Source organism: Pelophylax lessonae (genome assembly GCF_965119305.1).
Source record: "Pelophylax lessonae genome assembly, chromosome: 5".
Taxonomy (NCBI): Eukaryota; Metazoa; Chordata; class Amphibia; order Anura; family Ranidae; genus Pelophylax; species Pelophylax lessonae.
The window spans coordinates 524238001-524310089 of NC_138772.1; positions in this window are offsets into that span (position 1 = coordinate 524238001).

Below are 72089 nucleotides of genomic sequence, written 5' to 3' on the forward strand. Positions count from 1 at the left end.
ACACGTTTAAGCCTTTGATCGCCCCTGGTGTTAACCCCTTCCCTGCCAGTGTCATTATTACAGTAACAGTGCATATTTTTAGCACTGATTACGGTAGTAATGTCACTGGTCCCCCCAAAAGTGTCAAAAATGTCAGTTAGGGGTCCGATCTGTCCGACGCAATGTCGCAGTCCCGCAAAAAATCGCTGATCGCCGCCATTACTAGTAAAAATAAATAAATATAAATAACAATGACATAAATCGTTCCCCTAGTTTGTAGACACGATAACTTTTGCACAAACCAATCAACATACACTTACAGGGATTTGGATTTTTTTTTTTTTATTGGGAATGTTTTATTGGAGAAAGTAAAAAATATTGTTTTTTTTTTCAGAACTGTCGCTCTTTTTTGTTTATAGCGCAAAAAATAAAAATTGCACAGATGATCAAATACCACAAAAAGAAAGCTCTATTTGTGGGAAAAAAAAGACATCAATTATATTTAGGTACAGCATCTCAAGACCGCGCAATTGTCAGTTAAAGTAACGCAGTGCTGTATCGCAAAAAAATGGCCTGGTTATTAACCACTTAAGCCCCGGAAGATTTTACCCCCTTCCTGACCAGGGCCTATTTTGCGATTCAGCACTGCGTGACTTTAACGGACAATTGCGCGGCCGTGCGGCGCTGTACCCAAATGAAATTAATGTCCATTTTTTCCCACAAACAGAGATTTCTTTTGGTGGTATTTGATCACCTGTGCAATTTTTTGATCATGCGCTATAAACAAAAAAAGAGCGACAATTTTGCAAAAATAACAATATTTTTCACATTTTTTTATATGAAATTCCCCCAAAAAAATGTAAAAATCAAAATTTTTTAACATTTTAGGCCAATTTGTTTTATGCTACATATGTTTGGTAAAAAAAAAATAGCAAAAAGCGTATTTTCAATGGTTTGCGCAAAAGTTATTGCGTTTACTAACTAAGGGAAAGATTTTTGTTATATATATTGTTTTTTTTTTAACGAGTAATGGCGGCGATCTGCGATTTTTTTTGCGGGACTGCGACATTGTGGCGGACAGATCGGACCCTTGACTGACATTTTTGACACTTTTGGGGTTAACAGTGACATTACTACAGTAATCAGTGCTATACATATGCACTGTTACTGTAAAAATGACACTGGCAGGGAAGGGGTTAACTTTATTTGAGAGGGAGGGGTTAAGTGTGTCCCTAGGGGCGTGTTTCTTACTGTGATTGGATGTGGCTTGTGATGTAACAGCACAGATCTACGGTCCTACATAGCAGGACGGTATGATCTGTGCTGTTACACAGGGGAGAATGACAGGCGGCTTTGTTTACATTAGCCGCCTGCCTTTCTCCCTCTGTAACCGACTATCGCGAATGACCGGCGGACATCGGTTCCACTGGTCACTCGAGCGGGAGGGGGAGGGTCTGTGAGCGAGCGGGAGCAGGAGCGCGCCTCCAGCGGCGCGCGCTCACTCCCTAGACCCTCACAGGCTAGCGACGTAGATCTACGTCGCTTTGCCTGTGAGGGGCTGACTGCTGACGTAAATCGTCGTTAGGCAGTCGGCAAGTGGTTAAGGGGGTAAAACCTTCCGGTCCAGACTTTAATGAATTTTAGTACACACAAACACAATATAATATCCAATTTGTTTAGTAAAATATAAAAGCTGATGTTACGCTGAGTAAATAGATAGCTAACATGTCACACTTTAAAACTGCATACGCCCATGGAATCGTCTGGTGCTAGAATTATTCCTCTCGCTCTAACGTTCAAAACGAGGCTTCACACGTGTGGTGCAATCACCATTTACATGCACATGGGAAACTTACGCATGCAATCGCATTTGCGTGTTAGCACAGGGGCACTTTAAATTTTTCATTATTATTATTTATTTTATTTAAAACCTTTTTTTTTTTCTTTTTTTTACACATTCCCTTTAATTTTTAGGAATTTTATTGCTATCACCAGGTGTTGAACAACATCCCTTGTGATAGCATGGGCTTTGAGAGTTCCTTTTTATAGCGAGATCTGGGATCTAATAGACTCTTCTGCCATCCAATGCAGCCAATCAGACACAGATAGGTCTGATTGGTTGCTTTACTGGCCAATAACGGCCAGGTAAGCAAAGAACCGGACCTGAAAGTGATGAAATCCTCATTATTTCTGGGGTCACAGAGAGGGAGGAACAATGGCAGTATATCTCTCTCTCTGTAATATAGCCAATGCCCCTGGTCAGAGTTGTCCCGGGTTCCTCGATTGGATGGGAGAGCCCAAGAAAGGAGTTGGGTTGGACCCCCTTCTGCCACCTGTAGAAGTGATCGAGTGGCTGTACATCCACTTGAATCACTTCTAGTTTACAGGTAATCAGCTGCAGTATATTTTGATACCTGGAGGATGCCTGCAGGTGCAGGCATCATCCCTATATAACCACTAAAAGTCCAGAATTTCATGACTCCACCCAAGTGAAGTGGTTAAAAAAGTATTCACAGCCTAAGTAGAAAAGCCTGTCACCTGTCAGCATGTAATGGAAAAGGACCATTGCTTTTTATGTGAAAGCAGCAGTCTCTCTGCAAAGGTCAAACACGCCCCTGACGATGTCAATACGTGTGACGAAACGCATTGGGTGGACCCTCATTGGTGGATGTCCGGACTAATGTGCAGTTGAGGAAGACGGCGGCCATTTCCTTGGTTTGAAACGAAACCACGCTAATGAATTGACCACACACGCTGCTTCCACTCTGCTTAAATGTGAGTTTCTCTCTATTATTTTAATAAACATAAGCTTGATATACTACACCTTGAGAGGCAATTTTTGCTTTCTTCTGAGAGATTACTAAAGTGGTCCAGTGGCTTGGGATGGAACACATGATGTGGAAACATTTGGTGTTTTAGATCGATGCTTCACAGATTTGTATCATCTGCTGTATATGGCCTCTCTGATCTGTTGATCTAGTATTCTAGATCTAGTTGATCTAGTTGATCTAGAATATAAGAATATAAGATCTAGTTGATCTAGAATATAAGAATATAAGATCTAGTTGATCTAGAATATTCTAGATCTAGTAGATCTAGTTGATCTAGTATTTTGATACCTCTGTTGGAGGCGGTTCTATTACACCTCTAACACTCCCAGGATTGTCGGTGTGGCTTCACATTGTCGCGTGGATAATAATTTTTATATGGACTTTTTATATGGACTTTATTTGTTTATATTTATGATTAGCGCTACATCCTTCCAATTTAAAGGTCAACACGCCCCCACTGATTTAGAGCAAGAGCCCTCCATTCAGCAGGAAATATGAGTTCTCTAGCAGGGAGTATGTTGAACCTCTGCAGAAAGCCCACTGCTTTTGCACAGAAAACAAGGGTCCTTCTGTCCAGCATGCTGGCAAGGGAAAGGTTTTTCTATTCAGGCTGTGGCTGTTTAAATATTTAAAAAAACAGACTTTGCATACCCTTTGTTTTTAATGCCCCTGGAAAGGATTTAACTAATGTAAACTAGATCATTTAAACCGAATGTACGGTTGTGCTTTAACCATTTGACTGCCACCAACATATGGCAGAAGTCGGCAACAATAGGGGATTTTTCACACACTCCCAACTGCTGGAGTGTGTGTAAATCTGACAAGTTGTCTGTGCATTCACACCGCCATGTTTTCTGGGCTCCGCTCTCCCCAGGGAGACCAGTGAATGTCTGTTTGCTGATCTTCCCTACCTATAAAGAATATGGAAATACAGCATTACATCACTTCCAGCTGGGTTTGGTGGTCACTTTCAGCACTGTGGTCGGGAAAGAAGCTATTGGAGCTCAATTTCCACTAGCTTCAATGGAAAGCAGGTAAGACATCAGGGGTGGATAAAAAAAGTCTGTTTTCTCATTAATGAGAACCTGTCAGAATCAAGGAGTATCACACAGGGGACCTTTGGTCCCCTATGTGATAAAAATGAAGTTTAGTGGAAAAAAAGGTTTAGAAACATAAAAATACTCCAGAGCATTTAATCCCCCCTCTCAAAAATATTTTTACACCCTAACCCCCATACACACACCTACAAACCTATAAACAAATGCATCGGGGGAACCTACATTTGAAAACATTTATGGCGCTATACATGTTACGTATCACTGAGCATTCCAGAGTGGGATTAATAATTCTAGGCCCATTATTCATAGTCAAACATGCTGTGGTATATTATTATAGTATATTAATTTCCACGTTGTATTTCAATTGTTTCTTACCTACTCCTATTATTCTGAAACAGTCCAGTACTTTGTTTTTGAATTTTGTGAGGATATAAAACTTAGATGGGAAGTAGGGGTATGATGGGATGCACACTAGGGATGATCGAACTTTTGAAAAGTTCGGTTCGACCAGAACACCCGAACTTCCCAAACGTTTGGGTCCAGATTCCAGAACCCCATTGAAATCAATGGGACCCGAACTTCAGTAATCAAAAAACACAATTTTTAAGCCCTAAAACCCAATAAATGCATGAAAGTAGCGGAACCCTATGCCTGCGCTAATGAAATTATTTGCAGGGATGTGGCTCTGCTCCTATCACACCTATATGTGTGTGTATATATACCCCTACACAGAAGTTCAGATGTCATGCCTGCCTCCAAAGACGTCCACAAAAAAGCCCAATAAACGCCTGCAACAAAAACGGCCAGGTGTGAAAGTAGCGGAGCCCTATCCCTGCTCTACTGCAATTCTAAAACAAACAATCTTTTTTCTATGGCGGTCACCCTGACATGGAAGGGTTTGGTCACCCTGCCATAGCAGTCAGAGTCAGTTCATCCTACACTACACTACGGTCACCCTGACACATAACACTTTCCCTACAGAAACTAGATTATTAAATCTAACTATAGTGGAAAATAGTACCCTAACTACACTAGATATCCCTTTCCTCACACTAATAATTGCTAAATGACACTTTTGAAGCAGGAGTAACAAAACTGCTTCCACTCTCTTCCATAGCCCCTGTATTACAGTGCTAGAGATTTGGCGGGGCTATGTTATATACTGGGGGGCGTATTCACTACTGATTGGCCTCTGGACCCCCTAGCCACTCCAATCACATTCCTAGCATCCTCCTGCCCCCTCAATTGGCTTTTACTAATGTTTCTGGTCCAATCACGGACTTTTAAAGCCCAGTTTCTGTCCAATTGCATTTTGGTCAGTTCTGGTTGCCGAATTCCGAACTTTTTCCACAAAAAGTTCGGAATTCGGCCGAATTTCGAACAGTCAATGTTCGGGTCGAACCGATGGTCGACCCGAACCGTTCGATCATCCTTAATGCACACTTGACTTCGCACCACTCTTCAGGGACAACTTTCCTATATACAGTCTTTATACACTCGTCTGCTTCCTCCAGCACTTCACTTGCTTGCAAAAAAAACAGACTCAGCGGGGACACTTTAATTATTCTGTCAAAGCACTCAGCCAGATTAGACTAAGAGTCCTTTACAGGCAGGGACCCTGGGCCCCTTTGCTTGTGTAGCAAAGTCTAGTGTCCACCTTACATCCCTGTGGCTACTGACCACCTCTTCAGCAATTGCCAGCCTGTCTGGCTGCAGCTGCCGCTTTCACTAGCCCTCCCGGCTTCTTTCCACAGTACTTCCAGACTGTACACTCACCAGCTCACCCGGCTGACTCTCCTGAGATCTCCTGGACATGCTGACTCTCTCCTGTTGTCCTCACACTTGCTCCTGTGCCTCCTAGAAGGATTGCCCTGTGTATTGTAGAGAGTCCGTCCAGCACTTGAGCCCCTGGCACGAGATCGTCCCCCCCCAGACTAGAGGGCACCCGACAGCCTCCTCAGCACTCCATCTCCATCTTCCACTTGACTGCCCCTGCTGGCATGACCCCAGAGTAGTTGGGAGGTGCCCACCCCCTGCCAGCCCACCTACTGGGGATTGGCTGGGGCCCTTATCAATACTCCAAGCAGCCCTTCCCAGACTCAACACCCCTACTTCTGGAAGCTTCTCCAAGGTTCCAGAGAGCAGGGGAAGTTACCAGAGGTGCTGCTTGATGAGTCATCCAGCCTCCCTGAGTCACTCAGCCCTGACCAAGATTCAGCCCAGGCCTGGCTCTCAGCCAAGCCAATCAGCCTACACTAAAGTGGGGGGTGTCATGGCGCTCTTCTAATATCCCAAGGTGGTACAAGGAATGTGGGTGGATGGGAGGGGGGGGTACCTCTGGAACCTCACCACCTTCTCCTATGACCACTATCCTGGAAGAGGAAGATGGATGACCCTAACAGTCTTTGTGTACCGGTCTTCTCACCCAACCTCGGACAGTGAGTCACCAATTTTAACAGTGTTAAATAAACTTGTACTATACTAAGCTGGCGCCGCTCTCTCCTTTCTTGAATCGGCCTACACTGACAACTATGTACATCTAACACACTAGAGGGTGCTACATAAAGTTACTTTGTGAAGATCCCCACATATGCTTCCTTAAATTCTGTTACATGTATTCACTATGCAGGGCAGGGTGCTGCAGCCAGGTTCAGTATGATAGTTCCTCAATAAGACACAATGGGGACAATCTAATGCACTCCATATTTAGAATAATTTGTTGACCTCAAAGGATGATGCCTGACATAGACGTGTGTAAACAGCGCTTTCCATTCAACACATAAACCATTCACCCGCCTGCCTGGCGCCTCTATCATGGCACTCCATCCTTCTAGCAGCTGTTTAGAAACTCCCCCCCAATGGCATGATGACGTTACAGAACAACCCTGCTTGATATTTTTTTTTCCTTGACTCTTGGTGTGCTTTGAATATTTCTTCTAGGATCTGTATATGTGTAGCTGTTCCCCTTTTTTGTTTGTTAATAATTGTATTTTCTTCTCCCTTTCAGAAAATGTTTGGATATATTAATGTTAGTACATTACCGAAATGTAGAAATGTATGATATACAGTATGTTTTTGCACAGAAATATTCCTTTCCATGGAAACGAAATTCTCCCAGGACCTTATATTAAAATGACTTCATACTTATTTCATTTTAATTCCCTATACAATGCCGTAACTATAATTTTCTCTGATTCTGATGTTTAGCGTGCCAGTACTTAAAAAAACTATTCAGAATACCTGGCCCGCTTCTCTGCTGAGCCTGTTGTGTGATATAGTGACTAATGCCAGGGTCTTACCTGCTGCTTGTTTTTTTAGCCAGGCAGCCGGTGGTCATCGATTGCACAGTTGCCGGATGCCCATCTAAGGTGCAATCAGCTCCAAGTCAGTTCCTGCTTTGCTCCTTGATGCTGATTCCCTTGGGTGTGATTCCCGCTGCTATCCTTGTTGATGATCTGATTTAGGGTTGAACCAATACCAGTATCGGTATCGATGCTGATACTAAGCATTTGCACAAGTATCAGTACTCGTGCAAATGCTCTGATACCTGAAAGTGATTCTTTCAGCCGTCAGCGGGATTCCTCCACTGACAGCTGAAATGTAAAAAAAAAAGCCAGCAATTAGCAGTTGTTAAGGAGCAGGGCTGTCGCGTCCTTGACAACGGATGACTCATTCAGCTGTCAGTGTGGTTCCCCTGCTGACAGCTGAAGTGTAATTGGAGATGTCAAAAAAAACAAAACAAAGCAGCTGGACAACAACAAGGACATTGCTCAGCTGCTGAAACAGAAAGATACATTGTTTCTTTTTGTACCTTTCTGTTTATTCATCTACAGATCAAAGGGATGAACTTCGATCTGCAGATGAAATCAGTTTAACCACTTAAATACCGGGCACTTTCACCCCCCCCCCTCTCCTAGGCCAATTTTCAGCTTACATCGCTGTCACACTTTGAATGACAATTGCACGGTCATGCAATGCTGTACCCAAATCAAATTTTTTTCATGTTTTTTTCACACAAATAAAGCTTTCTTTTGGTGGTATTTAATCACTGCTGGGTTTTTTATTTTTTTTTTTAAAAAAAAGAAAAAGGACAGAAAATTTTGAAGAAAAGTTTTTCTTTGTTTCTGTCAGTAAATTTTATAAAAACTTAATTTTTCTCCTTCACTGATGTGCGCTGATGAGGCAGCACTGATGGCCACTGATAGGCTGCACTGATGGGCACTGATGAGGTGGCACTTAAGAGCACTGATGAGGTGGACTGAAGGGCACTGATTAGGTGGCCCTAATGGGGAGGCACTAATATGCCACACTGATGGGCACTAATATGCGGCATTGATGAGCACTGATAGGCTGCACTGATGGCCACTGATAGGTTGCACTGATGGGCACTGATAGGCGGTACTGATGGGCACTGATAGACGGTGATGGCTGGGGGCACTGATGGGCATCACTGATGGGCACTGAACGGCAGCACTGATTGGCACTAATGGGCAGCACTTATGGGCAGCACAGATGAGCAGACATTGGCGGGCACTGACTGGCATCACTAATGGGCACTGATTGGGGTCACTGATGGGCACTCATTGGCATCACTGATGGGCACTAATTGGCATCACTGATGGGCAGTGATTTGTGTCACTGATGGGCATTGATTGGTGTCACTGATGTGCACTGTTTGGTGTCACTGATGGGCACTGCTGTTGCTTTACTGTAATCAGGACCCTGAGTACTTGTCCTGGACTCCTCTTTGAGGAGGAGCCGCTGATTGGCTCTCCTTGCCACACACACTGACAGTGTGAGGCGAGGAGCGCCGATAAACGGCACTTCCGGGTAAAGAGCCAAGATCTTTTGAAAGCGGCCGTCTGGGGCACCGTCATATGATGTCATCCCAGAAGGAGAGCCGCACCGCTCCGCCGTGATTTGCTGGGGGGCGGGGGGCAAGTAAGCCTTAATTAAAGTAAACTTTTTTTTTCTATTAAAATAACAAACATGTTATTATTACCTCGTTTGTTTTGCACAGGGCAACCTAGATCCCCCTCTTCTCAGGTCCCTGGCTGGAGCTCCTGGCCCCTCCCTCCTGTTGAGTGCCCCCACAGCAAGCTATGGGGGCACCTGAGTCGAGCTGCAGCTCCGTATATCAATTCAGACACAGAGCTGCCGTTCAGCCCCGCCCCTCTATCTCCTGATTGGCTAACTGAGTTTGATTGACAGAAGCAGAAGCCAATGGCACCCAATGTCTCAGCCACTCAGAACAGGCTGAGGCACTCGTGGATGTCACTGGATAAAGAGGGGGCTCAGGTAAGTATTAGGGGGGCTGAGGGGGGGCTGCTGCACTTCACTATATCTAGTCTGCCACAGTACACAGAGCATGGAAATGCAATAATTTTAGTAAATATAAACTGCTAAATACCTTTTCTCATCAGCAGTATATAGCAGTCTTGTGACTTCTGTCAGTGCCTTGTTAAAGGTTGTAGTAGGAGTTTTCATACTGCACTGGATATCCTATTAGGATGCAGGACCCCTAAGCCCCTGTCTGGATAGTGCTGATTGGCCTTTTGCTGATCACATGCACTCTCCCAAGAAAAAAAAAGAAAAAACTCTCTAGCAATACACACCAAACTGAGCATGTGCAGAGTGACTCCAGTTATTCTGTCTTATCCAGACATATTATGGGGACAATGCAAGAAGAGAAGGATCTGTGCATTCAGGATCAAACAGCCTTTTTACACAATGCAGAGGAGTATAACAAGCATGCTTTACTACAAATAATGTACAGACTGATTTTACTGTTGTGGGTTTAGTAACACTTTAAGCCAGCCAAACCTTCAGTTTAATGATTGTGATAGAATGTGATAGCTTGTGTAATACCTGATCAAGCTCCCTGCCAGCCTGCCCTTCTCTGTTAGATTGGATTTCGCTGTGATTGACCTCGGATTGGATAACAACTATTCTCTGAACTCTGCCTGTCTTTTACCTGCACTCTCATTGAACCACTCTGCCTGTCTTTTACCTGCACTCTCATTGAACCACCCTGCCTGTCCGCCAACCACAAGTGCTTGTTTGCTTTGCTCAGTTTGTGCCTGCCCTGGCATGGTGGGCAGACACTATTGCATTGTGTATAAGTCCTGGAGGCAACTGAGTACCGACATGCCTGCTTGCCTTATGGAAAAGGGGGCTGCTATACATGAAGAACACAGTAGCAGCTATAGTGTCTTACCACCTTTGTTTGGAGTAAGTGTGACAACACCACTACTCCAGTGACCTCCACCAACTTCCGGGTCCCGTGCCTTACAGTCGCCCTGCTGCATTGTGAATACAGGTCACTCACTTGGCACAAGTGCCATTCAGGAAACACTTTGCATTAACTCAATAAATTCAAAGAGTTCTCTGATTGGACAAGGTGCAGTGGCAGGGCAATGATATCATAATCTCCACCTCGTCCAATCAGGGAACGATTTGCATTTATTACGAAAATTCTGAATGGCGCCTGTGCTGAGGGAGCAGCCTCCTGTGTTCAGTAAGCAGCAGGGCAGCACAGGTCCCCAAAGTTAGCAGCAATCACTATTGTAGCGGTGCCCAGAGGCGTAACTAGAATCTTCAGAGCCCCGGTGCAAGAAACCATGAAGGATCCCCTGACTAGGGCTCTTCCCTTCAAGCCTAGGGCTCTTCCCACTGATCCTGCCACCTTGGGGCCTCCCCCACGGTGGTGGAATGCCAGGGCCCAATCGCAAGTGTTACCTTTGCCATCCTGGAAGTTCACCCACTGGTGTCAGTAGTTTTTATTTTTTGGTATTTTAATTGTATTATTTTTTATCATTTTATGTTATTTTTTTACAATGTCACTGACTATGACTCTGTCCATTTAGAAAAGGAAGGAGCTGGTAAATTACATATTTACCAACCCCTTCCTGGTTCTCTATTGTGACACATCCTCTGCAGCAGCCGGCAGGAGAGGGAAGGGAGCACAGTGGGGGGGGGGGGGGGGGCACAGTGGGGGGGGGGAGCACAGTGGAGGGGGGGCAGTACAGCAGGGGAGCACACAGGGGCCCAGAGACAGCAGAACACAACCAAAATGTATAGGAGGAATGGAGGGGGCAGCAGCTACAGGAGGAAAAAGGAGGACAGTGATTCCGATACATGCTGCCTCCACCCCCGTCCTCTCTTCCTATCCAGGGGTACAGGGGAGCCGCACAGGCCCCCTGGAGCATGGGGCTCGGTTGCAGTTGCAACCCCTGCAACCCCTGTAGTTACGCCCCTGGTGGTGCCTATTGCACTGATTTCCAGTTTCTACGGGGACCCCACAGGTATGGCACATACATACTTACATTGGTCCAAGCTGGAGCAATGTAACTATGTAAAAATGGCCACAGCTAAACTTCAGCTTTACCTTTTTAATTGCCACCTTTTGCATTGCTGTCCCAGTGCAGCTCAGTACATTGAATACTGGGCAGGGAAATCAGGACACAGAATATGTCCTGACATTCATTATGTTGACTCTCACCGGGAAAGATCAACAAAAAAATTCTCTTTGGAGGTGTATGTGATCATATGGTGAAACATCCATCAATCTGGGCTGGTGTTTATGATTACAACAGTCACTAAGAAGTGGGAACATTAAACATGCTGCTTATAATTGCTTGCTTTGATCATAAATGCAACACCTTTCAATGTAGCAAAGGGTTATCTGTGCCATTCTTCTCCTTATCTCAACCAACTGCAGCCAACTGCTGGAATCTGTCAACAGGCGAGGAAAATATTTTAATATGTGGAAGCCAATTTGTAATGGAATGTTATGATTTAAAGGGTCAGTCCACCCAAAAGAGATGTTTCTGTCATTCACATGTGATACTGAATCACCCATTAGCTTCTTGTATATCTGTGGGACTGCAGCAGGGAGATCTTCAAGAGTAAGCACCCATTGATGAAACATGACTTAGATAAGAGGCATGGAGGAGCTCAGCTATGAGGAAAGGTTAGAGGAACTGAATTTATTCTCTCTCAAAAAAAGATTAAGGGGGGTATATGTTCACAAAATATAAATACATACAGTGATCCTTATAGTGAACTTGGTGTTGAGTTATTCACTTTAAAGTGTTTGTTAACCTAAAAAAAAAAAAAAAATGGATCCTGCTCCTTTAAAGCATGTTATATAGCACAGTGCTTGTGCTGCGTAATTTGGCCCCTTCTATCACCTGAAATACCTGGTTGATCCTGCCTGGCTATACCCTCCCCCTGTAAACTAACCACGGTGTATCATGGCTGCTGAGCCCTGACACCGTGGTCCGGTTACGTGCCTCTGTCATCTGCAGCTGCTCTGATCTCTGTCTCCTGTGTCCTCCTCCCCCTCACTTCCCTGCCTGTCAGCTCCTACCAATCCGGACCCCCCTCTCCCCCCATCCTGCTGCTGAAATACCATTATAAACCACACACAAGCCCCTCTGTTATAAAGCCTCCTATTCTGCATGTTCTTTGTAAAAAAGATGCTTATTTCTACCTGAATTTACAGCGCCAATTGGCGGTCACTTGACTCCTCGAGGCTCCCCTCACCCCCAGCTGACGTCTTGGCTCTCTCCTCCCGACTAATGTCAGCGGTGGAATCTCAGCCCCTACCCCTCTAGCTGTCAGAGGGAGAGGAAGCAGGAGTCATGTGACTGTCAATCGGCGCTGTAAATTCAGGTAGAAATTGGCATCTTTTTTACAAATAACATACACTGCAGCATAGGAGGCTTTATAACACAGTGGTCACCAACCACTCCCGCACTGTCCACACCGTGAGTCGCGAATCCCACCCAACTCCTATTTCCTATGCCCCACTGGTCGGTTTTAAATTTGCGGATGAGCAAAGAAACCCTGTCTCCCTGTTAAACAACATCAGTGAACTCCAACCCCCACCACCACCTTTGGATTGGCAAACCAATTCTCTTCATCTCATCAAGCCAAAGAAAGCCAAAATCAATGCCGTCTTAAAGAGCACTGCTTCATAAGAAGAAGAACAAACATAAGATAGCCCCCAGCATCACAAAGGAGACCTGGCGGCTTGTGCCTGGGGTGCCCTTGCCCCGTCTGTAGCCCCGTAGAGCCCTATGCACAAGAAAATCCTTAGTATCTCTTAGCCCAGATAATTGAAACAAAAAAGGCCAAGCTAGCCATTTTCCGATTCAACTTTGAGATAGAGACCCCCTCCTCCACGTTCCTCCCGATAAAGTACAGCAACGATCCTCATCGTTAAGCAACCTCCCACGTCACTTACCAGCACATGCCATTCACACCAAACCTTCTCATACGCAGTCCATGGGGACAAACACACAGAATTCCGCACAAGACCAGTTATCGCTCAAAGGCGATGTCCCACAAGTGGTCCGGGCAGGGCATTCTGTGCTGCGCCGCTTCCGGTGCCAACAAAAAAAAATGTTTCCCACTGTAAGCGAGACAACGCATCAGCCACATTGTTGTTCACCCTGGGCACATGCACAGCACAGATGTAACAGTTCAAACAAAGACACTGCAGAACGAAAGGTCTATGGAAACGAACCACCAGTGGAGAGGAAGCGGACATGTTATTAATGGCTTGTACCACCCCCAGGTTGTCACAATGAAAGCGGACCTGTTTGTTCCTAAACTCAATGTGCCATCCACTCCAACGACCCCAAAAAAATGCAGCGTACCCACCGGACCCAGCCACATCCGTGTACAACTCCAGGTAGCAATCTGACACTGTCACTTTCATCCATAAGGACCGCCCATTATAATTATTGAGAAATAATTGCCACTTTCTCAAATCGACCCGATATTCCTTGGATAACCTAATATAATGGTGCAGTGCCATAATCCCAGATGTCGCAGACGCCAACCTCCTGCCAAAAAACCCTGCCCATTGGCATGATGCGGCAAGCAAAATTCAGCTTGCCCAGGAGCGACTGAAATTATTGCAATTGAATCTTTTTGCTGCCGAGAGCAACTGAGACAGTCTCCCACAGATCCTGCAGATTATCCTGCGGCAGATATCATTCCATTGCCACTGTGTCGAGGACAATGTCCAGAAATTTTAATTCGGAGATGGGCCTTTTCGGTTTTGTTCTCTGCAAGAGGTACACCAAATACCCCAAAAACATGGCCAATAATGTATGGCATACTTTTGAATCAGTAGGGCTCATCACCAAAAAATCGTCTAGGTAATGAATGATGGAATGCAAGTCCTTCACCACCCATTCCAAGAATGAGCTAAATGCCTCAAAGAACAAGAAAATAGAACAACCCATGGGCAAGCAAAAATCTACAAAATATTGATCCTCCTAAACACATCTCTACAATGGGAAACTGTGCGGATGGACAGGCAGCAGTCTGAAGGCTGACTCAATGTCAGTTTTGACCAAGAGGGCACCTGAACCAAACTTGCAAACCCACTCCACCGCTCTACCAAAGGATACGTAGGAAACAGCACACAGCTCCCGGTCAATAGCATCATTGACCGAATCGCCCTTGGGAAACGAGAGATAGCGTATCAGACTAAATTTATTCGGTTCCTTCTTTGGAAACTCCTCCAGTGGAGAAAAGATAAGATTTTTATTTTATATCACACCTTCATGTTATATAAGCACTTATAATTACTGATTTTCAATATTATTAATTGTATAATTTTCATACCTTTATTCACATTGCCTTTCACCAATTACCACATATTAATTTTATAATAATTTTTATAAATCACTATCATGCTTTATAATTATTTTAACTATTTAAATTATATTATATACACACTTTTAGTATATACATCATATAGTTAACACCATTTATATGTCCGTCCACCAGATGGCGCATTATATATGATCACATTCCTTGTCTTCTCTATATACTTTCTTCCACCAGACGGCATACTATATAAGATTCTATATTTTACACTCATCCTCTGTTTTTATAATATTTGTTAATAAATAAAATGTTTAGTATTTTTTTATTATTATATATATATATGTTGTATACCTCCCTGTATGTATATATGGTGGTTCAACCGAGCGGGCGTGGGTTATTGGATTTATCATAGGATATTGATTGAAATATACACATACTTGGTTTGCAATTGCCAAGAAGAAAGCCATGGTCGTATTTTCTTATTAGTTGCACCACACGTTTTCGCAATTGACCTACGGCATCAGTCTATATTGAACACCTGTTACTTCTCGTTGTATTTCATAAACGAGCCCCGTCGCTTAGCAACCACCATATACAAAAGGGCTTACGCTGGAAGTGACTGGACGCTGCAGAAGACGTCACATGACGAAACGCGTACAGCGCCGTCACGTCACTTCCGGTTCCGGTCTCCAGTTGGAACGCATTGCGTTCCGGGACGCCACTACCTCGCTGTTTACTGATTTTATCTATGTGAGTACCCATTTTTATGTTACTGCTGGAAGGAATAAACTTTAAAAACGGTATTACACTATCGAGTTCTTTTCCATTTATATGATCCCTCCATCCACATACCTTTGAGTGGCCATATCAGTTCACCCCACGGATCGTTGGATATCCTACTATTGGATAGGATCTCACTTTAGGATATCCCTGCGGACCCTATACTACATCTCCCCCAGGAAGGGAACCACTACCCAGAGCCAGGACCAACAGGATATTTCTACAGTACCTGCCCTATACCCCTGTGTGGGGTGGGTACATCTGGTGAGTAGGTTTTTCTACTAGAGGTTTCCCCGCCACTCGCCAGTCACCCACCTTGGGGGTCACCGCTGGATACTTATCCATTCACCACTCCTCGGGGCACAACCATCTATATATGGACCTATCTTAACAGCCGATCTGATCTAATACCATTTCTTATTTCTACCTTGGAGTTCATATTTCCTTGCACATAGAGCTTGCCCATAATATTGTTTGCACCTTTATTATTATACGGACTATTTATCACATGAATTTAGATCACATCACTTCTTGCTGCACTTTGTAAAAATAGTTTCCCGCACTTTATTCATTTTTTCAGGAAAAGTTTCCCGCACACCCAATTTAATTGTTGCACTTTTTGCACACTTTTTTATATTATACCATTGCCTATGTATTATTATTTCAAGTTATTTTCTTACCATTTTATTGTAACATGCTGATATTATTATTTTAGGTATATACTAAGAGATATACATATTGTAGTACTTTGCACTTTATACTACGCACTCTGGTGGTTATATATTTTACTTCATTTTATTATTATATTTTTTATATTTTTTATATTTTTTCATATATTCCATATTAACTCATTCCCAATACCATTTTATGTTGGATTTTCACTATATTGTGGTATTATTTACATATCCACCATTTATATTTATATTTTTATTCCTCAATCACATCTGTGTTTCTACATTTTATTTTCTTCATTTTATATATTTATACATACCTATTTGCACTTTATAAGCAGCGCCACCACTTCATATTTACATACATATTTATATAGCTTTTTTTGGCTATATTTTAAGTGAGGCTGCAGCTTACTTGTGCACGCATTTAATTTATCCTCTGACATCCTTAGCGCGGATTTATTTATATTCTATACTTTTGAATCAGTAGGGCTCATCACCAAAAAATCGTCTAGGTAATGAATGATGGAATGCAAGTCCTTCACCACCCATTCCAAGAATGAGCTAAATGCCTCAAAGAACAAGAAAATAGAACAACCCATGGGCAAGCAAAAATCTACAAAATATTGATCCTCCTAAACACATCTCTACAATGGGAAACTGTGCGGATGGACAGGCAGCAGTCTGAAGGCTGACTCAATGTCAGTTTTGACCAAGAGGGCACCTGAACCAAACTTGCAAACCCACTCCACCGCTCTACCAAAGGATACGTAGGAAACAGCACACAGCTCCCGGTCAATAGCATCATTGACCGAATCGCCCTTGGGAAACGAGAGATAGCGTATCAGACTAAATTTATTCGGTTCCTTCTTTGGAAACTCCTCCAGTGGAGAAAAAATAAGATTGCCCACTGGCGGGGAAGAGAAAGGAGCAGCCATCCTCCCCAATTAAACCTCTTTCGCCAAATTCTCTGAAACCACTTTAGGGTGAAGTTTTGCAGACCTTAAGGTGTTTGGTATCGGAGAAACGCTGGACAATGTACTAGGAATCAAGAACCCTCAGAAAACATTAAAACAAAAAAACGCGCTTCTTCGCGGTCGGGACACCTACTTAGATACGGAGCCGACTATTCCACCTTTGCTGGGGTCCTCCCGTCTCCCCTCAAAATGACTTGCCTTCTCCTTGCTTGAAGCCCTTCGCAACGGGATGCGAACCTCCGCATCCTGGGCATTCCGGCAGGATCACCCGAATCTGCTTAGCCAGCGGTTTATGCAGGTCTTTTCTGTCCACTTGTAGCAACCTTGTGTGCTTAAGCCAGTTTGAGTGCCAGGACCTACTGTAAACTTGCAACAAAGAATGTTGGTAATCTCTTCCATTGCTCTGGCTCACTCTTCTTGGCCTATGTGCCTGTCAGGAAACTTACACTTAACATGGCTTCAATCCCTTAGTCCCAGGCCAGGTCTGCCCAGGGTCACACCGCACACTTTGCCCAAAAAACAAGGAGGTTAAGTTCTATCCCTTCTCCTCTTTGCCACAACCAGTTTCCTAACCAAGCCAGTCACGTCACTGTACTGTAGCCAGACTCTAACAGGAAGTTGAATCACAGTAGCAAAAAATGCAGAATTTGGAGATTTGGAGGAGGCTGAAAGCAATGCAATGGGGTTCATTTACTAAAATTAGAGAGTGAAAAATCTGAAACAGCTCTGCAAAGAAACCAATCAGTTTCCATTTTTTTTGTCAAAGATTAATTGAACAAGCTGAAGTTAGAAGCTGATTGGCTACCATGCACAGCTGCACCAGATATTGCACTCTCCAGTTTTGGTAAATCAACCCCAATGTCTTTTTTTAAGTTAGGAATACATACATGAATAGAATTATTTTTAAACCAGATTTAGTGTCACTTTTTTACTGGACTTCAGCTTGAAATAGGTCTAAGTCAATTTATTAATAGCACGTCCACCTAGACCATATTTTTTATTTCTTTTTTTGCAGAATTGTCTGATCTTGTCCAAGTCTCCAAACACAAAACTCTCCCAGTCAACCATGGAAACTTGACCGTTGCCCGGAATATGATATCAGTGTAACCTCTTTGCAGGTTGAGTAGTTGTGGAATGTGGATCTTGGGACAGTTTAATTTACTGAATGACTTTCCTTCTTGTGATCTGCTTAAACAACTTTCAGAGTTTACATTTCTGAATAGCTGTTCCTTTTTTATCTTTTCCTAATTTGTCTGCAGTTGTTCCCCCCCCCCTCCAGTGGTGTGATCTCAGGTTCCAGGGCACAATGCGCCTACTTCTGTAAGCTGAGAAGAGCAAGGGAATCCCGAAGAGATAAAACAGCTGGACTTTGTATGGAACGTTTCAGGAGTCAGATGACACCAGCAACTCCACTATTAGGCTTCCAGATACTTGAATGTGTGCATAAATGATGGCTTGCCGTTCTTCCTTTTCATTACACAGTGGACCAGTGCTAATTCTTTTTTGGAATACGTACATAGGGAACAAGGAGTTAGGAGTGAAATATACAAATGACTGTAAATCTGGTGTGATTGTGGAGGGAAGACTACGTCCTATATCTCCAAACCTTTAGGGACAGAAAAAAGAATGCTGAATAGTGCAAATTTTTTTAAAGTGGAATGCCAAGAACTAATACCACCTTCTCTGGTCCAATTAGAAAACTCTGTGGCATCATTGAAAAAAATACAAGGTGTTCTCTGAACGGTGGGGGTTTAACCACTTTACCACCGGAGGATTTTGCTGTCTTACGTCCAGGCCACTTTTAGCAAATTCGGAGCTGTGCGAATTTAACTGGCAATTGCGCAGTCGTGCGACGCTGTACCCAAACAAAATTTACGTCCTTTTTTTCCCACAAACAGAGCTTTCTTTTGGTGGTATTTGATCACCTGTGCGATTCTTACTTTTTGCGCTATAAACAAAAAAAAGAGCGTTTGTTTTGAAAAAATAACAATATTTTTAACATTTTTTTATATGAAATTCCCCCAAAAAAATGTAAAAATCCAATTTTTTTTTAATTTTTGGCCAATTTGTTTTCTGCTACCTATGTTTGGTAAAAAAAATAACAATAAGCATATTTTGATTGGTTTGCGCAAAAGTTTTTGCGTTTACTAACTAAGGGAAAGATTTCTGTTATTTTTGGTGTTTTTTTTAAAACGCGTAATGGCGGCGACCTGTGATTTTTTTTTGCGGGACTGCGACATTGCGGCGGACAGATCGGACCCTTGACTGACATTTTTGACACTTTTGGGGGTACCAGTGACATTTCTACAGTAATCAGTGCTATACATATGCACTGTTACTGTAAAAATGACACTGGTAGGGAAGGGGTTAACTTTATTTTAAAGTTAGTTTACATAAGCGGGCGGATCTCCAAACTCGATTTCCCGACGATCGGGGAAGAGCAGCGGCAATCGCCGCCGCTCCTCCCCTGGCCCGACTCCCGCTGTGACTTAAAACAGCAGGAGCACGCCTCCGCGAGCGCCGCCTACAGGGGGAGGAGTCCAGCGACGTAGGTCTACGTCGCTGGATGGAATCGAGCCACTTTGCCGCAGTACAGTCAACGTGACTGGTCGGCAAGTGGTTAAAGCAATGGACTCCCTGTGTTCAGCATGCAGAGGGGAAGCCAAAGCCGATGAGGGAGCATAATTTCTTCCACTGATGCATTGATGGGGTACAATTCCTTCTATTGACAGCAACAATAGGACACTATTCATCCCACTGACACCAATGATTAGACACTGTTTCTGCCACACCAACGATGGAGAATAATTGCTCCCACCTGTCCCATTAATTGGACACAATTCCTCCCACTGGCACCAGTGGGATAGGGCACTAATTTGCCTACTGTCACAAATTATGTGGCTCTATTCCTATCACTTACACAAACAATAGAGCAATATTCCTTCCACTGACACCAAGAACAGGGCACTATTCCTCTGACTAGGACCATTGATGTGGCACAATTTCTTTTCTGACAACAACATTAGGACACTGCTCCTCCTGTTGACAACAATGACAAGGAACTAGACCTTCCATTGACACTGACAATAAGACACTGTTCCCCCACTGACACCAGTGATGGGGCGTACTTCCTCCTACTGATACCAACAATGAAGCATGATTATTCCATCTGGCACCATTGATAGAGCACAGTTACCCCAACTCACACAAATGGTTAGGCTCCATTCCTATCATTGAAACAAGCAATGGGGCATTATTTCTCCCATTGATATTTTTTATTTTTCAGAAAGATTTGTATTAGTTTTAATTAGATCATACAAAGTATTTCAGCAAATTGTGAAACAACAAAGAAATCTATTTTCTTCAAGCCTGAAACAAACAACCTTCCGTAACCCAGTTATCTCCACCCATCCCCCCAATGACCCAGCCCCCAGCCCCCCTCCCTGCTAATTCCAAACACCCCCATTTGAGACAACGAGTCTAACTTTCCCGTAATCCTGTGTAATTCCCAGTTTCCTTAAAGTGGAGTTCCGGTCTCAAATACCTTTTTTAATTAAAAATACCCTATAATACTAATCCATCGCCCTTTACAGAACCGCTATTCTCATACTTACAAGGTGTACAGTATTGGATTTTAGTCAAAATATTACTTTTAAAAACGCTGTCTGGGCGTGGCCATCTTGGATGTGGGCATCTGAAGCCGCAGTGTAATCTGCTGTGTCCTTCTTCCTGATTCCAGGGAGTGTTCTGGGAGTTCTTCCTGATTCCAGCCTCCTGGGAGTGATGACAAACAGCTCCCAGGATGCAATGGCAAGGCAGAAGTGGTGTCGGTGGCCGTGACCACAGAGGGGGGAGAAGGAGGAAGTACAATCAAAAATGCCCTGTAAATAAGGTAAGGGACCCCCGAAAAAAATTTAAAATGCCCAATTGTTGATCAGCATAGCGAGCACTCCAGGAATCACTAAAGTTGCAAAATAGGCCGGAACTCCACTTTAAATTCTTTCCATCCCTTCCATTTTGCTGTAAAGGCCTCTATCCTATTTTCATCTCTACTACACAGGCTTTCCATGTTATAAATAAATTCTACTCTATTACACCACTCCTCCATTGTAGGGGGTTTCTAAATCCAACCATGGTAGCCCCAGAAGAAGGCGGAAGTGAGGAAACGTCGGGGCGTGGCTACACGGCATAACCGGATTGTTTGGCGAAGGTGTGGAGGACTGTTTCAGAGGTCCGGTAACCAGCGTGGAGGTGGTAAGGACCCCGGGAACGCTCCAAATACATTCTGTAATTACACCAATATGCTTTTTTAAAGTTAACCATGTAAGTGCAATAGGAGAAGGTTCACCATGTAGAACAAAGCACATAGTTTTAAACGTTATCACACAAGTGGAGATTTTCTCTTTTTTATATATGATCACTGAGGATTTGTGTGCAAGAGGAGACTCTGCAATTGTTTACCATCCATCTTGCCTCGTGGTCTGTGACATTGCGATTATCTTAAAGTGCATAAGTCCACACCATGAGAATGCGGGGCCATGATCTCTGGTAAGAGTTTAACCATTGGGAGTGGTTTGTGGCATATTGGTGGAGGAATCTTTAACCACTTAAGCCCCGGAAAAATCTACCCCCTTCCTGACCAGGGCCTATTTTGCGATTTGGCACTGCGTGACTTTAACAGACAATTGCACGGTCGTGCGACACTGTATCTAAACGAATTTGGCATCCTTTTTTTCCCACAAACAGAGCTTTCTTTTGGTGGTATTTGATCACCTGTGCAATTTTTTGATCTTGCGCTATAAACAAAAAAAGAGCGTCAATTTTGCAAAAATAACAATATTTTTCAGATTTTTTTTATATGAAATTCCCTCCCCCCCCCCCAAAAAAAAAAATGTAAAAATTAAAAATTTTTAACATTTTAGGCCAGTTTTTTTTTTTACCATATGTTTGGTAAAAAAAATCGCAAAAAGCGTATTTTGATTAGTTTGCGCGAAAGTTATTGCGTTTACTAACAAAGGGAAAGATTTTTGTCATTTTTGTTGTTTTTAATTTTTAACGCGTAATGGCGGTGATCTGCGTTTTTTTTTGCGGGACTGCGACATTGTGGCAGACGGATCGGACCCTTGACTGACATTTTTGACACTTTTGGGGGTACCAGTGACATTACTACAGTAATCAGTGCTATACTTATGCACTGTTACTGTAAAAATGACACTGGCAGTGAAGGGGTTAACTTTTTTTTTGAGAGGGAGGGCTTAAGTGTGTCCCTAGGGGCGTGTTTCTAACTGTGATTGGCTGTGGCTTGATGTGTAAGAACAGAGATCAACGGTCCTACATAGTAGAACCGTTTGATCACCATTCTTACACAGGGGAGAATGACAGGCGGCTTTGTTTACATTAGCCGCCTGCCTTTCTCCCGCTGTCACGGACGATCGCGAGTGTCCGGCGGACATCGGGTCCGCCGGGCACACACGCGGGGGGATCCTTGACCGAGCGGGAGAGCACATCCGGTGGCGCTCGCTCCCAAAACCCTTACAGGCTAGTGACGTAGCCCTACGTCGCTTTGCCTGTGACGGGCTGACTGCCGACTGTAAATAGTCGTGCGGCAGTCGGCAAGTGGTTAAGGTGCTTGAATTTTACTCACAAGAGCCACAGCTGGATAGTGCACATGGGACTCTGATTACTAAGAGGATCATATCCACGAATTCTTCACAGTTGGCACGAGTTTTTTCAGCACATTGAGGGACTTTATATTTCATTTCTATTTTGCATATTTTCTTCACAGAATTTATGATATAATGTTTATGGAAATGTAAACAAGTACATATTCATTTATTTAATTTATTTGTATACTTTATGTGCAACTTGGTGTAGGATTTTTGTTTGTATGTACACTAATTTAGCATTCAATTTTATATAAGTTGCAGCACTTCAAGACCAATTGACACAGGATTGGCACAATATTTATTTATTTATTCATATATTTTAGTGCGAGGGATTAGCACTATTTCAATTTTTTCTGACACTTGTTGAGTACGAGTTAAAATCAGTATTTTTTGCTAGAAAATTACTTAGAACTCCCAAACATTGTATATATACACTACCTGGCCAAAAAAAATGTTGCCACCAAAAAAAAAAGGTCACACACGTTGGTCCGCCTTTAGCTTTGATTACGGCATGCATTTGCTATGGCATTGTTTTGATAAGCTTCTGCAATGTCACAAGATTTATTTCTGTCCAGTGTTGCATTCATTTTTCACCAAGATCCTGTATTGATGATGGGAAAGTCGGACCACTGCACAAAGCCTTCTCTAGCACATCCCAAAGATTCTCAATGAGGTTAAGTTCTGGACTCTGTGATGGCCAATCCATGTGTGATAATGATGTCTCATGCTCCCTGAACCACTCTTTCACAATTTGAGCCCGATGAATCCTGGCATTGTCATCTTCTTGGAATATGCCCATGCCATCAGGGAAGAAAAAAATCCATTGATGGAATAACCTGGTCATTCAGTATATTCAGGTAGTCTGCTGACCTCATTCTTTAGGCTCATGCAGTAACTACCCAATAGGATAGTTACTTCATGCTTAGTTTAGTTAGTTGCTTAGTTAATTCCAGGTGGCGACTTTTTTTTCAGGACAGGCAGTGTTATTTTTTAGCAGAGACCCTAGAGAATAAAATGGCGGTCGTTGCAATATTTTATGTCACACTGTATTTGCGCAGCGGTCTTTCAAACACAATTTTTGGAAAAAAAATACACTTTAATGAATTAAAAAAAAAACTAAACAGTAAAGTTAGCCCAATTTTCTTGTATAATGTGAAAGATGATGCTACGCCGAGAATCTTGAGAGAATCCTGATCATTATTCTAAACAAAATTGTGATTCTCATTTTATCCAAAATCCTGCAGCTTTACCCAGGGTGCATGAGGACTTACAGACTGGTGTCATTCTCCTGGCTATCCTGTCTGGCAGAAATGTTTGAATCACAAAAGTGGCCAGGAAAAAAAGGAGTCCTTTAGCAGATAAGAATAATAAGTGTTTTATCTGTGCATGGAATTCGGCTGTGTAGGATCTGAGGGCTTTGTATTGTTTTTATGGTTATGATTTAAATAGAAGACATACAAAAGGAAAATGAATTAGAAATTGGATCTGTAGGGACTTTCTCTTCTTTGTATGTGATCTAAATATACAGTATATGATTGTTTGCAAATTATTGCAACAATTTAGCAAATTTTGTACTTTGCTTAGCATGCACTTCAAGAAGCGCGTTCTGCTTATTTTTGCAGAAATTCTTCCATTATCTGGTTTGTTACATTTGCTTGTATATATGGGGACTACTAAATAATACATTTTGTGGCGATAAAACGCACTTATTATTTGAAAAAATCTGCATAATTAAAAACACTACTTCATGTTAAGGAGTTTGATTTTGACGATATAATGCTACAATGTACAAAAGCAAAATTTGTGTATCGTCCTAAACTTAACTGCCAAACCTAAACTTTGATTTTAATACACATACATGCATACATAGATTGCATGCACATGGTATTCAATTTTCTGACTTTGTACTAAAGGTTGCAAATCACTTCCTTGCAAATGAGAGTACGTTTATAATCAAGGGACATAGACTACTATATGGAACTGCAATATGTGTAATAGTTAGCTGGTGTCTTGAAACCACAGGACTTGGCCTTTGTCATTAAACCAAATCGTATAGAATGTAATTTTTTGGAAAAAGGTAAATTTAAAAAAAAAAAAAAAAAAACAGGATATGTGTCAATAGTTGTTTTTTTTTTTTTCATTTAATTTTGTTTTAATCAGTTATACCACATTAAAGTACAGAATAGCAAGGTATATTATATGATATAAACCATGAACATAGACAAATGTAGATCCATGTAGAGGTAACATTCACATATCGAGGGGCGTGGCCGGGATGTAGACGGCGCCGGACGTGTGTTAGCAGAGCTCTCCACCATCCTGACCTTATCCGGCTCCCTCCACGGCCCCTGTGCCTCGGAGCGCGGCGGTTTTGCCCTGCTCCGCATCGGGCACAGGTGGGGCACGGATGCCGGGGAGAAAATCCCGGGTTTCAGCACCGACCCCGCGGCCTAAACGAGCGGTCCCGCCGCGAGGCGCAAAAGCGGCCGCCGCCATCTTGCAGGTCCAGGCCTCATCTTCTTCCTCTGCAGCCACAGGCGCCCAGGCCTTCTTGAAGTCGGGAAAGATGTCTGCGGGGGCCGGGAACCCTCCTCTGGCACAGCCTATGGACTCAGGTACCGAGGGGTCTCTGCCGGGGACCGCTGGTCAGACTGGGGGGTCGCATGGAGGGGGGGATATTACTGCTCCCATACTGGCTGCTATAGACGCCTCAAAAACTGCCCTGATGCTCCGGATTGACCACCTGGCCTCTGAATGTACCCTAATCCGCCATGATCTGGATAAAATCAGGGGGCGCCTGACTCAGACTGAGGGCCGGGTGTCTGAGGTGGAGGATGTTACCGCTTCCCATTCGGCACAAATCATTGCCATGCAGGCCCAGGTGAATGCTTTGGCGGACAAGATGGAGGATGCTGAGAACCGACAGCGTCGCAACAATATCAGGGTGGTCGGCTTGCCAGAGAAGGCTGAGGGATCTAATTCTACATTGTTTGCTGAGAAGTTCTTTTGTGATCTACTCAAATTGCCTCCCCCTACCCGACATATGTGGTGGAAAGGGCCCATAGGGTTCCCACGGGACCTCGGCCACCCGGGGCCCCCCCGCGCCCGTTTCTGGTCCGCTTTTTGAACTTCCGTGACAGGGATCGCATCCTCTCTGAGGCCAGGAAGCAGGAGGAATTGCAGTTTGAGAACAGCAAGATAATGTTATTTCCTGACTTCTCTGTGGAAACGCAGAAAAAACGCAGATCCTTTACTGAAGTGCGCAAACTCCTGAGAACCAAGGGCCTGAAATATGGCATGATGTACCCGAGCCGCTTGCGTGTGGATTACAAGGGATCTGTCCTTTTCTTCAATTCGGCGGGGGAGGCTGCTGACTGGTTGGAATCCATTTAATTTCCTCTGATGCACCTACTCTCTTGGATGATATGGGCTCTTGGGGCCCTGCTGCACTGTACTCCCTATTTGCAGCTCCTGTCTACGCACGGTCTGCCTCCTCAATTGCTGATGGGGGGGACATCTATGGTTCCTGTATTGCTGATCCTGCCCTGAAGTTTCCTGGGTTGCCCTGGGCTGGATCCATGCTTCTATTCCTGGGGCTGTGGAATGGTCTACAGGTCATTGGAGCTCTGTGTGCTACACGTTGTTGAACTAACAATTTTTTCTTTTTTGTCTTGACTCTATTTTTCCTCCCTTTAGGTTTTTTTCCTTTTTTTGAGGAATGACTATCTAACGGCCCCCCCTTTTTTGGGGCTGCCTTTGGTGGACACGAGTAACGCCGGCTGCGGTTTTTATGTTGCAGCCATGCCTTTAAAATTTTTGCTGGGTTTTGGGATTAGGCTGGGTACCCTGTTGCACTTTTTTTTGTTCCAGGTTTGGGTATCACAGCAGGGATGTTTTTTTGTTTTTGGCTCCAGGCTCCATCCGGTGGTCACTGTTCTTTTTTACTTATGTGTCTGTATTGCTGAATGTCTGGATGGAGTTGGGGGATCAGGTTGGTCCTCGGGCTGTGCTTGGTCCTCCGGCTCCCTCCTGCTATGTGTCCCTCTGCTGTTCTATGGCTGAGCTACTTAAAATCATGTCATGGAATGTGCGGGGTCTCAATGACAAGGTGAAACGCACAGCCATTTTTAGGTATATTAAATCTGTTCAACCGCATGTTATCCTCCTCCAGGAGACGCATTTGGATGGGAGCAGGGTGCTTGCCTTGAAGAGGCCTTGGATTCAGAGGATCTTCAATGCCACTTACTCCACGTATGCCCGTGGGGTGTCTATTTTGCTGGGTAGAAATGCATCCTGCTCGATTCAAAAGGTAATTACGGATCCTGGCGGACGGTATGTTATTGTTCTCCTGGAGATTTTTCACCGGCAGGTGGTACTGGTGAGTGTCTACTTACCTCCCCCGTTCCACTCTCAGATTCTGGTGGATCTCCTGGTGACCTTGGCCCCTTATATGCACCTTCCTCTAATTATGGCGGGGGATTTCAATGCTGTTCTGGACGGCGGGCTGGACTCCTCTAACCCGGGTAGACTGTCGTCTCCTGAACTGGTGTCCTGGTCTTCCGCGGCTCAGCTTACGGAGCTGTGGCGCTGGAAAAACCCTGGGGTACGTGGCTACTCCTGTTGGTCTGGGGTGCACAGAACGGCGTCCAGGATAGATCTGGCTTTTGCTAATGGGCCTTGTCTTGCTTTGGTCCAGGATGCTACATATTTGGCGGGTGGCCTCTCTGATCACAACCCACTGCTGCTGACTCTGCGGGTGGGAGCGGGTGGAACTAGGGGTGCATGGCGCCTTTCGCCGGGTTGGCTGCAAACTGACAAGGTGATGCAGCAGGTAGAGCCCCAGATGCCTACATATTGGGAAGATAATGCCTCGTCCACGGCAGGGGTAGTCCTGTGGGATGCTTTCAAAGCGGTTATGCGGGGTCATTACACCTCTGCGATTAAGGCATCTCGTAGGGAGGCTAATGCTGACAGAGAAGCTGTTCTGCTGGAGGTCCGTAGGTTGGAAGATGAATACTCGGCCACTCCGGGACCGGCGGCCTATGCGGCCCTGGAGGAGGCCAGGAGGCGTTTGGCTTTGTTGGATACTGATTTTGCACATGCCAACCTTAAACATAGAGCGAAGTCACTTTTTGAGAAGGGAGACAAGAATGGTAAGCTTTTGGCCTTTTTGGTGGCAGATCAGAGGGCTTCGGTAAGTGTTCCGTGCATCAAGTCTAGTTCAGGGCAACTGGTTAGGGACCCGGGGGAGATCTCCCGGGTCTTTATGGATTACTACTCTGACACCTATTCCCCCCTGCCTGCATATGACCTGGAGGAGTTGGAGCGCCTTTTATCTGGCTTGCCGGTTCCGGTCTTGGAGGGTGAGGACAGTGCGTGGCTGGACAATGACATCACGTTGAAGGAAATAGAGAGAGCCATCTCATCCTTTCCCTCCAATAAATCGCCGGGCCCTGATGGGTTCCCGGTGGAATGGTATCGGCAGTACTCAGACTCCCTGGCTCCCAGGCTCCAGGCATTGTATGCTGCGTGTTTCGATCAGGGGGCCCTGCCGGGTTCCATGCTCGAGGCGTATGTTGTTCTCCTGCCCAAGCCGGGGAAGGATCACACCCTGTGTTCCTCCTACCGCCCCATTGCCTTACTCAATGTGGATCTCAAGATACTCACGAAGGTCTTGGCTACTAGGCTGGCAGTGGTCTTGCCTTCCCTGGTGGACATTGATCAGACCGGGTTTATGCCGGGCAAGTCCACGGACACCAACCTTCGACGTCTGTTTACTCATTTGCAGGTGTCCCATGCCTCGGTTGGCACTAGGGTGGTGGTGTCCTTGGACATTGCCAAGGCCTTCGACACGGTGGATTGGGGGTACATGGGGGTGGTGCTGAGGCGCATGGGGTTTGGTCCTAAATTTTGCAAGTGGATTTCCCTCTTGTACTCCTCCCCGCGTATGGCGTTGAAGATTGGATCCTCCCTGTCTCCCTTTTTTGCAGTGGGTAGGGGGACTAGGCAGGGCTGCCCTCTTTCACCCTTTTTGTTCTCTCTGATGATTGAACCCTTGGCTATTGCATTGCGTGCATCTCCGGAGGTGGGGGCTCTGGAAGTGGGCTCCATTAAGGAGTGCCTGGCACTTTATGCGGATGATATGCTTTTATTTTTTAAGGATCCCAATGCTTCCCTGCTGGCGGTATTCAATATCCTGGACACTTTTGCAAAGTTTTCCGGCCTAAGGGTAAATTGGGATAAATCCACTATGCTCCCTATTGATCCTGGTGCCATTGCTGCAGCTGATGGGGCGCTACCATTGAAATGGGTGACGGAGTTCACCTACCTGGGAGTCAGGGTGTCGGCGAGGGTGGCGGATTATCTTACTCTGAATCTTAACCCACTGCTGGAGGTCTTTAAACGCAGGGCGGAGGTGTGGCGCGACTTACCTTTGTCGGTTCTGGGGCGCATTAACTTGGTGAAAATGAAACTTCTCCCTGTCTTTCTGTATTTCCTTAGAAATTCCCCGGTGTGGGTCCCGCATTCTTTCTTCCGCCGCGTTCATGGCCTGATAGGTTCCTTTATTTGGGGTACCTCTCCTCCTAGAATTGGTCTGCAGGTGTTGCAGGAGCCCTGGGGTCAGGGGGGATTGGCTTTACCTGATCTTTATAAATATTTCCTGGCTGGGCAGGGGGTGGTGGCGCGACGCTGGCTTGCAGGGGACAATGGGGACTCCGCCACGGTGCTGGAGGCGGCTGTTTTGGGCTCCTACGAGAGTCTTCGCCTTTTACTGCATCGAGGGTCCAGGGCTACATTTAAGCTGACAGGAACGATGCGTTCTACCATCAAAGCCTGGGAACAGATGCAGGTGCTGGTGGAGCCAGGAGCCACTGGTGTTTCCCCGGCCTCCCCATTGTGGTGGAACCCCAAGTTTCCTCATTTTGCCTCGATCCCTGATCCTACCATCTGGGCCGTTAAGGGGGTGAAGTTGCTGGGGGATATTGTCTCTGGTGGGGAGCTGTGCACCTTTGATGCCCTGAAGGCGCGTTATGATCTTCCAAATGGGTATTTTTTTCGCTATCTTCAACTTCGCCATGCGTTTGTGGCACAATTCGGTTCCTCTCGGGTTGTGATTAAAGCTTCAGCTCTTGAAACGGCGATACAAGCGGCGGATATGCGGAAGCCTCTCTCAGAATTGTACAGGGAATTGTTCGCTATCACTCCACCTGCTGTACGTAGGTGTCGGGAACGCTGGGTGGAGGAGGTGCCTGACCTGGATGGTGATGACTGGGATGATATGTGGAGTTCACCCTTCGCCTACCTGGTCTCTGCGAGGGACCGTCTGATTCACTTTAAATTTCTGCATCGGATTTATTACACGCCGGCGAGGCTGGCACGTATTTATCAGACGGCCTCGGCGGAGTGCTGGCGTTGTTCCCATTCACCGGCGGACTTCAGTCACATCTTCTGGGGGTGCCCGGTGGTCAAGGACTATTGGGCATCCGTCTTAGCTTGTATTGTGGAGGCGAAGATTCCGGTCCCCAGCTCCGTGGAGGTTTGCCTCTTGGGGTTGGTGGATGGCTTGGCCCCTGCGAGGGCCGTTAGTACTTTGGTCAGCTTACTGCTTTTCTATGCTCGCAAGGCTCTGCTCTTACACTGGAAGAGTCCCTTGGCTCCCACGATCCTTTTCTGGAAAGGCTAGGTTAATAAAGTGACTCCGCTCTATAAGGCCACGTATCTCAGTAGGGGATGCCCCCGCAAGTTTGATAAAGTATGGAAAACATGGATAGACTCTCCGGCCTCGACCTCCGTTGATCAGCTTTAGTGTTCTGTGTGCTACTGTTTCGGGATTGTCTGGGGGGGGGAGGGGGATGGACATGCCGGTCGGTGATATTTTCCTGTTTATTGTGTTCTTACTGCATGTATAGAAGTCTCTCTATTTTTTGACTAAGCCATGGGGTTGCTGCTAGTGGGCTCTGTGCTGGACTAAACTATTTGTTCTATGACCTTACTACTGGATAATTGGAGCAGTCTTGAGGGGTATCTTTATTACTGATGGATGCTTTGTTTTTCCACTGGACGTGCTGGATGGAGCCTGGAGTGGGGGGGGGGGGGTGGGTGGGGGGTGGTATGGGAGGGGTTTGACCTGTTGTCACTGTTTATGCTTGTTGCCCTGCGTGGCATTGTCTTGTCTGTTTTTTTGTGCAAAAATTCAATAAAAACAAATTTTCAAAAAAAACATTCACATATCGAAACATGTAGATAATGCCTATCTAGGCAAATTACATTATTAACGTTGTAGTTATGTCATATGAGTTGAGCAGATGTGTAGAAACCTGGTGGGTAATAATAGAATTCCCATATACACTGCTCAAAAAAATTAAAGGAACACTTTTTAACCACTTCCCGACCACCCGCCGCAGTTACACTGCGGCTGGGCGGCCCTATTGCGCGAACCGATGTAGGTATACGTCAGTCGCGCGCCTACAGCTAGGGAGCAAGTGTGCGCCGGCGGCGGCGCACTCCCGCCCCCACTCGGCAGCGGGGATGCCGATGCACGGGGAAGGCGGCTGTGATTGCTGCCTGACACCCGCGATCGCTCCCCGCTGAGAGAGAAGGACGGTCGGCTGTTGTAAACACAGCTGACCGTTCTTCTCCCTGGAATGATCACAGAGCCCCTGTGATCCTTCTATATAGGAACGCATGTCTCTGTGATTCTTTCACAAGCCACGCCCCCCCCACAGTTAGAAACACGCCCCTAGGTACACATTTAACCCCTTGATCACTTATTGTGTCAACCCCTTCCCTGCCAGTGTCATTATTACAGTAACAGTGCATATTTTTAGCACTGATTACTGTAGCAATGTCACTGGTCCCCCCAAATGTGTCAAAAATGTCAGTCAGGGGTCCAATCTCTCTGCCTCAATGTCGCAGTCCTGCAAAAAATCGGAGATCGCCGCCATTACTAGTAAAATAAAAAAACAATAAAAATTACATAAATCTTTCCCGTAGTTAGTAGACGCGATAACTTTTGCGCAAACCAATTAAATTACGCTTATTGCAATTTTTTTTTTACCAAAAATATGTAGCAGAAAACAAATTGGCCTAAAATGTTAAAAAAATGTGATTTTTTAATTTTTTTTTGGAATGTTAAATAGCAGAATGTGAAAAATATTGTTTTTTTTTTCAGAATTGTTGCATTTTTTTTTGGTTTATAGCGCAAAAAATTAAAATCGCAGAGGTGATCAAATACCACCAAAAGAAAGCTCTATTTGTGGGGGAAAAAAAGACATTAATTGTATTTGAGTACAGCATCATACGACCACGCAATTGTCCGTTAAAATAACACAGTGCCGAATCGCAAAACATGGCCTGGACATTAAGGGGGAAAATCTTCCGGTACAGAAGTGGTTAATCAGAGTATAGCATCAAATCAAACAAACTCCTGGGATATTGATCTGGATAGTTAAAGAGGAAGTAAACACTCCTCTGCAACTTGTACCTATAGGTAAGCCTATATTAAGGCTTACCTATAGGTACAGTAAATATCTCCTAAACATGCACCGTTTAGGAGATATTTACCTTACATGCAGCCAGTGACGTCACTGGCGCATGCGCTCTGGAGGAACGGCCGCTGGTGCCATTCCTTCAGAGCCCCGTGCCGTAACCGTCGGCTCCCGCGCGTGTTCGCGGGAGTGACGTCACCACGGCTCCGGCCAATCAGATGGCCGGATGCCGCGATCCCGGAAGACGGGCGACTGGACATGTTGCCCGTCATACAGGTAAGCGGGCGGCACGGCGGGGCTCGTTCTAAGGTAAGTATTTCATAATGAGCTAGTAAACGATGCATACTAGCTCATTATGTGTTTCTCTTTCAGGTTGCAAAAAAAAAGTTTCATGGTTTTACAACCTCTTTAAGTAGTAGAGGGGGTTGTTAATCAGTTTCTGCTGTTTTGGTGTTAATTAAATGAATAACAGTTGCACTAGATGGGCAAGAATGAGACAACCTCCAAAACAGGAATGCCATTAACATTTCTTTCCCTACTTATGTTTTCTGATTGTTTTTCACTAATTTTGCATTTGTCTAGGGTCAGTGTCACCACTGGTAGCATTAGGCGATACCTGGACCCTATAAAGGTTGCACAGGCAGTCCAACTCCTGCAGGATGGCACATCAATACATGTCATTGCCAGAAGGTTTACATTGACTCCCAGCACAGTCTCAAGAGCATGGAGAAGATTCCAGGAGACAGGCAGTTACTTTAAGAGAGCTGGACAGGGACGTAAAGGTCCTTAACCCATCAGCAGGACCGGTATCTGCTTCTTTGTGCAAGGAGGAACAGGATGACTAAAGCCAGAGCCCTACAAAATGACCTCCAGCAGGCCAATGACGTGAATATATCTGACCAAACAATCAGAAACAGACATGATGAGGGTGGCCTGACGTTCTCTAGTGAGCCCCGTTCTCACTGTTTGGCACCATAGAGCTTGATTGGCTTTTGCCATTGAACACCAGAATTGGCAAGTCTGCCACTGGCGTCTGTGCTTTTCACAGATGAGAGCAGGTTCACCCTGAGCACATGTGACAGACATGAAAGGGTCTGGAGAATGTTATGCTGCCTGTAACATCGTTCAGCATGACTGGTCTGGTGGTGGGTCAGTGATGGTCTGGGGAGGCATATCCATGGAGGGACACACAGAACTCTACAGACTAGACAATGGCACCCTGACTGCCATTAGGTATCGGGATGAAATCCTTGGACCCATTATCAGACCCTACACTGGTGCAGCAGTTCCTGGGTTCCTCCTGGTGCACTACAATGCCTGGCCTCATGTGTCGAGAGTATGCAGCCAGCTCCTGGAGGATGAAGGAATTGATACCATTGAATGGCCCCCATGCTTGCCTGACCTAAATCCAATAGAACACCTCTGGGACATTATGTTTTGGTCCATCCAACGCCGCCAGGGTGCATCTAAGTCTGTTCAATAGCTTAGTAATGCTCTGGTCCAGATCTGGGAGGAAATACCCCAGGACACCACCTGTCATCTCATTAGGAGCATGCCCCAATGTTGTCATGCATGCATACAAGCACGTGGGGGCCATACAAACTACTGAGTACCATTTTGAGTTGCTGCAATGAAATTTCAGAAAAATGGACTAGCCTGCTGCATCATTTTTTCACTTTGATTTTTGGGGTGTCTTTAAATTCAGCCCTCTGTAGGTTGATAATTTTCATTTGCATCAAACGATGTTGCATCCTTTCATTCCTAACACATTACCCAGTCCATATCAGTATATATATCCAGCATGAGACTTTTCCCCATTGAGATCTGATGTGTTTTCAAAGTGTTCCTTTAATTGTTTTGAGCAGTGTATATCTGATAAGAAGCCAAATGCTCAAATGCTCCCATGAGCATTGTGGATGGGACATTCTCCATGCAGTAGCCTCTAATAATACAGCTCAGACAAAAAAAACACTAAAAAAGGGGGGGGGGGGTAAAAAGTGTGTAACTGGGGAGGCTCATGACCAGATCCCGAAGGTATTATCCCTCTTAAACCTAAGCGGAGATAAACAGGGCAAAATCTAAATACTATTAGAAGTGATTCTGGACTGTCCTAGTAAGGCTACGAGGTTCAGCTTTATGTTGCTCAGTAGTTAGCATATTTTCCATATCTATTTATTATTATTCAGTTCACAGGCCCAAGCTGAAAGTGAAGGGGGTTTCGGCTGATGCCAGCTTCTGGCAATAACTTCCCGAGCCATCCTCAAAAGTGTCTGATTAAACTTTTCTTAATTTTTTTGTAGGAGCCTGGCAACATGGAGAGTACAATAATTTGGTGTTGATTGGGGCATTTGTCCCCCACCAGAGTATCATATAATTGCAGTATTTTGTCCCAGAATGGCACGTCAGTAGTTTTTGATCAGTAAATTGTGTGTTTTGCCTGGATTTCTGGCATGATTTACATATAGTTACATAGTTAATCATGTTGAAAAAAGACTCAAGTCCATCCAGTTCACCCAACAAAGTGATTACTGGACAATCTTTTCTCCAGCAGACAAACATACGCATAGACACTTTGCTATGTACATGTCTGTATTTCCAATATGCTAAAAGCCCCCATTAATGTTACAAAAAACATTAATTCCCCCCAATTGTTTGATTCTTTTTCTAGAGAGAAAAAAAACCTGACCCATGACCTTTAAGGTTTTTTTTTTTTTAACGCTTACAATGGTTTTTTTTTTTCGTTAGGTCAAAAAAGTAAGGTTAGAAAACTTTAAAACCAGCTATTCTCAGCCAGGGTTTCGTGGCACTCTAGGGTTCCTCCAGAGGTTGCTAGGGGTTCATTGAGCTTTGGCTAATAGACCTCCCATTTAATTTCAGCCATCTATAAGTAGGGCATTGTGACCACTACTGTAAGGGGACATTTTTCTCACTGACCCCAATGAATTGGTTTTAGCAGGGGTTCCCCAACATCTGAAAATGATTTCAAGGGTTCGACTGGAGAAAAAAGGTTGAGAAAAGCTGCTCTAAAATGTGAGAATTTTAAAACTCAGCTCAAGGTTGGGCCCAATACTAACCCTATCTTAACAAGTCCCACTCCATTTTTTTTTTTTTTTAATGAAGTGGAGTGCAGTATACTCTTTCTCTTCTTTGTCCCTCCACTGGTGAGTGGCCCTAACTCCTGTACATAATTGTGGTCACACCTTTGACCTGTGAGTTCCATTCTGTGCAGCAGTACATTCGACCAGTGCTGGGACAAGGTCATCTAGTGCCCTGGGCGAACATGCCAAACTGCGACCCCTCCCAAAAACCTTGGGAAAGAATACTATGCAATAGATTTTTTTTTTTAAAGTGTTGTTGGGCTTTAAAGTGTGGGATGTATTTATTTATTTATTTATTTATTTATTTATTTATTTATTTTTTATATGATCAAACAGCATAAAAGTGAACCCGTGCTTTGCTCTGATCAAAGCCGGAACATGGAGCAGCTTGTGCCAATTTTTCCACCATTCCCCATTGCTCATTTTGCTATGGGGAGTAAAGAGTAATCCCTGGCACTTCCAAACATAAGGGAACATGGGGCTCACTGCCCTTTCTCCAATGTGACCAAGGGGCAGTGAGAGAGCCCTCAGCCCAGTGTAAGCTCTGAAAACTATGGACTAACTTAAACAGGGTTTTTTCTCTTTACTCCTGATGGTGAGCTGTTCAGGTCAAAGATTAGGAAATTTAATTTTTATTTACCTGATCCTCTGCTCCCCTGGCAGCAGTGTTAATTTTGTCGACTAAAACCGACTAAAACGTTTTTGTCGACTAACACAATTCAGATGACTAAAATACGACTAAAACTAAAATGGCATTTTAGTCTCAAGACTAAAATACGACTAAAACTAAAATGGCATTTTAGTCAAAAGACTATAACTAAAACTAAATCGAAATTTGCTGCCAAAAATTAACACTGGTGCATGCTCAAAGCATAAATAATAACATATTAGATTTTTCACTCCCGGACCAGCAGTAGTATATAATGAGTTCGGAAATTGTAGAGAAATGCTTAAATAATGCATTACAAATTACAATTGAACTACACCCATTTGATTATAGATGACTAAAATGAGTTTTAGTCGACTAAAATGTAGGGCGTTTTAGTCGACTAAAATATACTGGAGTTTTAGTTGACTAAATACGACTAAAACTAAAACACTTGCAGAAGACAAAAATAGGACTAAAACTAAAATGCCATTTTAGTCCTAAGACTAAGACTAAAACTAAATTGAAATTTGCTGCCAAAATTAACACTGCCTGGCAGTCAGCATCCTCTGTTCTTATGTGGTGGACAGTCCCTTGATGTCCTCATGTCCACTACAGGCCTACAGACCCTGCATCAGTCTTGATAATGTCAATGGACCTCAGAACGCTAGAGCATAGGGGGATGGGGGGGGGGGAGGAGGCGATGCTGTGTGGACCGGTCTAGCGGGGCAGAGTAGTCTGCAGAAGGTGACTTATGTGCTTCCAGTGATTCTTCAAGTGTGGCAGGTGTGATGGGTCAGTTGTGCTCCCCTCACTCCCAGGACCGCACTTACCAGAAGGGGGAACCCCTACAGGGGTAATGGGCCTGTATTCTGGGTTGGACGTTGTTCCTATGTCACTCAATGGTCCTCCCTGGGTTCCTCTGGATATATAATCAGTAGGGATCTTATCACAATGGATGACTGGGAACTGCCAGTGGGGGTCTTATATCCAGATGTACTCCGGGTACACATATGAGGAAAGAAGGCTTGTATAGTTTAGTACCGTTTTAAAAGTGTATAATTTATTGAAGAAAAGTATTCACATTTAAAAGAAGCAAATCAGGCATAAATACAAGCATAGACCAACTGCTATGCAGCGGTGGGGCTCTTCCGGAATGTGATGCGTTCCACACGACCGAAAGTGCGTTCCAAACAGAGGCGGAAGTAACACAGTGACGCTCTACGCGTTTCGTCTGTCCGACGTCATCAGGAGTGACATTTGTTACAGTTCAATATCTAATCCAACCATTCCCCTTTAGTTTGCACAGATAGTGGATAAATAATTTATATTTATACTCCATTTTACAATATTACATGCTTAGTTTGGTGTGTATTGCTAGAGAACTATTTTTTTTTTTTTTTTGGGAGAGTGCATGTGATTGGCACAGGGCCAATCCGCACTGTCCAGCCAGAGGGTCAGGGGTCCTGCAGCCTCGTAGGACAGTCAAAGCAGAATGAAAACGCCTCCTACAAGCTTTAAGCAGACACTCATAGAAGTCACAAGACTGCTATATATTGCTCATTTTAAAGTGTATTTAGTAGTTTATATTTATTAAAATGTAGCAATATTTCCAGGCCTTAGGCCTGTGGTGGGTCTGCCATCAGTACCGGTAACACTCCCAACACATTTAAGTTGTGAACCCAGGTGTGAGAACTGAGACAATGACCACTCCGGCATCTTTGGTTTGTTTGGTTTATTGTATATTGGGAATGGGAGAAGGCAATTAGTGGAATACTCCTCTGGCTCTTCTAGGCTTAACTAGGACTTTGTACAAAAATGCTCACTATTGCTGTCTTGGCGCCAGCTGAATGCCGGCCAGCGGTTCCTCATGCTTTCAAATACTGCTTGGCTGAATTAGTGCTGAAACCTCGACTTTAACTTGTTTGTTAGCTCAGAAGTTCCGGGACTTTAGAACTCTTGACTCCTGATACTCGATTTAGCTCAAAAGTCACTGAACAACTCCCTCCAACCCTTCACTGGCTAAGGTAGCTCCTTGTCACTACTTGTGCTGCTGCAACTCTTAACTCTGTACACTGACTCTTAAGGTCCCAACCACGGGTACCCCCTTTACACTTCAGGGTCCTCTGACTAAGCACCCCCTTTACACTAGCTGACTCCAGGATCCCTAGAACCTTCCCCCGGAATGGTCCCCTCTGACACTAGGCAGACCCCCAGGGGCAGTTCACAGTACTCACAACCTTTGTAGGCTTTCCTGGAACTGGACCCCTCTCTCTCTCTCTCTGCTGGTTCTCGGCACACTGGATCCCCTCTGCAGCTCAGCTCTGCACTCTTTGGGTTCCCAGGCCGCCACCCGAGACACCCGCTTCCTCTGACATGAGGAGAGACAGCCGTACTCTCCCTCCTGGGACTCTGCTTCCCGCCATGCATCCCCTCAGAACTTATACCCACTCCCAGAATCCTCTGCGGCAGAATCTGCCTTCTGGGGTAGATACAGGCCTGAGTGTGTCTCTGATTGGGTTTCCTCCACTGCCCAATGGGAACCCTCCCATGGAGTCAGTGGTGAGACTCCCTTCTTAATAGACACACCTGGGAGACATGACAGCCAGCTGAAATCATGGCAGCCAAGGCCCACTATACTTTTTTTTTTTTTCAAATATGATTTTATTGTAAAGGTTGAACCAGATAAACAGTACAATACAGTGTAATGTAACCAAAAACATGCAGATCACCGAGGTAAATAACAAGTAAGTAGGAAGAAAGCACGCATATACATGCTGTTAGTGCAAAGGTCAGGACAAATACTGAAGCATCAACAGAGGAAAACAAGTGCATCATGTAAGCATCTACAAATACAAATAACCAAGTTTCCGGGGCACTAGGCCCATGTGGAGGTACTCAAGGTTGTTGTGCGCCAGCACCAAATAAGTGCTAGTGACCAATGCAGACTCATCGTCTGCGCAGCATAGTTCCAGTTCTAGGTTCAGAAAGTAAGGCTAAGACAGCAATAGAGAGATAAGGGGAGAACAGGAAAGAGAAAGAGGAGGACAGGCAGAGAGGGGAACAAACACACATCAACAGGGAGGGCAAGGGGATAGGGAGGGAGGGGGGGAGGAAGGGGAAAAGAGGGGGAGGTGGGGGGGGAGGGGGGACCGCTCCGCACTGATCCCGGGGAGCACTCCCTCCGCGGATGACTTTCTCGTCCGGATTCAGGAGCCCAACAGAGATGTTCCCCGTTCTGACAGGACGAAGACCTTCCAGTATCCCCATACCTTCTCATACTTCTCATGCTGGTGGAGCGCTGTGAGGGTCAAATCTTCCAGTCTATTCACCTCGACCAGCCTCCGCATGCAGTCCCTGATGGTGGGCGATCGGGAGGTCTTCCAGTACTGCGGGATGCAGGATTTAGCCGCACAGAGGACATGGGGCACAATAGAAAGTTTATATTTCCTCAGAGGGATGCTGGAGCGTTGTAGGAGAAAAAATTCCGGCGTGTCTGGGATAGTATGTTCGGTCAGATCTCGTAGTAGGGAGCCCACCGCGGTCCAAAAGTCTCGCAGTTTCGGGCAGGACCAGAATACATGAAGCAGGGTACCCCTGCCTTCCTGACAGCGCCAACAGGTATCGGAGGTCCCCGGGAAAATTTTGCTCAGACGGGAAGGGACCCTGTACCACCTGGTGAGCAACTTATAGTTGGACTCCTGCAGTCTGGTACAGGTCGGCGTCTTTAAAGCTATGGTGCAGATGTTGAGCTTCTGCGTCGGTGAGAGAGAAATCTGGAGATCTTGCTCCCGTTTGGAAAGGAAAGGAGGGGTGAAATCCTCCGGCGGGGAGACCAGAAGGTGATAAGCCTGAGACAGCGTGTGTGGGAGCATTCCCTCACCCTCACAAAGTACCTCAAAAGGGGTCAATTCCCTGTTGAAAAGGTCAGGTTCCGGCAGGGAGAGGAGAAAGTGGTGTAATTGCACAGCCGGCCAAAAGGTGAGGGCAAAGCGCCCCGTCGGGTCCGATAGCTCCGCTATGGAGGGCCAGCCACCTGGGCACGTAAAGCGAGACGCCACTCTCTTATCACGGTCTACCAGCGGTTGGAATGTTCGATCCATCAGGCCCGGGGAGAACGCCGGATTCCCCAAAATCGGAAACAGCTGAGAAGTTGCAGAAGAAATAGCAGGGTTAAGGAGTACCGGGGCCAACACAGAGAGGGTAACCCCAATCGTAGGGTGGGATACCAGAGCGGGTGGCCAGTGCCCCTTACACCAGGGGGCGCCCCCTAGGGGTATCGTAGATTGCGCCAATTCCAGGCCAACCCACAACTTGTATGAGGAGTGCCTGCGCCAGTCAAGAAGGCGACCGAGGTGTGTCGCCAAGTAATATTTGTGCACATCCGGCAGGGCCAGGCCGCCACAGTGCTTGGGTAACGTCAAAAGTGCCCAGGACAAGCGTGGGGCGCCCGTGGCCCAGATGAACCACACAAAGAGAAAGTGCAGCTGTTTAAAAAAGGCAGACGGAAGTTTAATTGGGAGAGCCTGGAGCAGGTACAAAACCTTAGGGAGGACCGTCATCTTCAGCAGAATGCACCTCCCGAACCAGGAATGGAGGCCGGTTGACCAGGCCTCGAGGAGGCGGCGGACCGTGACGAGCAATGGGGCGAAGTTGAGCTCGTAAAGCTTCGAGATATTCGGTGCCATGTGGGTGCCCAAGTACGTGAGCGCCCCCTTGGTCCAGCGGAAAGGCAGTGAGGAAGAGATGGCGGCCATTAGGGTCGGGGGAATAGCGACCCCCATCGCCTCCGATTTACCGAAGTTGATTTTCAGGTTAGCATGTGTACCGTATAGCGTCAACTCCCTGAGAAGGTTAGGGGCAGAGACGACAGGGTTGGTCAAAGAAATCATCATGTCATCTGCGTACGCAGAGACCTTACATTCAAAGTCCCCAACGGTAAGTCCGGTGATGTCTGAATTCGCTCTCACCCTACACAGAAAAGGCTCCAGGGAGAGGACGAAGAGAAGGGGGGAGAGAGGGCAGCCCTGGCGAGTGCCATTGGAGATCGAGAAGGAGTCCGAAAGGACTCCATTGCACTTCACCTGCGCAGTCGGGCTCGAGTAGAGATGCCCAATCCAGGACAGCATGGTGGCACCGAGGCCTACAGTACGCGAGGTGGACGTCATAAACCTCCAGCTGACCCGGTCGAAGGCCTTTTCGGCATCTGTGTTCAGAAAAACGCAAGGGGTATTAGTGGACCGGGCAACATGAATGAGGTTGAGGACCTTGGTCGTGTTATCACGAGCCTCCCTGGATGGTATAAAGCCGACCTGGTCTAAATGGACCAAACGAGACATATAAGGTCCAAGTCGATTCGCCAAGATTTTTGCGAACACTTTCAGGTCCACATTTAATAATAAAATCGGGCGATAACTGGCGCAGGCTGAGGGGTCCTTTCCCTCCTTCGGGATGAGGGAGATGTGCGGCCGAAGGTGATGGATCCTATCGAGGTGGACCGTACCGCGTGGAGTTGGCGGTGTGGTACCAAGAAATAATCGATACGGGAATATGTCTGATGGGGTGGGGAATAGAACGAGTAGTCCCGCTCCCCCCCATGCTGGAGTCTCCAGACATCCACCAGCTGTGCACCATGGAGGGCTTGCAAGAACCTCTTCCGGTGCCCGTGGGGGATCAAGGACGTCCCCGAGGAGGTATCCACATCGGGCACTAGTGGCAGGTTGAGGTCTCCCCCTAGAATGAGTTGCCCCTCCTGAAACGCGTTCAATTTCTCCAAAACGCCCACCATGAAGGAGGCCTGCCCCTCGTTAGGAGCGTACACGCACGCGAAGGTGAGGCGAGCCGGGCCCAGAGTCCCTTTCAAAAACAGATAACGGCCCGCAGGGTCCACCAACGTTCCCTCACAATGCCAGGGGGCTTTAGCAGAGAGGAGGATCGAGACTCCCTTAGATTTCGCCACGGTGTTAGTGGCATGGTATGCAAAGGGGTAGAAGCGGTTCTTAAGGAGTGGAAGGCGATCGTCCCGAAAGTGGGTTTCCTGAATGAAAGCTACATCCGCCCTGCTGTGGCGAAGGTCATTGAGGAGGACTTTCCGCTTCTCGGGGACGTTGAGCCCCTTGGCGTTCAAAGAAACAATGTGAATGGTGTCCATGAGCCCGTACGGAGCGGGAGGTATACACAAACAAGAGGGGGGGGAGGGGGGGGAAAAGGGGCAAAAGTTAGGAGCAGGCAAGAACGGGAGTAGGAGGGGAGAGAGGTTGAGGACCTTGGTCGTGTTATCACGAGCCTCCCTGGATGGTATAAAGCCGACCTGGTCTAAATGGACCAAACAGGACATATAAGGTCCAAGTCGATTCGCCAAGATTTTTGCGAACACTTTCAGGTCCACATTTAATAATAAAATCGGGCGATAACTGGCGCAGGCTGAGGGGTCCTTTCCCTCCTTCGGGATGAGGGAGATGTGCGCCCGCAGGGAGTCCCTCGGGAAGGCAGATTCCCCAGATCCTAGAAGATTGAGCCATTTCACCCAGTGGGGGCCGAGGGTGGGTAGAAAAGTGGTGAAGTAGGGGAGTGTAAAGCCGTCAGGCCCAGGGGCCTTACCCGCCTTACGGGAGCCTAGAGCGCCCTGTAACTCTAGCAGCGTGATCGGGGATTCCAGCGACTCACAGTCTTCCGCCGCGAGGGAAGGCAAGTGCGCTGAGGCGATATATTCCTCTAGATGAGACGCGGGGGACACTGAGGGAGGGAGGTTGTATAAGGTGGAAAAAAAGTCGCGAAAGGTCGCAGCAATCTGCCTCGGGAGGGCAACCCGCTGCCCAGTCGGGGACTGAACGTGTGGGACGTAATTAGCCAACCTCTGCGCCCGAATGGAGGACGCCAGCAGCCGGCCACATTTGTCGCCAGAAAGATAGAACTTCTGACGAGCCCTCTGCAAGTCAGCCTTAGCCTTCATAAAGAGAATGTCCTGAACCTTTTGGCGGAGTGCAATCAGTTCCAATTCCAATTCTCTCGAAAAGGATCGCTTATGTCTAGTTTCCAGGGCATGGATCTCACCCAACAGCTGCTCCAGCAGCTGCTGGCGCTGTTTCTTGAGACGGGAGCCGTGCTTAATAAAAAGTCCCCGCACCACTGTCTTGTGAGCCTCCCATATCATGCCTGCGTCACAGTCATCCGGGTCATTTACCCGAAAGAACTCAGAAAGCTCACGTTGAATCTCCGCTTGTACCTCGGTGTTCTGGAGGAGCGAGTCGCTCAAACGCCACACCCTGGACCCCATCTCCGATCCCTCAGTCAGGGAGTAGGTCAGGGAGATGGGCGCATGATCCGAAAAGGTGATGGATCCTATCGAGGTGGACCGTACCGCGTGGAGTTGGTGGTGTGGTACCAAGAAATAATCGATACGGGAATATGTCTGATGGGGTGGGGAATAGAACGAGTAGTCCCGCTCCCCCCCATGCTGGAGTCTCCAGACATCCACCAGCTGTGCACCATGGAGGGCTTGCAAGAACCTCTTCCGGTGCCCGTGGGGGATCAAGGACGTCCCCGAGGAGGTATCCACATCGGGCACTAGTGGCAGGTTGAGGTCTCCCCCTAGAATGAGTTGCCCCTCCTGAAACGCGTTCAATTTCTCCAAAACGCCCACCATGAAGGAGGCCTGCCCCTCGTTAGGAGCGTACACGCACGCGAAGGTGAGGTGAGCCGGGCCCAGAGTCCCTTTCAAAAACAGATAACGGCCCGCACTAACGGTGTTAGTGGCATGGTATGCAAAGGGGTAGAAGCGGTTCTTAAGGAGTGGAAGGTGATCGTCCCGAAAGTGGGTTTCCTGAATGAAAGCTACATCCGCCCTGCTGTGGCGAAGGTCACTGAGGAGGACTTTCCGCTTCTCGGGGACGTTGAGCCCCTTGGCGTTCAAAGAAACAATGTGAATGGCGTCCATGAGCCCGTACGGAGCGGGAGGTATACACAAACAAGAGGGGGGGGGAGGGGGGAAAAAGGGGCAAAAGTTAGGAGCAGGCAAGAACGGGAGTAGGAGGGGAGAGAGAGAATGCAAGAGAAAGAAAGAGTAAGAGGAGAGGAAGAGGTAGCAAAACTAAAGAGCAGAAATTACTGCACGAGCACCAGGAGGCACAAAGCCCACCAGGCGTCAACCTACTGGGGGTCGAGGGTTGGAGAAGGACAGACCAGGAAATACAAAAACGGGAAAAATGGAACCCGAGTCCGGATGTCCAGCCCTCCCAGCACTGTGTACGTGTATAGGAGGGAGAGTAGAGAGTAGGAGGCGAAGGATACAGGGTACCATCATGAGAGAGAGAGACCTATTAGTGAGTATCGCATGGAGGATAGACGTCAGAGACAGAAATAAGGAAAAGCAGCGTGTCTGGAAGGGGAGGGGGCAGACTGAGAGCCCTACAGAGCAAGTCCAGTACCCACAGCAGCATCAAAGGCACATAATAAAACAGGTAGTGTAACCACGGCTATCTGCATCTCCGCCAAGTGGCCCACAAAAGACCAGGGGTCAAAGGACCCCCCCCCCCCCCGCTCTGGGGCATGCGAGGATCGCAGGAGCGAACAATGTAATAACCAATAACAATAAGAACATATTATCCCCGGCAACAGATCCCCATGAGAACAAGTGCAGGTCCCCACAACAGGCCTCCCCAATCCCCCCCCCACCCCACACAATCCACGGGGAGCCCACAGGCGACCCCCCCCCAGGCACCCACCCCCGGGACTCCACGAGCAGTACTGCGGATGGCAGCGCAGGCCGCAGATGCGGCGGGTACACAAAGTGGGGGCAACATAACGGTCCGCAACGTCAGTCTTGGCGGGGCCCGGCCCCAGCACCCCCCCCCCGCCTCGGACAGTGGGGGCAGCGGGTGGAGTAATTGCCAGTCAGTGGGGGGCAGTAAGGCCAGTCTATGCAGGCAGGTGAAGCAGGGGCACCCGCGGTGGGGCACACCCCGGACATGAGGGGGGGGGGGTACTGACAACAAGCAAACCTGAGTCAAGTGGGCATCCGCAGGGCAGGGTGAAGGAACCAGGGATCAGTTCAGCCAGCCGGTGAGCCGCCTCAGGGCATCAAAGGGAGCACGGGACGGAGGGTAAATACAGTCAAGGTTCTCTATGTGCCTCTGGCGCTCGGGGCCTGGAATTCCGTCTGGAGCGTTGAGGACGGGGAGATCCTAGACAGCCCCCGGAGGAGGGTGGTCTGCAATCTGACGGCCTGGGTAGTAGAAGGAGCCAGTTGGGTACCTGGATGGGGTCAGCTTCCAAAAAGGCGAAGAGCGCAGGGAGCTCCGCTCGGGAGCTGAGTGTGAAGGAAGAGTTCGGCTTGCGGAAGGTGACAGAAAGCGGGTATCCCCATCTGTAGGTGGCGCCGCTGCGGCGAGCCAAATCCAGCAGAGGTCTCAGCAAGGCCCTTCGGTACAACGTGGCCCTGGAAAGGTCCGGCATCAGTTTGAGGGCCGCTCCATCAAAGTCCAGGGTGCCCACATCCCATGCTTTCCAGATGATAAGTTCACGGTGGGCAAACCTGTGCAGGCGGCACAGTACGTCACGCGGTCTGTCCGGATCCGAGGAACGCGGGCCCAGTGCTCTGTGCAGGCGGTCAAAGTCCATGCGGGGGGGTAAAGCCTCTCCCAATAGTTGCGCAAAGATCGCGGTGACCGTGGCCGGAAGGTCATCAGCACCCGTGGCCTCAGGCAGTCCCTTAATCCGGACATTGTTCCGCCGACTACGGTCCTCTAAATCCTCCATATGGATCTGCATGGCCATGGTCACCTCCTCCTGGGACCGCAGTGCAGCCTCCACCGAAGCCAGGCGTCCCTCCATAGCCTGTATGGTGGTCTCCCCCGCCGACACCGGATCTGCCACAATCTGTACCTCAGCCCGGACCGCGGTCACCTCCTGGCGGTGTTTCGCCTCCAGGCGGCCCACGATCGCCTCGATGTCGGCCTTTGTGGGGAGGGCGCGCAACAGGGCGTGGAGCTCAGAGTCCACCTCCACCCGGGCAGCCGGTTGTGAAGGGCTGGGTCCCGGGGCTCCAAAGGCAGCCGGAGTGTCCGACAGGGCTTCCGATGCAGCGGGGGAAGCCGGCGATGCTGGAGGAGGACTCGCATCCTGCAGAGGGGGAGAGCGTGCAGCCGCCATGTTGGAGGCGGCGGCGGGAGCCGGCGTGGGTGAGAAGAAGTGCTGAATATCTCCACGAACCGGGTTCCGGCGGGGGGTATTCGGTAGTCCAGCTGCTCCCCTTGTCCTCCTGCGCCTCGCTGATCTCATCCCGGGCGTCAGCAGTGATCGTCGGCCGGGTAAGGGTCGGACAGGCACGGAGCTCGGGGAGAACACAACCTCAGCCGTCCATGTCCAGACCACGCCCCCGGCCCACTATACTTTTACCTAGCACCTACCTGTCGGGTGCTACAAAAATAATTGCATTTCCATGTTCTGTGTACTGTGGGAGACCAGATATAGTGAATGCAGGATCTGGGTTTAGTAACACTTTAAGGAGAGGCAGTGAACCAATTACAGGAACAGGAGCATAGAGCTTTCTGGAAATTTATTCTATGGTCGGATGTCTGCTGTCATAGTTACAAGGAAGACAAATGCTCTTTTTTGGCACACACAAAACTAGGGCTGGAAAGTGAAATGGAAAAAGCAATTTTTTTGATAACATTAAAGGACAAAAGTGGCTTCCATAGCAATTATATATAACATTTTTAATGAAATTGTTTCCTTTTACATCTTGTTTTTACATAACTGACAGAGGGCGACCAGAAAGATCTTTGCCCCGGGCCCACTTAAGTCTTAAAGTGGCTGAGCCATCGGTCATGCTTTACATCCAAAAATTCTACATACTTTCCTTTCAGTCCCCCCCTAATGTGACTGTCGCGGCAGAGGCACCAAATATTCTTTTTATCAGCTTCTGCTCAGCTGCTAATAAAGAAATCAAATTATATTTAACTTGCCCAGGAGACTACTGCCTGGCTGTGTTGTGTAATTTAATTTACAGGGGATTGCAGGGAGTGAAAAAGCAGATACCAAACATTAACGGGAATCTGCCAACTGCAAAAAGGCATTTGGACATGCAAGCGGCTCACTAATTAGACGAGGCACCATATTCAGTTAGTGCTCAGTCCAGAGTAACAGTGTTACAAATAATTCACTTTGGACACAGGGTTGCTGATTAACCACTTAAGCCCCGGAAGATTTTACCCCCTTCCTGACCAGGGCCTATTTTGCGATTCGGCACTGCGTGACTTTAACGGACAATTGCGCGGTCGTGCGACACTGTGCCCAAACGAATTTAACGTCTTTTATTCCCCACAAACAGAGCTTTCTTTTGGTGGTATTTGATCACCTGTGCTATTTTTTGATCATGCGCTATAAACAAAAAAAGAGCGACAATTTTGCAAAAGAAAAAAACAATATTTTTCACATTTTTTTATATGAAATTCCCCAAAAAAAATGTAAAAATCAAAATTTTTTAACATTTTAGGCCAATTTGTTTTATGCTACATATTTTTGGTAAAAAATATTGCAAAAAGCGTATTTTGATCGGTTTGCGCAAAAGTTATTGCGTTTACTAAGGGAAAGATTTTTGTTGTTTTTTTTTTTAACGCGTAATGGCGGCGATCTGCAATTTTTTTTTGCGGGACTGCGACATTGCGGCGGACAGATCCGACCCTTGACTGACATTTTTGACACTTTTGGGGTTACCAGTGACATTACTACAGTAATCAGTGCTATACGTATGCACTGTTACTGTAAAATTACACTGGCAGTGAAGGGGTTAACTTTTTTTTGAGAAGGAGGGGTTAAGTGTGTCCCTAGGGGCGTGCTTCTAACTGTGATTGGTTGTGGCTTGAGGTGTAAGAACAATGATCAATGGTTCCACATAGCAGAACCGTATGATCACTATTCTTACACAGGGGAGAATGACAGGCGGCTTTGTTTACATTAGCCGCCTGCCTTTCTCCCGGTGTAACAGACGATAGCGAGGGGGTCCGTGACCGAGCGGGAGCGTGCATCCGGCAGCGCGCACTCGCTCCCCAGAGCCTCGCAGGCTAGTGACGTACCCCTACGTCACTTTGCCTGTGAGGGGCTGACTGCCGACGTATATAGTCGGGCGGCAGTCGGCAAGTGGTTAACAGCATCCAGGCATAAAACTTCATTCATCTTCCAAGGGTGTGGTCCAAGGGGGCTACTGATCCCCAGAATACCCCCTCCCTCCAGAAAAATGTACCCCCTATTCTCATTTACAATGTAGGGATATGCTGTCGTCTCCAAGCAAATAGTGTTCCTCTATCTTAATCTGTGTAGCACTACTCCCATGGGAGCTGCTGTGTCTGGGTTCCCCTGGGTTACCATTAGCAACAGTAGAACATTCTGACATGTTTCCAAGTGTTTTTACCTCAGACAAGGACCAGTCCAGTTTCTTTGGTTTTTAGGTTTTATTAGGAACTTGGATAGAAAAAGGGATGAGTGGGATACTCCAACTGAACAAAACTATTCACAATAGGCATTAATAGGCAATAACGATCTGAAAAAAGCTGATTAACGCTGAGTAACGCTGAGTAGGGTTGAGCTAGTCACAGCTACGCCCAGGGCCGGCCTTTGGGGTGTGCGAGCTGTGCGGCCGCACAGGGCGCCATGGGCAACAAGGGCGCCGTGCGGCCATCACAGCTCGCAGAGGATCAGGAGATTCAGGCCGCACAGCGGGAGGTGAGCGGCGACCGCGGCATGGACAGGGTTAACACAGGCCGCGGCCGCCGCTTACCTCCTGCTGTGCGGCCGTGCCTCGATCGCCGTGCCTCGGAGTGTGGGCGGGCGGGAGGAGGAGAAGGGGCGGGGCGAGGAGGAGCTGACAAGTGACGATCTCTCCTCTGGCGTCAATGCAGGGAGGGAGGAGAGATCGTCAGCTCCTCCTCGCCCCGCCCCTTCTCCTCCTCCCGCCCGCCCACCCACACTCCCGGGGATGTGTGGGCGGGAAGTCTAAAGAAAAAAAAGGCTGCAGACAACGTAAGGTAGGTCTCCTTCAAAAAATGTAAGGGGGGGGAGTCCTCTGTGTGGGGGGTCTGTGATGTAAGGGGGGGCTCTCTGCTGTGGGGGGCTATGTGTGGGGGGGGCTCTATCTGAGGGGGGCTTTGTGTGGGGGGTCTGTGATGTGGGGGGCTCCGTGGGGAGTCTGATGTAAGGGGGGCTTTGTGTCGGGGTTTCTGATGTGAGGGGGGCTCTCTGATGTGGGGGGCTCCGTGGGGAGGGGGGGGTCTGATGTAAGGGGGGCTTTGTGTCGGGGGTCTCTGATGTGAGGGGGGCTTTGTGTGGGGGTCTCTGATGTGAGGGGGGCTTTGTGTCGGGGGTCTCTGATGTGAGGGGGGCTTTGTGTGGGGGGTCTCTGATGTGAGGGGGGCTTTGTGTGGGGGGTCTCTGATGTAAGGGGGGCTTTGTGTGGGGGGGTCTCTGATGTAAGGGGGCTTTGTGTCGGGGGTCTCTGATGTAAAGGGGGCTTTGTGTCGGGGGTCTCTGATGTAAGGGGGGCTTGTGTGGGGGGGTCTCTGATGTAAGGGGGCTTTGTGTCGGGGGTCTCTGATGTAAGGGGGGCTTTGTGTGGGGGGTCTCTGATGTGTCGGGGGTCTCTGATGTAAGGGGGGCTTTGTGTGGGGGGACTCTGATGTGTGGGGGGGGGTCTCTGATGTAAGGGGGCTTTGTGTCGGGGGTCTCTGATGTAAGGGGGGCTTTGTGTTGGGGGTCTCTGATGTAAAGGGGGCTTTGTGTGGGGATGGTCTCTGATGTAAGGGGGGCTTTGTGTCGGGGGTCTCTGATGTGAGGGGGGCTTTGTGTCGGGGGTCTCTGATGTGGGGGGGTCTCTGATGTGTGGGGGGGTCTCTGATGTAAGGGGGCTCTGTGTGTGGGGTCTCTGATGTAAGGGGGGCTTTGTGTGGGGGGTCTCTGATGTGAGGGGGGCTTTGTGTCGGGGGTCTCTGATGTGAGGGGGGCTCTGTGTGGGGGGGGTTTTTGATATGTGGGGGGGTCTCTGATGTAAGGGGGCTCTGTGTGTGGGGTCTCTGATGTAAGGGGGGCTTTGTGTGGGGGGTCTCTGATGTAAGGGGGGCTTTGTGTGGGGGGTCTCTGATGTGAGGGGGGCTCTGTGTGGGGGGGTCTCTGATGTGAGGGGGGCTCTGTGTGGGGGGGTCTCTGATATGTGGGGGGGGTCTCTGATGTAAGGGGGCTCTGTGTGTGGGGTCTCTGATGTAAGGGGGGCTTTGTGTGGGGGGGTCTCTGATGTGAGGGGGCCTCTGATGTGACGGGGGCTTTGTGTGGGGGGTCTCTGATGTAAAGGGGGCTCTGTGTGGGGGGTCTCTGATGTAAAGGGGGCTCTGTGTGGGGGGTCTCTGATGTAAAGGGGGCTCTGTTTGGGGGGTCTCTGATGTAAAGGGGGCTCTGTGTGGGGGGGCTCTGATGTAAGGGGGGCTAAGTTATTAGTGATCATAAAAAAGAAAAGTCAAATAAAGTGCAAGAAAATGTGCACGCGGGGGGGGGGCGCCACAGGATTAGCTCGCACAGGGCGCTTGATCACCCAAGGCCAGCCCTGGCTACGCCGCTGCTTCACTTTGCCCTTGGCTGTGAAAAGAGTTATTAAGCTTCCTGAGGTAATCCTTTCCTAAGGCAAGCTGTAAGTTGAGGTAGACTGCACTGCTGAACAACTTCAGGGCCCTTCCTGGTGCCCCCTTTACCCCTAATCTTCAGGGCTTAACTACTTGGCACCCCTTTACCCCCTAATCTTTAGGGCTTAACTACTTGGCACCCCCTTTACTGTAACACTCTGGGTTAGCTGGCTCCTTGATCCCCTTGACTAGTCCTCCCAGCAACATTGCAGTGCCATCCCGGTAAATCGCCGCCTCTCCAGTAATACAGGCCCCAAGCTTGGTAACACTGTCTAAACACCAACTGCTATATTGCCTTATATCAGTACTTACAAATTATTCATTACTACTAACCTATATATACAATATACAAGATAATTATAACATCAAGGGCTGTGTGTATTGTGCCAACCTGATTGGGTACCCTGTGCCTAAGCCCTGGCTGCACACATGAGCACGATAGGAGCTTATAGGAGCGATAGGAGCGTATTGACTCCATCAACATAGATGAAAAGGAATAGCAGCTGCAAAGTGTCATGAGAAGGCCACAATAACGGTTTCCTGACCTCGCTATAGCTGAAAGATGGCTACAGCAAGCTCTCCAGTTCTGGGAGGACATCCATGGATATTCTCCCACGTGAGCGCCTCCCACGTGCCCCCTGGGGGCGTGCTTTGGGCACATCCTTTGGATACCACTGATCACAGATCGCAGTAAAGAGCCAATCACTGTGACCCTTTACCATGTGATCAGCTGTGTCCAATCACAGTTGGTCACATGTTAACGGACTTGCCGGTTATTGGTATTCCTTTCCTTATACACTGTCTCTGTGTAAGGAAAGATGGGCCGATAACCAGCAAGTCTGACAATAAGGGCACAGTGATTACATTGTTTACACTGATAATCAGGGTGCTGATCATCGGTACCTTGATTATCAGTGCCTTGATTATTAGTGCTCATCAGTGCATCTTATCAGTGCCCATCAGAGCAGGTTATCAGTGCCCATCAGAGCAGGTTATCAGTGCCCATCAGTGCCTCCTCATCATGCTCATCATTGCAGCTCATTAGTGCCCATCAATGCCACCTTGTCAGTGCCCATCAGTGCAGCCCGAACAGTGCCCATCTGTGCAGCCCCATTAGTGCCCATCAGTGCAGCTCCATCAGTGCCCATCTGTGCAGCCCCATTAGTGCCCATCAGTGCAGCTCCATCAGTGCAGCCCCATTAGTGCCCATCAGTGCAGCTCCATCAATGCCCATCTGTGCAGCCCCATTAGTGCCCATCAGTGCAGCTCCATCAGTGCCCATCAGTGCAGCTCCATCAGTGCCCATCAGTGCAGCTCCATCAGTGCACATCAGTGAAGAAGAAAACATTTTTTAACAGAAACTAAGAAAAATTTTTTTTTTCTTTCAAAGTTTTTGGTCTTTTTTTCATTTGTTTAGCAAAAAAAAGAACTCAGTGGTGATTAAATACCACCAAAAGAAAGCTCTATCTATCTAAAAAAAATAGATAACCATTTCACAGTGTTTCATGACTGCGCAATTGTCATTCAAAGTGCGTTAACACTGAAATCTGAAAATTGGCCTGGACAGGAAGGGGATAAAAGTTCCCGGTATTGAAGTGGTTAAAAAAGAAAAAAGTGCTTTGACTTTTTCTATTGTTTCAGTGGCGATTTTAATTATATTTGATGTATTGCAACTTGGAATTTAAATTATACTTGGCTTGGAGTACCACTTTAACCCCTCCTGGATTTTTGCAGAAGGACTTTGTCATTTATCATTTTTACTTAATAAAAGAGGAAACCTACCAGGCAAACGAACAATGCCGACATTTAATTCCAGCACAACCATATCATCTCGCTTTTCTTCAGCTAATTGCTGGTTTTCTCCCCTCTGCTGATGGAGCCTTTGTTTCCAGCACAAGAGTTTAATTGGTAGTTGGTCTCACAGACACAATTCATACCATGCCGCTGACATTCCCGTTAATCTGCGGATCTGGCAGTGAACTACGCTAGATCACATTCACATTTTTTTTTATTTTTGGCGATATAGATATACTGAAGCTTTTCAATGGCTTTAGGGACCGGTCAGACAGCAAAAGACTCATGTAATATCAGAGACATGATGTGCTTGTCTCTGCATGGTGTGGTTAGGTGCACTGTGGATAGGTTGGATAGTGAGGTTGGAGGTGACCCACTTGCCCTGGATGACCCTGGAACAGTGCTTCTGTCTGGATAAATAATGTAAAGTAAAACTTCTATTTTTTCCATCCACATCAATCTAGACCTTGGAGTAGCTCTCAGTGCATCTCATTGTCTTTGTAAATCCATAATTCCCAGAATTTATGCCCTTTACTGGCTCTTTTCATTTAACAATTAGCACCAGTGTGTCAACAACCACAGGGGGAGCACCCATCACTCTCATTGGAGCCCCATCATCCTCAAAACCCAGTCCAGGAGGGCATCACTCATCAGAACATGATTTCCTCATGGTTGACAAAAAAAAAGTGCCAGGGGTTTAAGGACCCATATACATCTATGTATGGCGGGAATACGTGTGTCAGTGGGAGGAATAGTGCCCCATTGTTGGTGTCAGGGGGAGAAATAGTGCCCCATTGTCTGTGTAAGTGGGAGGAATAGTGCCCCATCGTTGATGTCAGTGGAAGGCATAGCGCCCCATCATTGGTGTTGGTAGGAGAAATAGTGCCCCATCATTGGTGTGAGTAGGAGGAATAGTAAACCACAATTAGTGTAATTGGAAGGAATAGTGCCCCATCATTGGTGTCAGTGGGAGGATAAGTGCCCCATCATTGGTGTCAGTGGGAGCATAAGTGACCCATAATTGGTGTCAGTGGGAGGATAAGTGCCCCATCATTGGTGTCAGTGGGAGAAATCGTGCCCCATCATTGGTGTCAGTGGGATGAACCGTGCCCCATCATTGGTGTCAGTGGGAGGATAAGTGTCCCATCATTGGGGTCAGTGGGAGGATAAGTGCCCCATCATTGGTGTCAGTGGGAGGAAAAGTGCCCAATCACTGGGGTCAGTGGGAGGAATCGTGCCCCATCATTGGTGTCAGTGGGAGGAAAAGTGCCCCTTCATTGGTGTCAGTGGAAGGTATAGTGCCCCATCATTGGTGCCAGTGGAAGGAATAGTGCCTTATCATTGGTATCAGTGGAAGGAATTGTGCCCAATCACTGGGGTCAGTGGGAGGAATAGTGCCCCATCATTGGTGCCAGTGGGAGGAATAGTGCCCCATCATTGGTATCAGTGGAAGGAATAATGCCTCACCATTGGTGTCAGTGGAAGGAATAGTGCCCCATCATTGGTATCAGTGGAAGGAATAATGCCCCATCATTGGTGTCAGTGGAAGGAATAGTGCCCCAAGGGCTCTATTACACTTGCTTCAAATGTAGCATTTGAGATGCTTTTTTAAAGCACTCTGAATTCCAATCACAGCACCAGTCACTAAATAAAATGGTAAGCTTACATTCCTGTTTACTTGTTGCATTTGCTTTGCTTTGCTTCAAAAATGATACCCCATGTCTCTTTATTGGTGCTTCAAAGCATCCCCAAAGCCTCCATACAAGTCTATGACACAGGTCGGTTACAGCACCTGCAGCTTTTGAGGGATTTTTATTCAGAGTTTGCCCTCCTTTGTTTTGAGGTTGAAGTTATTGCAGGTGTGAGATATCCCAGGATGCACTGGGAAACCAACAACTAAACCGGAAAGACTTCATCAGCAGTCACTTCTGGTTCATGTGCATAAATTCTGGAAGTGTTTGATTCAAACATCATATCTGGTGTGCAGCATGGAGCAGCAGAAAGGCGAGTAGGGTCCAGACTGAAGCGAAGCAACTAGCAGATGGCACACATGGGCACCATGGGAACCCTATAGCAGAAAGTGAGTGGGGACCGGTGAGAGAGGACTCAGTGGTAGAGGATCAGCAGAGCTGTGGGAACAGAGCAGGAGAAACTAACATATGTCACACTTGCTGTGCAGCATGGGAGCAATACAGCAGGAGGTGAGCGGGGACCAGAAATAGAGGAGGATAAGCAAACAGAGGTTGAGCAGAGCTAGGGGTTACTACTGAGTCGGGGATCAGCAGAGCTGAGGGTTACTACAGAGCGAGGGTCAGCAGAACTGGGGGCTACTTTGGAATGGGGGATCAGCAGAGCTGGGGGTTACTGTTAGGTTACTAGCTTACTACTAAGTAGGGGATTAGAAAAGCTGGGGGTACAATTGAGTTGGGCATCAGCAGAACTGGGGGTATTACTGAGCAGGGGAACTACTGAACGAGGGTACTAATAAGCTAGGTATCTGCTGAACGAGGGTGCCAATAAGCTGGGGATCTGCTGAATGAGGTTATCAATAAGCTGGGGATCTGCTGAAAAGGTGTACTAAGGAGCTGGGGATCTGCTGTATGAGGGGATCTGCTGAACAGGGGTGCTAATGAGCTGTGGATCTGCTGAGCTGGGGTTCTACTGGGTCCCTTTAAAACAAATAGAATATGAATACACACACACACAGAATTTTTCCAAGCTTCATTAAAGCTTCAAAAAAAGGATCACCAAAGCAGCACTGACACATCACAGAAGCATCAAGAACATGTTGAAGTGGTAGGTGCTTTAATGTGTGTTAAAGTAAAGCAAGTGTAAATGAGCCCCAAGGACTGAAAAAAGGGCAAAGCAGTTTGTAACCAATGCACTAAGAATTACACCATAGTTAGTTGCATTGTGGTAAAATTGTTGTTTAATTTTTTGCGACATTTTGGTGTAATGGCACCACAATAATGTAAATGGGCCCTTAACATTGAACTCTAGTGAAAAGCTTTAATTTAAATCTATTCCTCAATAGCCACAAAAGTACAGATCCACTTTGCATGCATCAATTGCCTTTACAAATCTAGATATTACCCTGAAAAGGTAGCAGAGACATCATCACTGTGCTGTACAAAAACTGTGAAGGGAGCAGAGCTGTGGGAGTGGCCCATCAGGCTCCACCCACTACAGGCTGCCCACAGAAAACTACAGGAGGGGGCGGAGACAAGACTGATCACCCTGCACAAGGAGCGAGAGCAGACAACTAAATTCTGAATCTCACACTGCTTGCAATATAAAATATAATTATTGTATTAATGAATACCAAGCTGTATTCATTTGTATCTTTTATCCCCATCATCTCACCAGGAGAGGAGCTTTACATTTTCTACTATTTTTGGACTTTTTTTGGAACACAACCAAAAAGGCCCTGAGCTTCTTAATAAAGTCCCTAAAATTTTGCTGTTAGCTAAGGTAGATGTGAAAAGGGAACTCCCTTAGATTAATGAGTAATAGAATATCTATTAATTTGAGGAAAAACTCCCACGTCCTTGAGAAGATACAGGTGACCTGACAGCAATGATAAATAAAAATATTCTAAGTGCGGGAGTTGTTATTCTAAATTTCTCTTCTGCTAACTAACCGTGAAACCTCAAATGTGGCGTTAAATATTACACATCAACCGCAGTATTCCAACATTTTAAAGAGTTACTCTGTATTTCTCTATCTAAGTTGATATCATTGAGCAGAGCAGCAAAACTATCGGCTTCGTATCTGATAATCGTTACATACAGTATGTTATGTCATTATTCTTGTACAGAGTGAAGAAGCTTGCACCGTGGGAACTGTAGAAACCACTGATTTTTCTATTCTGTTGCTCCAGATCCACCTCTTTGTTTTTACATATAGTATGGATGGGTTTGATTGAACAATGGTCTCCAAAGTGTGGATCGTAGACCAGATGTGGCCTTTTGCTAGCGTTTATCTGGCCCTTGGGGCACTATTCTTACCACTGACACCAAGAGTGGGGCATGATTCCTCCTACTGACACCAGTGATTGGGCACTTTTCTCCCCACTGCCGCCAACAACAGGGCACTTTTCCTCCCACTGACACCAAGTAACAGGGCACTATTCCGCCCACTGATACCAATTTTAGAGCACTATTCCTCCCACTGCCGCCAACGGAGTGGCACTATTGCTTCCACTGATACCAATTATGGAGCACTATTTCTCCTACTGACACCAGTGATTGGGCACTTTTCTCCCCACTGCCGCGGAAGAAGGGGCACTATTCCTCCCACTGACACCTAGTAACATGGCACTATTCCTTCCACTGATACCAATTTTGGAGCACTATTCCTCCTACTGATACCAGTGATGGGGCACTATTCCTCCCACTGACACCAACAGAGTGGCACTATTCCATGAACTGACACCAATGATGGGGCACTCCGCCCAATGATGGAGCACTATTTCTCCCACTGACACCAGTGATGAGGAACTATTCTCCCCATTGCCACCAACAAAGGGGCACTATTCCTTACACTGATACAATGATGGGACACTATTCTTTACACTGATACCAATGAAGGGGCACTATTCCTTCCACTGATACCAACAATGGGGCACTATTCCTTACACTGATACTAACAATGGGGCACTATTCCTTCCACTGATGCCAACAATGGGGCACTATTCCTTCCACTGATACCAACAATGGGGCACTATTCCTTACACTGATACAAACAATGGGGCACTATTCCTTACACTGACACCAACAATGGGGCAGTATTCCTTACACTGATAACAACAATGGGGCACTATTCCTTACACTGATACCAACAATGGGGCACTATTCCTTACACTGATACCAACAATGGGGCACTATTCCATACACTGATACCAACAATGGGGCACTATTCCTTACACTGACACCAACAATGGGGCACTATTCCTTACACTGACACCAACAATGGGGCACTATTCCTTACACTGACACCAACAATGGGGCACTATTCCTTACACTGATAACAACAATGGGGCACTATTCCTTACACTGATAACAACAATGGGGCAGTATTCCTTACACTGACACCAACAATGGGGCACTATTCCTTACACTGATAACAACAATGGGGCACTATTCCTTACACTGATAACAACAATGGGGCACTATTCCTTACACTGACACCAACAATGGGGCACTATTCCTTACACTGATAACAACAATGGGGCACTATTCCTTACACTGACACCAACAATGGGGCACTATTCCTTACACTGATACCAATAATGGGGCACTATTCCTTACACTGATACCAATAATGGGGCACTATTCCTTACACTGATCAATGGGGCACTATTCCTTACACTGATACCAATAATGGGGCACTATTCCTTACACTGATCAATGGGGCACTATTCCTTACACTGACACCAACAATGGGGCACTATTCCTTACACTGATAACATTAATAAGGAAACGGTTCTGTGTCCTACTGACCACATGTCATTTTTATGCTCCCACTGACCACACAGCCTGAGGCATGGTTTATTCCTACTGAATCCCTCTGAATCTAGGATATTTTCTACCCCCACTGGCCAAAATCCATTCCCCCTAAACACTGAAGGACAGTAAACTGGGTTTGAACCTTAGCATTTAATTAAAGTAACAAATACATAGACTCTTGCACAATCACCACTCCAGTACCAATTCAAAATATGTTTTACACACACGCAAAATCAACCTACATGCTGGAAAATCTATGGAATACATGTACATTTTTTCCTTTAATACCACCATGTGGAAATTAATGTAATTACTGTATGTGAATATAAAATTTAAAATAAAGTCCACATTCAATCAAAGTCCTCTTGTGGTTGTGTTTTGCCCTCCACAAATCTGCAGTTTTCCTTTTTTTTTGCAGTGATGGTGAGTCTCTTAATGTGATGAGTAACCTCACTGACCATTAGGGAGGTTTGCAAGGTAAAGGGGACAATTATAAAATGAGAAAATAGGAAACGTCAAGATTTCAACATAAATTCAGTGTTTTGTAAATCCAGATCTGCTTGATAATGTGATGTGTATATTTCACTTAACTAATTGCTTCCAGGTATGAGGAAGCATGTGACTGACGATCAGGTGGTGGACCGAGAAGAAGTAGTGGGGCTCACAGCCCAGTAACCTCAGCAGTGCCTATTGTCCTGGGCCCGAACGTGTTAAAGGACCTGGGCTTGCCCTGCTTACTGGTCAAGTTTGAACGTTCTGGCCAGCAGGCATGGGGCTACAGTCTTCGAGCTGTGCAGCCCAATATGATACGAGCCTACGTAGCTCACCAGCAGGTAGCAATGAAACAGCCCAAACAAGTGGGAGCCGTCCACATTCTGCCAAAACAAAAACTACGCCTGCTGCCCTTTCAAGTGGTAGTCTGGTCTCTACCAATTCGGGCTCACAAGAAACTTCATGGGACCACAGTAATGGTGAAACCCCACAAGGAAGCAAAGTTCAGGGGGTGGCTGGTGGCACGCACCATGATTAAAGTCCTGGTGCAGCTCCCCAATCTGGAGACAACCCCCGGTTTCAATTCCCAACCATGCTACCCTAGCAGACCTGTACGTAGTGCCCAGTCACTGCATCTCCGAGGCTCAACCCGAAGTAGAGGCTATTTGTGCTCCGCTACAAACAGCCCATTCCTCATTTGGCAAGTCACAATAAAAGTTGCTGCTGGAACAACTGGACATTCCCTTTTCTGGACTATCCTCTACTGCAGTGGTCCTCAACCCTGGTCCTCAGAGCCCACTAACAGGCCAGGTTTGCAAGATAACTGAAATACATCCCAGGTGATATAATTTGCTGCTCAGTGATTGCAGTACTCTAGTCTGCATCTCCCCAAGGTAATACTTAAAATCTGGCCTGTTAGTGGGCCCTGAGGACCGGAGTTGAGGACCACTGCTCTACTGCACCAGAGACTGCTTCACCAGCTACTTGAAAAGCATCTGCTGGTTTTTGCTGCCAACTCGGAAGACTACAGCTATAATGAAGCCTTTGGGGAATGCTCCACCTATCCGGGAGCGATACCGTCATTTTCCCCCAGTGTTGTGCCAGGAGGTCAAGGACTTGTTACGTAACATGCTACAAATTTGAGAGGGTTGTAGTCTGTGGGCTGCTCTAGTGGTTCTGGTGCGAAAGACCAGCACTCATCGGGATGATTACCCATTACCATGGGTAGAGGGGTCACTTATGGCATTGGGTCAAGCCAAGTACTTCTCTGCCCTTGACCTGGCAAGCGGTTACTGGCAGGTCTCAATGAGAAACTAAGATCGGGAGAAGACTACCTTTGTCACACCCCTGGGAATGTTTAAATTTAACCATATGCCCTTTAGCCTGAGCAATGCCCCCAGCATTTTGCAGCACTTAATGAGATACCTGGGGGACTTCAACTTTGAAACTGTGCTAGTCTACTTGGACAATATCATTATCTTCCCTAAGACCTTTGAGGATCTTGTCAAGCACCTGCATGGATCGAGTGTTGGTGAAAAATACCAAGGAAGAGCGAGGCAGTAAGCTGCAGCCCAAGTGGGAACTTACTCCCTAAACGGGTTGAACAACAACCTTCCCCCTGATTCCAGTGTATGACGTAATCTCAGAAGGTCATAATCCTGTCAAGAAATGTCTCCACTGCAACCTGCTAACACCCTGTGCTTGTGTACACACAGTCCTTCTGGAGACCTCCACAATAAGGTTCAGACCGGCCTGGTTGCATTCTGCCCCTCAAAACATTTTGTCAGTGCAGCTGGGACCTACTCTTCTACACATTGTCGTTACATGCTGTTAGTGTTCCAGGTCGGGTGCCTTCCCACCATGTTTGTTGTGAATTGCAGAATCCTACATTAATAAAGTTCTGTTTTCTGCAACCGGACTCAGTGTGTTTACTGCGGCCTCACCATGCTGCACCTCTTCACATGCTGTATTCAACTAAGTGTTTTAACTCAGTGTTAGTGTAGTTATATTTCCTGTGTTGTGTTATGCCTTACTTTGTGATAATGAGCTCATATGTTGTGCCGGCAGTTCCATGGCTGATCGATTCCCCTATATCCATATATAAATTAGCTAGCTTGTCCCTACACACAGGCAACTTCTTGTTCCAGGTCACAGAGAGTCAAACACATGCCTTGCCATTTCCTCTGTGTTGTATCACAAATGAGGGAGTGCTAACATCCCAACTGTCCCTGATTTCGAGGGACTGTCCCTGATTTGGGACAAAGTCCCTCTGTCCCTCTTTCCTCCTCATTTGTCCCTCGCTTTGGTCTGATCTATATAGATGTATATAAAATTCACTATTTATCTTTCAAAAAGTGTTTTCTGGTGCTGAACCTTTCATCCAATTTCTAAATTGCTGCTTTTGTAATTTTCAAAAGCCAATATAAAGAAATAGTAGTGGTAAAAAAGAAAAAGCACTTGTGGGTTTAACTAATAATTTTTTGTTTATTTCTCCTTTAAGGGGGTGCGGCAGAGGGGGTGTCCTATGCCCACATACTTTTTCTAACAGGTGTCCCTCATTCCCATCTCAAAAAGTTGGGAGGTATGTGCTAATTCCATTACGGTGATCTCTATAAAGTGGAAATTGACTTTCTTAATCAGCATTAACCACTTCCTGCCTATCCCCAGCATCCCTTTAATAGGGTCTGTGTGAATGTGGGCGGGAAGGATCGGCTGTCACAGGGGTCACATGATCCGGAGCAAGTCGCACCAGCTAGCAATGGTTAGTGGGTCTTTGACAGCTCAGTCTCTGTGCTGGAGGCACAAAGTGATTATGCCCTTAGCACAGAAACATTGGCTGCCCAGTGATGATTTTGAATATGTAAATAGATAGTAAGGTACATAGTAAGGTACAGTATATTATGTTTACTTGTTTTAACCTTTTTTTTAACATTTCATCAGTTGCTTCCTGGTTTCTGGACTAGGCCAAAATGATGTCATACATTCCAGGATTTTTCAGGAGGGAAGGAGGGGCTTTCTCAATTAAACACACCCTTCTGCCTGCATACCTGAGCTAAGGGCAAATGGATTTGAAGAATCATCTACCCTTACTCAAGATGGCAGTGACTAGAAATGCTAGGGGGGTGTTTTTCAAAGTGATTTCTCAACAAAATAAAGCTTAGAGACATGGATGGATGGGGGAGTTTGCTTTGAATATTAAAAGGGAATTAAATAGTGTTTTCAGTTTGTGGTGCTAAGATGCAGTCAAGTTCCCTTTTATTTGCTCTGCCTGTTTGTGTCTGTGCCAGATTTATTTACTATTTAGCTCTAACCTGCAGAGCACTAGACTGAGAGACCCAGGGATTGCAGGATATCTAGTTTCTTCACAGGAAATGTCAGTTCTCACACTACAGATAGAGATCATGCATTAACCTGTGTGTCCCCCCGCCCCCCCCCAATCTTATCATTCCCCCAGTACAGTATACCAGTATACACATACGTGTGTATATATATATATATATATATATATATATATATATATATATATATAGTATCTCACAAAAGTAAGTACACCCCTCACATTTTCGTAAATATTTTATTATACCTTTTCATGTGACAAATCTGAAGAAATGACACTTTGCTACAATAATAAAGTAGTGAGTATACAGCTTGTATAACAGTGTAAATTTGCTGCCCCTTCAAAATAACTCAACACACAGCCATTAATGTCTAAGCCGCTGGCAACAAAAGTTAGTACACCCCCAAGTGGCAATGTCCAAATTGGGCCCAATTAGCCATTTTCCCTCCCCGGTGTCATATAACTTGTTAGTGTTACAAGGTCTCAGGTGTGAATGGGGAGCAGGTGTGTTAAATTTGGTGTTATCGCTCTCACTCTCTCATATTGGTCACTGGAAGTTCAACATGGTGTGAGGGGTGTGCTCACTTTTGTGAGATACTGTATAATATATATATATATATATATACATATATATATATATATATATATATATATATATATACAGTATACCCATAGATCTACAGATAAAAACTTTTCAAAATAAAATCTTTCCTCTTCCTTTTGCTGTATTACTACATGCTAATGCCTCGCTCTTGCTCCTCCTCATATCCCAGTTGCTGACTTCTTCTTTACAGGCCCACCAATAAAATCATGCCTGATCTTGTGCATGCACCATGCCTAATCAGGCCAGCTGGCTATTAACCGATAACAGGCCTCTCCATGTCTCATATGGTGAATATGAGAGATTAGGGGAGATTTCCACTGGTGACATGGCCCTCTGGCCAGGGCTTCATCACCAGTGCCTCTGAAAAACCCAGAAGAAGGGAAAAAAGTACATTTAACAAAAATTATTTCGCTTTGCACATGCCTTGTATGACGTTTAAAGTAGAAGTTAAGGCAAAACCTAACTAGCGCTAAACCTGCTTTCTGCCAAATTCTAAACCTAATTTATCTAACTCTGTAAAGTAAAAATCGCTATAGTTGCCTATTTTGTAGACAATCCGGTCCGATCCCAGCATTAGCTATCAGCGGCGGGTTCAGTGTGTGGGAGTATGCAGAAGAGGCAGCCGACAACGGAAGCCCCATAGTAACTCTATGGGTGACGTCACTTCCCAGCCATTTCACAGCCGTTGTCAGTCCTCTCCTGCACAGACCTTCCACCACTGGAGACCGGACCAGATCGGCTGCAGAATAGGTAAGTATAGTGATTTTTGCTTTACAGGGTTAGATAGACCAGTGTTTCTCAACATTTATTTCGTCAAGGCATAAAATTATGGACAATCTCGAGGCACCCTTTAAAATTATGAACAGTCTTGAGGCACCCCATCCTAAAATGTAAACACCATTCTATTAGTTTTACATAATGCAGTAACATCCACACATGTAGGAGACCCAATGTTAGAGGTGCAGACTGGTACTGACTAGTATTCCAATGTTTCTCTTCTTCCTCAGTTTTTCTCCATCACTCAGCTAATATGACCCCCCCCCAAAGCTGATGGAGAGAGGCAGGGGATAGTCAATCAAGGATGCTATGCAGACGACTGACATCCTCCTTATCAACTGATGACGCCATTGGTTGCTAGGAGGTTGGCAGCTAGAAGGTCCTAATGGTGCACAATGAAAACCTGTGGCTTTGTGTAACTCTAAAGCAGGCTTCATCCAACCGCCAGCTTGTATACAATCTTTGGGCAATTTTTAGGCATTTTGATGAGGCACCCCTGAAGAAGCCTCATGAAACCCCAGGGTGTCTGGGCACCCTGGTTGAAAAAGGCTGAGATAGAATAGGGTTAGAATGTGGCAAAGAGCAGGTTTAGCTTTAGTTAGGTTTTGCCTTAATTTACATTTTAATGATGGACATGCAGTGATGCATACAACATCAATTTTTCTATTTGGGGTGGGTGGTGAAGGTCCACTTTAAAAACAAGCCAATGTGTCCGGGATAATCTGGTGGACAGTTCTACAAGTGAAGGATTACAACAAAGCTATAAAAATTTAAATGGCACAATCTGTTCTGGTCTCGGAGCTTTATCTGCCAGTTATTAATGCATAATAGCAGTACTAGGGAATGAATCATGAACTTGCTTATTACTACATACATTGTATGTGCCGCATCGCTGCTTATCATGGGACAAGGTCTCCATCCAGAGGACCCGTATAATACTGCATCTACATTTATACCAAAAACATCATTCTTAGTATGTGTAGCAGTCTGCTGACTCTGCAACATGTAGTGCTGAAGTAGATTGTATCCCCAACTGGATGACATTAAAGTGGTTCTAAAGGCAGAAGGTTTTTAAAAATAAAAAAGACTCCCTCCCCTGCCCACCCTAAATACTTACCTGAGCCTGATCTCGATCCAGCGCTGTGCACAAAAGCAGCGTCTCCCTTACTCCTCATTGGACGTGGAGGCAGCAGCTATGGCTTCTGCTGCTGTCAATCACAGCCAGCATAGGTGTGCGCAGCCTAATGCATTAGGGTGTGCACACCAAAGCTAAAACATACACTATCGATCACTTACGATGTTCATTCAGAAAGGGAGGGGGCCAGCAAATTATATATTTACCAGCCCCTTTCCCCACTCATCCTAAAACATCCCCACAGCAACAGCTGTCTGGAGAGGAGAGGAGCGAAGCCGGAAGAGCTGTGGGGGGTAAGAGGGAGGGTAGCCAGGGCAGTAGGGGGAATCTGTGCTGCACAGGGTTATTAGGGTGTGCCTGGGCACACCTGGCACACCCTGTGTGCACACCTATGACAGCCAGTGAGCAGAAAGCAGGGGGTGGGGCCAAGCCATGCTGTGTGTGTCAATACACACACACAGCATGGCTCGGGATCGAGCACATACAAGTGGTTTGCTATATGGGGCATTCGGCAGCGGGAATGAGCCAAGAACCCCAGAAGAGGAGGATCAGGGCTGCTCTGTGCTATTGATCTATTTTGTTATTTTAAAAAAATGTATAGGTTTGCAATAGCTTTAATTTAGCTAACTTACTATGCATCATAAACAATTGCCTTTTTTATCCTTCATAAAATACTATATCATCCTTTTTTTTACCTATTATCTTATTTCAGTGCTGCTGATCTTCTATAGCCTCTTTTAGCCATTTCCTGTCTGCATGTGTTCCCTCCAACACTGGTGCATCACTGCTCAGCACCAGCATCCTTATAATGACAATGGTGGACCACATCTGCACAATATGTCAGCACAGCTACTTGTGGTATTCACCTGAGCTGCATGTGACAGGGTGACAACACCGAAGCATTGGAAGACAGTTGTCACCCTATAACAGGAAGTGCCTACCCAAGGCTTTCATGGCAGGAACACCAGGTATTGTTTTTTTTTATAAAGCTACAGATTTAAAAATAATATTGAATTAAATCAAGACTGTCACTTATTTCCATTCGGAGGGAAGTCACAGTCATCAAAGCAAACACTGAGCAGTTCCAATATAGATTATTGGGCAAAGAAGCTCACCTTTAGCACAAAGCATGTAGACAAGGGACACATCCTCTGCAATGATCCCAGTGACACAGTGTGTCTTGCCTACAGTCAAGCATGGTGGTGGGAGTTTCATGGTCTGGGGCTGCATTGGTGCTTCTGGCAATGGGGAGCTACAGTTCATTGAGGGAACCATGAATACCAACATGTAGTGTAACATACTGAAGCAGAGCATGATCCCCTCCCTTCGGAGACTGGGCCCCAGGGCAATATTCCAACATGATAACGACCCCAAACACACCTCCAAGATGACCACTGCCTTGCTAAAGAAGCTGAGGGTAAAGGTGATGGACTGGCCAAGCATGGCTCCAGACCTAAATCCAATTGAGCATCTGTGGTGCATCCTCAAACGGAAGGTGGAGGAGCGCAAGGTCTCTAACATCCATCAGCTCTGTGATGTCATCATGGAGGAGTGGAAGAGGACTCCAGTGGCAACCTGTGAGGCTCTGGTGAACTCCATGCCCAAGAGGGTTAAGGCAGTGCTGGAAAATAATGGTGGCCACACAAAATATTGACACTTTGGGCCCAGTTTGGACATTTTCACTTAGGGGTGTACTCACTTTTGTTGCCAGTGGTTTAGACATTAATGGCTGTGTGTTGAGTTATTTTGAGGGGACAGCAAATTTACACTGTTATACAAGCTGTACACTCACTACTTTACATTGTAGCAAAGTGTCATTTCTTCAGTGTTGTCACATGAAAAGATCTAATAAAATATTTACAAAAACGTGAGGGGTGTACTCAATTTGTGAGATACTGTATGGGAGGCACTGCAGTACAAATGAGCACATAAAAAAAAACTTGTTTTCTATGTGCCCAAGCAGTGAATGGCATTCATCCAGTGCAGAAAAACTGCAGTTTTTATTTGGAGGATTACAGATTTGCAAGAAAATAAAACAAATGCAGCCACCACACTAAAGCCCCGTACACACGTACCGATTGCCGGCCGTAAATATTCGGCCGACGACCGATCGGCCGATTGTAGGCTTGTTAGTATGATGCTTCCGACAGCCGACGGCGCATTTTCGGCCGAACAGAATCTGTCGTGCAAGCATTAAAATTTTTGTTGGCCAACACCAGAACGGCCGATTGTTCGTCAGTCAGTACAGAATTCGGCCGACAGACAGCAGATTAGCAAGACTGGGCATGCTCAGAAAAGAAAACAGACAAGGAAAGTTAACCATCACATGACATCACTTCTGCAGTCGGCTGTTGTTGGCCGACAAAATTTGTGTGCAGTCTTTTGCAGTTTTCAACAGACACCACAGCCCTGGACAAAAGACGGCCGATCGTTCGGCCGACGATCGCTACGTGTGTACGGGGCTTAAGGGTCCTTTCACATGGGCTTTCCGATCGTGTCCGCCTGCTAGTTTTTTAGGTGGACCTGATAAGACCTTTCAGTCTCCCCTATGGAGAGGCGGATGTTGGTGGACACGTGTCCGCTGACACCCTTCGCCATCCGATCCGATCCTGGCCAGAAAATCCAGACGGATGGTGGTCCTATTTTCCATGCGTCTGGCGGATCAGATTGGATGATAACGGACAGGTTTTCACCGATCTCCCCATAGAGGAAAGCAGGACTGTGTCCGTGTCTGCTCTGCACAATGGGGCAGGCAGGATCTGTCATCCGCCTGCTCAGTAGGGATCAGTGGAGCAATTCCCCGCTGAGTAAGTAGAATCCGCTAGACGGTGGCGCCCGTGTGAAACTTGCCTCAGGACTAGTAATCTGCAATATATACTCACCAGCCACTTTATTAAGTACACCTGTTCAATTGCTTCATAACAGAAATTGCTTATCAGCCAATCACATGGCAGAAACTCAATGCATTTAGCCATCTAGACGTGGTGAAGACGATTTGCTAAAGTTTAAACCGAGCATCAAAATGGGGAAGAAAGGGGATGTAAGTGACTTTGAACGTGGCATGGTTGTTGGTGCCAGACGGGCTGGTCTGACTATTTCAAAAAGCTGATATACTGGGATTTTCACACGCAACCATCTCTCGGGTTTACAGAGAATGGTCCGAAAAAGATAAAATATCCAGTGAGCGGCAGTTGTGTGGACAAAGATCCCTTTTTGATGTCAGAGGTCAGAGGAGAATGACTGGTTCAAAATGATAGAAAGGCAACAGTAACTCAAATAACCACTCGTTACACCCAAGGTATGCAGAATACCAACTCTGAATTAACAACACATCAAAACTTGAAGCAGAATGGCTACAAAAGCAGAAGACCACACCGGATGCCACTCCTGTCAGCTAAGAACATGAAACTGAGGCTACAATTCGCACAGGATAACAAAATTTGGATAATAGAAGATTGGAAAAACGTTGACTGGGCTGATGAGTCTGGATTTCAGCTGCAACATGACTAAAGCCCCGTACACACGCACCGATTGTCGGCCGAAAGATCGGCCGTCTTTTGTCCGGTGCTGTCCTGTCGGTTTAAAAGTGCTAAAGACTGCACACAAATTTTGTCGGCCAACAACAACCGACTGTAGAAGTGATGTCATGTGATGGTTCAATTTCCGTGTGTTTTTTCTTCTCTGAGCATGCCCAGTCTTGCTCATCTGCTGTTTGTCGGCCGAATTCTGTACTGACTGAGGAACAATCGGCCGTTCTGGTGACGGCCAACAAAAATTTTAAAGCATGCACATCAGATTCTGTTCGGCCGAAAAGTCGCAGTCGGTTGTCGGAAGCATCATACTAACAAGCCGACAATCGGCCGATCGGATGGTGGCCGAATATTTACGGCCGATAATCGCTACGTGTGTACGGGCCTTTAGGCACCCCAGATGTAAGTAACACACTTAACATAACCATTATCCAAAAAACCCAACCCCTTACCTAAACTTCCTGCAGTAAATACGCAGACACCGTTATTGGAGTAAAATTGGTTGAAATGGCCGTTTATTAACCAGTAACAAAAATATATATTACACATTCTTTAGAACAGGAACCAAAATAATATAATAAAAGATAACATAAGGTTGCCGGATCTTTGGAGGCCCCAAATATCAAGTACCATTTTTGTATCTGTGTAACTCTTAACTGTCCCCAGCCGCACCACCGGCTCGGGGACGACCTCAACACACAGCAGATACCTCCCAATTTAAACTACCAGTTAACCCATCTATTAACGGGCATTCCCCAGGTGACTCCATACCTTAGATGGGTCCCTCAGCTGATAAGCACAGCAGGTTTTACCAGAAACACCTCCAAAGACCCCAACCGCCAAATCTGAACAACAAGCACATTATACAGAAATTCCATTCTAGGGGAGGGGCGGGCGGGAATGATCCTCCACCCACGCTGAACTGATGCCCGGGAACTACAGGTCAGACAACTCCCCCCTCTTCGGCCCCTCCCCGCAACTAACAGGGGCCATTACGGGTTATTTTTTAACCCCCTGCTAGGCCAATCACACTGCTGGCCCAGTCATGCTCGCCCTGCGCTTATTTTTTTTGTTGTTTTGCTCCTGGCTGTACTTTCAGATGGTAGGATCAGAATTTGGCGTAAACAAAATAAAATTATGGATCCATCCTGCCTTGTACCAACGGCTCAGGCTGGCGGTGGTGGTGTAATGGTGTGGTGGATATTTTCTTGGCACACTTTGGGCCCTTTAGTACGAACTGAGCATCATATAAACATCACAGCCTACCTGAGTATTGTTGGTGACCATGTCCATCCCTTTATGACTACAGTGTCCCCATCTTCTGATGGCTCCTTCCAGCAGGATAATGCACCATGTCACAAAGCTCCAATCATCTCACCACTGGTTTCATGAACATGACAATGAGGTCACTGTACTCTAATGGCCTCCACACTCACCACATCTCATCCAATAGCGCACCTTTGGGATTTGGTGGAACGGGGGATTCACATCATGGATGTGCAGCTGACAAATCTGCAGCAACTGTGTGATGCTATCATGTCACTATGGAGCAAAGTCTCTGAGGAATGTTTCCAACACCTTGTAGAATCTATGCCATGAAGAATGAAGGCAGGTCTGAAGGCAAAAAGGGGTCCAACCCAGTACTAGAAAGGTGTACCCAATAAAGTGGCCAGTGAGTGTATTATATTTGGTTTTAGGTTTAGATACACTTTAACTGTCCCAGCTATAGCCACAAATGGTAGCTTTTACATTTGTCTAGATATCAGTTTGCATTTAAAAGACAGGTCCACTTTAATTTCAGTTCCATCCAACATATTTTTTCGACCTTAGCCCAGCAGGAATTACAGGAGACAATAACAATTTGTTATACTGCTGTGCATGATTTTTAGAGGAAAAACTACAGGATATGTATAACGTTACGTAACAGCCAAAGGCGGCCAAGAACACTCGAGCCAAATTGCTACACATTTTTCCTTGAGAAAAAGAGCAGAAGGAAAGTCTCAAGCTTCAAAGAAATGTAGCAATTGGCAGCCGATACAATTCACTTGGTTGCCGTGTCTGCGCTAATCAGCCCTCATGTATAAGAATATTTATATAGTGGAGAATGATCCATTTGACAATAATTTGCTGTGTTCTTGCTACCGAATATCTGTTGGAAGTTTTGCCACATTTATAAAGCGCACTTGGTGTCTGTTGATGAAAAAAAAAAAGGAAAGGTAGAGAGCCAAAGAAGAGGCTAAGGCCCCTTTCACACAATCAGACTGATCGGGCCACCCGTTGTCCTTTATGGGGTGGCGGATGTCAGCGGACATGTGTCTACTGACATCCACCTGGCATCCGACCAGTCAAGATCCCCTGAAAACAGACGTATGGCGATACATTAGCCATCCGGACAGTGGGTCGGTTTGGATGAAAATGGACAGGCTGTCCATTTTAATCCGATCTCCCCATAGAGGAGAGCGGGACTCTGACAGTTCAGTTTCTGCACAATGAGTGGAGATGGACCTGTTATTTGCCTGCTCAGCGTGGATCAGCGGAGCGATCCCCACTAAGCAAGCAGAGTCCGTCAAAACGGATCCACCCCATGTGAACGGGACCTAAGAACTGTCCAATATAAATGTGTTTTTATATATATATATATATATATATATATATATATATATATATATATTCCTATTTTTCTCTTTTGCTATATCATGTTTTTTTCATTTCTGTCAGTTTAGGCACCATACTGATGTTGTTTTTTTTCAATATTGTTTATAGCCCTGATGAAGAGGGCTTTTCAATCCTCAAAACGTGTTGGTAATTGTTTCCTTTCATTAACCTCCCTGGCTGATTATGTCAGGAATTTTGTACCAAAAGCAGTACAATTTTTTTGCATGGAAATTTGGTGTTATGTATTGTAGGGCTACAATTCTTAGTAATTACTCACTTAAACCTGACCAAACAAGACTCTAGTAGACATCCCAGATGCGATAACGTTTGAAACACAAAATCATAAATTATGATATAATAAATAACTATAAATAAGTTAATATATATATATATATATATATATATATATATATATATATATATGTATGTGTGTTTTACTGTACTTTATATATATATATATATATATATGTGTGTGTGTGTGTATATATATATATATATATATACACACACACACACACATATATATATATATAGTACAGTAAAACTGCAGGCACTGGGGGGCAAACTAAGGTAAATTTATTTTATTTAGTAATGTAATCCAATAGGATTACAATATATCAGTGTGTTTGTGTGTTTTACTTTTTGAATTTGCCGCCTGTTCCACCCACCTGCAACGCGACGCTCGCAGAGAACGGAAGCCGGGCACACAGCATCAGGCGGAAGATCTGGCCGCCGTACACTCCTGGAATACATCGTGGAATCCTGGGTACAAGGTAAGGTGGGGGCAGAGGCCATTTTCTTTGTTGTTAATGTGTACTGGTGATTGGACATACTGGATGCCTTTGCTGTAATACCATCAGCTGGACTTCCATTGTGTCCCCAATTACCTTTCAAAGGAGGGATAGGACACCTCCAGGCTCACCTGCCCCCTATCTATCCATTAGCTTGCATGTGCTTCCACTGTGAAGACTCTTATAAATTCATTAGAGTTAGGACTGCAGGTAACACAGGGAGCCGTGGAGTGGCCCTGCAGCTTACACATGCGTTTGCAAATGTGTGCTAACTAAACCCCTGTTTTGACGCAAACTGTTAGACAGGTTAATTTGGTTGGTAAGCAAACTGGCTAGCAAATTGAACTGGGAATTTTACTTTTGTTTGTTTCATGTGCGTTGCCCTTCCATGTGTTCTTTGCTATGAAGGCCAGTAATAGGTGGGGGCAGAGGCCATTTTCTTTGTTGTTAATGTGTACTGGTGAGTGAACATACTGGATGCCTTTGCTGTAATACCATCAGCTGGGCTTCCATTGTGTCCCCAATTACCTTTCAAAGGAGGGATGGGCCACCTCCAGGCTCACCTGCCCCCTATCTATCCATTAGCTTGCATGTGCTTCCACTGTGAAGACTCTTATAAATTCATTAGAGTTAGGACTGCAGGTAACACAGGGAGCCGTGGAGTGGCCCTGCAGCTTACACATGCGTTTGCAAATGTGTGCTAACTAAACCCCTGTTTTGACGCAAACTGTTAGACAGGTTAATTTGGTTGGTAAGCAAACTGGCTAGCAAATTGAACTGGGAATTTTACTTTTGTTTGTTTCATACAAGGTAAGTAACCTCTTCCAGGATCCAGCGACTTCTCCCTGACGGTACCCCGAGTGTGGCTCGGGGTTACCGCTAATGGCACTGAAATTCCCCCCCGAGCCACACTCGGGAATACCACCAGGGAGGTTAAAGTAGAATAACCGGCTACATGACAATTCTCAGCTTTTTTGGCGC